General features: G+C 35.0%; 2 protein-coding genes, 2 long non-coding RNA genes and 1 pseudogene across 5 annotated transcripts; 1 reads left to right on the forward strand and 4 right to left on the reverse strand.

The window, feature by feature from the left end:
* Positions 1 to 619: 619 nt before the first annotated feature.
* LOC146916781 (uncharacterized) lies at positions 620 to 1,429 on the reverse strand. Its single transcript, XM_085721733.1, has one exon. The coding sequence runs from the start codon at positions 1,427 to 1,429 to the stop codon at positions 620 to 622; it is 810 nt and encodes a 269-aa protein (XP_085577859.1).
* A 10,690-nt stretch (positions 1,430 to 12,119) lies between these two features.
* LOC146916782 (uncharacterized) lies at positions 12,120 to 14,132 on the reverse strand. The gene is made up of 5 exons (XR_015015275.1): positions 13,548 to 14,132; positions 13,359 to 13,440; positions 13,176 to 13,265; positions 12,961 to 13,086; positions 12,120 to 12,246 (listed from the first exon to the last, which is right to left on the reverse strand). It is a non-coding gene; the product is annotated as an uncharacterized LOC146916782 (long non-coding RNA).
* A 12,381-nt stretch (positions 14,133 to 26,513) lies between these two features.
* On the reverse strand, positions 26,514 to 29,419 carry LOC146916783 (uncharacterized). 2 transcript variants are annotated; one of them, XR_015015274.1, is made up of 4 exons: positions 29,022 to 29,387; positions 26,846 to 27,565; positions 26,632 to 26,754; positions 26,514 to 26,533 (listed from the first exon to the last, which is right to left on the reverse strand). XR_015015274.1 is itself a non-coding variant. In XM_085718723.1 (3 exons), exons 1-3 carry the CDS (start codon positions 29,098 to 29,100, stop codon positions 27,075 to 27,077), a joined length of 480 nt encoding a protein of 159 aa, XP_085574849.1. In that variant the 5' UTR covers positions 29,101 to 29,419; the 3' UTR covers positions 26,988 to 27,074. The 2 variants fall into 2 exon arrangements, 1 of the variants encoding a protein (XP_085574849.1); XM_085718723.1 differs by lacking the exons at positions 26,514 to 26,533; positions 26,632 to 26,754 and having other exon boundaries at positions 26,988 to 27,422; positions 27,513 to 27,565; positions 29,022 to 29,419.
* A 17,579-nt stretch (positions 29,420 to 46,998) lies between these two features.
* Positions 46,999 to 52,236, reverse strand: LOC146916784 (uncharacterized; annotated as a pseudogene).
* A 7,478-nt stretch (positions 52,237 to 59,714) lies between these two features.
* On the forward strand, positions 59,715 to 60,632 carry LOC146916785 (uncharacterized). Its single transcript, XR_015014035.1, has 2 exons — positions 59,715 to 59,961; positions 60,247 to 60,632. It is a non-coding gene; the product is annotated as an uncharacterized LOC146916785 (long non-coding RNA).
* The last annotated feature ends 5,420 nt before the right edge of the window (positions 60,633 to 66,052 follow it).

Below are 66,052 nucleotides of genomic sequence, written 5' to 3' on the forward strand. Positions count from 1 at the left end.
CAGAACTCCTATTAGGAAGCACGACCTCCATGTTGCATATTGGGGAAGGAGGGGGGTTGCCCCGGTTGAAATGTGTACTGAAGTACGACATCTGAGCAAAGCAAATGGTACCACCTCGAGCCAGTCTTTGTCAATGAATGCCATCTTCTGGACAATCTTCTTGATATTTTGTTTGCAGCTTTGACGGCTAAGATGCCCCAGTATGTGAGAGATCTCGTCAGGAATCTCTTCATTCTTCCTTTCTTCAGCTTCGGACACAGGGAATTCAAAGTCGGAAGAGAGTACATGGTTAATGTATTCAACGGGTTTATTAATGCATGATTTGATTATTGATTTTGACAAGTAAGTATAAGTTATGATTATGCAATGAATTTGAGAATGATTATATTTTTTGGTTTTTTGTATTACCATTTTTCCAGAATAAGCACAAAAATAAAAAACAAAGTCGGGATCAAAACGACCTTTTTATTAATGACGACAATACTTAAAGCAAAAAGCCCTAAACAAATTCACTTTCGTCCCGGGCAGGACGAAAGGATATTTTTTGAAAGACAAACAACAAACATATTAAATGAGCAGATGAGTAGTAGAAAGAACATTGACAGCGACCCAATTGCGGTTACACGCTCGGATTCAAATTCTTGAAAGGCAAGACATCATCATCGATCAGCTTCTGGACTTCAATCTTCAAGGAGAAACAGTGCTCAACGTCATGACCTTGTGCCCCTCGATGGAAGGTACAAAAAAGGTCAGGCCTCCACCTAGCCGACAATTTCTTGGGTATCGGCGGAGGTGGTCTGGTCTGGACCAGGTTCCTCTCAAGCAAAGAGGGAAGCAACTCCGCATATTTCATAGGAATTGGATCATACTGCGGTGTTTTCTGAGCCTGGTGATGTGGATTGAATTGCGGATGAGCCTGTCGTCGAGGCTGACCTTTCACCATATTCACTTCCTGGTCTTTCTTTTTTGAACTGCCAGCGGGGATACTTTCGTTGACCAATCGTCCTTCTCGGACTCCTTCTTCCAACTGCACACCCATACCAACCATCTCTGCAAAGTTCTTAGGCGCACTTCCGACCATCTTTTTGTAGTAGAACTGATTGAGAGTCTTTAGGAAAAGTTTGGTCATCTCCTTCTCTTCTATACGCGGGCTGACCTGAGCAGCGGTATCTCTCCATCGCTGGGCATATTCCCTGAATGTTTCCTTGTCTCCCTGAGTCATAGCCTGAAGATCGCTTCGGTCTGGAGCCATATCCACATTGTAACTGTATTGCTCCATTAAAGCTTCACATAGATCATGGAAAGTTCGGATCCTTGTTTTGTCTAGATTCATGTACCACTTCGAGGCAGGACTAGCCAAACTCTCTTGAAAGAAATAGATAAGGACTGGATCATCCTTGGCATAGGCAGACATCTTTCTCACATACATTGTCAGATATTCCTCTGGGCAGGAGTTCCCTTTATACTTCTCAAAATCTGGGACCTTGAACTTGTGGGGTATCTGGACGTCTGGCACCAAGCAGAGATCGTAAGCAGTTTTCCAAACACTTTCTTCCCACGGAGGGCTCTCACATCTCGTTGCATCTCATCATACTTCTCTTGTAGGTCAACAACCCTGTCATAGGCCCCCACACTCCCAGAATGGAAGATGGGTTCCTCTTCTTGTGGGATAGTATGTATCACAGGTGCTGAATAGGTCATAGCGACTGAAGGAGCTCTCGTAGAAGGTGGAGGAACATGAGCTACATATTGATGGGTAGGCATCTGAGCTTTACAAGCAATGGGACAGAGTATCTCGCCAGCAGTAAGAGGCAGGAACCAGGGCACGAAACGTTGTGGAGCAGAGTACTCCGGAGTATCGGCACAAAACATCCATTCAGGGCCAGTAGAAACAGTTTCGGCTTGAGTCCTGATAGGAGGAGGAGGAGGTGGAGGTTCTTGGGCAACCGTCAGTGTCTTCATCAGTTCAGTCATTTCGTCCATTTTAGTCTGCATGGCAGCCATTTCTTCACGGAGCAATTGATTTTCTTGCTCGAGAAACTCCATCTTCTCTTTATGATTGCTCGAGTGTTGTAAATGCGAGTTGGTTTCGGACGAGGACGCCATGACACTTTTGAGGTTGGTTGACCTTTTGTGGAAAAGAAAAATTTGTGAGACTCGGAATTGAGACTATGAAATGCACGATGATGCATGATGTTATGCAAAAATAGACACACATTTTTTATTTTATCGAAGGACTCGTCAAAGTAATTGTAAACATCATAAGGAACACTGTTTCATTAGATAATTTGAGATATTACAAACAGTTCTCTTAAGAAAAAGCAAAGCCAAAGACAAAGTCCCCAACAAAGCCGAGGTCCAGTTTAACACTTTTGAAATTGTATTCCTTGGTGTCCCTCCTTATAAGGTCCACACCTCTGATGTTTACAAGAACTTATTTAGGTCCTCCGTTGTTTTGATGAGAAAAAAGTTTTTTTATGAATGAATGCATGCATGGTGAGGTTAAGTCCATAATGTTGGAGCCAAGGGTAACAACGCCATTTGGTAAGGACTATGGTTTCATATCTACCTGTATCACGGGTTCTACCAAGTTCCCAGAGTTGTCAACCACTTCCGAACATTATCGGGTTGCGAAACTACTTCCGGTCCAACAACGTTCGTAAGAAAGTCTCGTCTGAGTGTAGTATCGCGTATCAACCAACTCAAGACTACTGTTGATTAGCCACCGCACTACGTCCTAAAAGGCCAAGATGGGTTAAAGGTAACTAAAGGTCCTCAACATTAACAGTCACTTGAAAATAGCAATGCCAATCACGACTACTCATGTCGACATAAATTACTTCCAAGAGACCTCCGTTGAGTGGGGTTATCACATGTGCCATATCCCGAAACTTACTCTCGGTATGGGACTTTGATTATACCACCATCCTATCTTATGTTTCCCTCAAGTTCGGATGTTGGACTTATCTCACCACTCACGTTTAAGAAAGGAGAAAGGAGAAGGAAGAACAAATATATACACGAATTTCCATCTTTTATTTTTTTGATTTTTTTAAGCAAGTTATAGCACAAAAATTGAATAAGACTAAGTTAGGCTCAACCCTCTTAGGGGGGTCCCAGTGAAGTCGCCATTTCTGTCGCGTCATTTTTCGGAGATCAAGGCTATTTGATTAGCTTTTGACTCACTTTTGATTTCACGACTGAACATTAATTTTTTTTAAGAAAAGGGGAAAAAAGTTCAAACACCCCATATTGAAAAGATTTAGGGTTCGAGGGTTAGTTACATAAAGGGAAGGTGTTAGCACCCTTTATGTCCGTAGTACTCTACGGGAACCTCTTGGTTTTATTTAATTAGTGTGCTATAACTTGCTTGTTTTTTCAAAAAAAGGAGTTTGAAATGATATAAGAAAGGAGACCTAGTTTGTCTACATTTTATTGATTTGGAAGGACAAGTCCCTTGCCTACGTACCCGTGAGGGATCAAAATCACGTCGTTCGTGGTAAAAACTGACGTTTGATTGGTTGAGTGTTATTTAATGTTTTTGAAAAGATTTGAAAATGAAAGAAAGCCAAGTGGCAAATGAGTATTTGTTTGTGTTTTTTAATATTAAAAAAATGGACTAAAAATAAAATTAAGTTGATTGATATTTTTTTTTATAAGGCAAGAGCAAAACGACATCAAATAGAGAGGTTCCCAACTAAGTTTGTACCCTACTCTAATCTTTGTCAAATGCTCATAAATATTATTAAAAAAAAAGGAAAAAAATACATAAAAACTGGGGGGACATAAACCTAACCCAGTAAAATCACACAAGAGTGTAGATCGACCCAAACGGGTGATACAAAGATTAAAACAACACACAAGTGTATAAGTGTATCAGCCTCTAATTAATCATAAAACTAATTAAAGGTTTTCTATGCGGTGATTGAACCCTCGGTCAACACTGAGGCAGCTCATGTACCATCAACTCCCTGCAACAATGGCAGCAAGCTAAACGACCCTTTCGAGCCTCTCAGTCCAAATCAATCAAAAATGAATGGTGAATCTTCAACTGGCGTATGAATTGTCTGCCAACACAGAGGCAATTCAAGAACCATAAACTCCCTGCAAAAAATAGCAACAAGCTCTACATGTCTCTTTCGAGACCATGAGTCCAACATCAGACATATAGAATGATGAGGATTTCAAATCAGTCCGAAATCAATCACGAAAATTGATACGGATATTAAGGCGGCAGCAGTTTGGAGGCAAACCTTAACCTTGACACCTGCAGATCTCAACAAATCTGGACAATGATCAAAGAGTCAAAACATTGGAACGCCCACCACGAATCGATGACACACCTGATAAGAAAACAGTAGGACGACCGCCGCCACAGACAACACTGTAGCAAGGGTCGACCCATTACATAATGGCATACAACAAACCCACCTTTGAAGCTCAGAAACTATGAACTGAACAAGAAAGAAGGTCGCTGTCAAAACAAGCAGAACGACGGCAGCGTGGAAAACTCATTCCGACGACGACGATTTTAAATCTCCTCATCTGGACATCGCCGGACGGAGAGGGACACCGGTGGTGCGGAGGGTGAAGCTCGTCGCACCATCATACATATAGGCTACATCGGAGAAGATTGAAATTGAATTTGAAGGGATAGGAACGGCGGCAGAGGAAAAAGGTTGAGTTTGGAGAGATGACGGTATAGGAGCGGCGGCAGAGGAAAAAATCAAAATGTTTAACTTTTCAATCACATGAGAACAAATAGTATATTCAGTTTATTCTAGAAGATGGCAACGGAAATCATTAATCAAGTTGATTGATATTTGATTAAGAAAAGAAAATAAAAAAAGACGCTCCCTTGATTTAAGATCAAGGTTTATTTAAAAAAATATTTTTGTGATTTTTGACACTATTTGCATGTTTTTGTTGTTTTTGAATGATGACTAAACTAAAAAAATAAAACTAACGGAGCAAGGAAGTAAAGCGTAGGTATTTTGTGGTGACGTTGGATCACCATAAAAACCTTTTAACCTAAAACTACGAGCATAAAAATAAAGGCATACACACACGCACGCACACATGCACCTAAGCTATTACAAAAAACCTATTAATACATTCTAAGGTCTGCGGAAAGTAAATGACAGAAAAATAAATATGCACGATTTACATTAAGCCTATAATTACATTCTAGGATCCTTGCTGTAAAATAAATGAGGTAATAAATTAAAATGCAAAATGATCAAACTAACCTAGAAAATGCATGAATGAATTACATTTTAAGCCTAATTTATACAAACTAGCGATAAAAATAAAAAAAACTTAGCAATAAAAAAAAAATTTAAAAGCAAGCTAAAACAGTATGAGATGCAGTAAATAAAACGTAATCAAAATGAAAGAAAACGTGCGAAAGACCTGATGAAACAAACAGAGACAAATGAATGCAGGGGGTGCAACGAGCACGCATGTGTGTGCAGAAAGCAAACAGATGGTGAAATGGGCCAACAGAATCGAAATGGGTTGTGGGTCAAGTGATGGGTCGGTTTTGGAATGGGTCTGGGTCGTGAGTAGCATATATATAGGCTGTAGGCATAGAAATCTTTCATTTCAACAAAAATTTCTCTCTCTTCTATTCTTTCCTTCTATCGGTTCTCTCTCTACAGTCACTCAAGAACACACATGGTGTTCATCTTCTCCGATGGGAAAGACGGCGGCAGGTAAGGGGTTCCGGCGGTGGTTGGCCGGCCGGTGCGGCGGCACCACCGCGCCGGAACCCTAAATTTATATTTTCTTTTTTGCAAATTCGATTTACACTCCCTCCTTCTATTTCTTTTTTTAAATCCAAATTCACAATTTTCAAAACAAGTATATACAGACCTAAATCTACAAGAGAAGTTTTTTTGTTATACCTTTTCTTTCTCTCCACTTTATTCCAGTTCCTTTTGGGTCGATTTGTTGTCGACGGTCCTTCGTGGTTGTTCTGTTGCGACGGGTTCAGGCCACTGAGACTTGTATGTGCACCGATCTTTTCCTCTTGCTCGTCTGGCTTGAGTTTAGTTACTGGATTTATGAGTTTGTGTGCGTTTTTGGTTCGATTGGTAGTGTTGGTTGGATTGTTCTTTGATGAGATTCGGTTCTTGACTGTATGATATGTTTTGGTTGTATTTTGATGGAACGGCCGATTGCAATGGTTGCGTTGATAGGATTGAAGCTCAGTTTGTGTTATGGTGTGATAATGGTTTATGTTGGGACACTGTTGGTTTGAGTTTGAGACTCTGTTACTGTGGTACGATTTTTGCAGATTGCTTTGGTGTTGAAAATCGGCCGTGATTGTGCGTTCAAATTGGCCCCCTTTGTGTGATTCTGCAGACTCTATTTATAGTGTTAGCATTAGGGTTCCAAAAGCAACTGAATGCCTTGGCTTGGGGGAGAATGAACTGCATCTGTTCCTGAGTTTATGTTGCAGATGAGGGTGGACTGAACTGGATTGGAATGGGAAACGCGTACAGGCTGTTTTCATGGGACAGATTGGACTTTGATGATTTTTTTGGATTTTTGTGGACTTGAATAAGTAAAAAAAATAAATAATAATAAAGAAAAATGAACTTGGACGCAAAAGAAAACAAAAGGGAAGAAAGTGACTTAATAATAAAAAAAGGAATTGAATAAAATAAAAAATAGAATTATAGTTTAATTAATTAAAATAGAATTTAAATAAAAGATGGAAACAAAAATTAAATTAAATAAAAAATTGAGAGAAGAGGGCCCGACTCAGACAATATATGAGGTATTTTAAAATACCTCTCTGTCGAATTTTCCACCGAAAAGTCAAAGACTTAATCAGGGCCAAAGGGCGCGTGTCGGTGTATGAATGTACGATCCTTAGGTCAAAAATTGGGCTATGACATCCGTCTTTAGGCGTGATAAACTCGCTGATTGTAAAACAAGTTATTTATGTTTGGAAAGGCTTTTAGTGCAGTGATGAAATGAGATTATGCGTTCGACTCGCGTAAAACGATATTATTTACACGTCGGAGAGAAAAACAAGCCAAATATATAGTCTGTATAACCACAATTTTACAAATGCGTGACCATTATTTTTCATAATTTAGAACGTGTCCGTCTTTAGGCGTGATAAACTCGCTGATTGTAAAAAAAAGTTATTTATGTTTGGAAAGGATTTTAGTGCAGTGCTCAAATGAGATTATACGTTCGACTCGCCTAAAACGATATTATTTACACGTCGGAAAGAAAAACTAGCCAAATATATAGTCTGTATAACCACAATTTTACAAATGCGTTACCACTATTTTTTCATAATTTAGAACTTTTTCGTCTTTAGGCGTGATAAACTTGCTGATTGTAACACAAGTTATTTATGTTTGGATTGGCTTTTAGTGCAGTGATCAAATGAGATTACGCGTTCGATTCGCCTAAAATTCGTTATTGAATAAATTCAAATAAAAAGGTACATTGCATTACATTATATTACATTTGGGTTGCACCTTCAAATTACAACAATTATGTTACCCCTGAATGGGGTAAATTCAAACTCGCTAAGCAGCAGGACTCCAACATCCGACCGGCATTCCCATAGTTCCATTCAAAAGATTAAATTGTTGTTAGGTTTGGTTTAAATGACGGTATTGAAGTGTCAAAAGAATGAGGTCCTGTCATTGACAGTTCAATACCTTCATTTAAACCAGCCTAACAAGAATTTAATCTTTTGAAAGGAACAATAGGAATGTCGGTCGAATGTTGGAGTCCTGCCGTTTAACGAGTTTGAATTACCCCATTCAGAGGAAGACAATTGTTGTAGTTGGAATGTGCATTCCAATTACAACAATTGTCTTACCTCTGAAATGAGGTAAATTCAAACTGGCAAATCGGCAAGGACTCAAGCATTTCGCTCAGTGTTCATGCTTTCCTTTGAAAAGAATAAATTCTTGTTAGGCTTGATCTAGATGAAGGTATTCAAGTGCCACCGAAATGAGGTCCATTCCTTGACACTTAATACCTTCATATAAACCATCCTGACAAGAATTTAATCTTTTCAAACGGAAAACATGAACATCGAGCGAAATGCTTGAATCCTCGCCGTTTTGCAAGTTTTAATTACCCCATTTCAGAGTAACACAATTGTTGTAGTTGGAATACACCTTACCCTAACTAATGACAATCTTCTGGCATAATCAAGCCGTTGATGATATCTTCAGTTGATCTCAGCAACGTCACCTGCATATCAATCCACTGGAACTTGGTGTGCTCCCAAAACATGGTCGTCACGTTTTCGTCCTTCTTTAACTCCACCCAAGTAAACGTCAATCCATTCGGCCATTGTTTCAAATCTACACACATAGAAATTAAAAATAATCAATGAAATAAACCCTAAAAATCCTAAACAAACCCTAAAAAATTTATAAAATTCGAAAATAAATTATAAATTCAATCAATATAACTTCATTATAACATATATTCATAATATATGTTAATAGCCAAATATATGGTATGTATGACCTCATTTTTACACATGCGTGACCACTATTTTTTCATAATTTAGAACTTATCCGTCTTTAGGCGTGATAAACACGCTGATTGTAAAACAAGTTATTTATGTTTGGAAAGGCTTTTAGTGCAGTGATCAAATTAGATTATGCGTTCGATCCGCCTAAAACGATATTATTTACACCTGGGAAATATAAACTAGCCAAATATATGGTCTGTATGACCACATTTTTGTAAAAACATGACCACTATTGTTTTCATAAATTGATCACGAAATATAACAGAAATGTTTAGTAATATTAACGACACTTACAATGGTATAAATGGATGGTTGGGGAAATATAAAAACCAAGGTACAACAGTTATATAGATGGATAGTTGAAATGGTATTATACATATGGTTTAATGCAGATAGTCCTAACAATAGATGGAGACAGTCATAACATTGAGAAGCATAATTATAAATTATTACTCATCGGATAAATCACCATCTGTCCAGTATTGACGGAGATGCTCTATTCTACGTAATTCAACTTCCCTTGAATTTAGACATCTGTTGAGACGAATTTGCATCTGATTGTTCTCGTTGTGTATCATGTTAATGGCCAGTTCGAGCGACTCATTACTGTCTCTTGGGATTTCTGATGAACGTTGTTTTGGTCTTCTTTGGGCTTCTTGACGTAAAGATTGCCTAAGACGTGCAGACTCTTCCATGCGGTATTCCCATTCTCTACGATATTCATTCATGTTTGCGAGTGAGAATCATTCTTGTGGGCACAGACAATATCGAAACATATTTCGCTCCAATGCCAACACTCGACCCATATATTCTACCATTTCTGCTGGAGTGTACATTGTTCCTTTAATCCCAGAGAAAGCATGAAACTCCCATTCAATTCCAACCCAATCTTCCTCCATCGTATCAAAAATGAAAACTAAACTCCATTATAGCACAAGTGTATGGTACTTATAGCATGAGTCATAGGATGGATAATTTTCTTTCTTTGACTAACTTTTTCATTTAAATTAATTTCCTGTTCACTGTTTATACACATGCTATCTGTGCAATTGCTACAATTGAGGCAATCCAGGGAATCTTGGTAGATGCTAAGAGTCCAGTTGTGTAGTCTCGTATTGAATTTAGGGTTAAATATGTTTTTGGTTCCTATATATTTAGGATTTTCTAAATTTAGTCCTTACTTAATTTGTACTATATATATTTTTTTTCCTTATCATTAAACAAATGTAACAAACTAGCTGAGTGTGTTTATACCTTTAAACAACTTTTTCTATAATAAAATTGTTGTTGGTGTCATTAAAAAAAGAATTTAGATTTTTTTTTTGTTATATTGTATTATAGTCGGTGTCGTTGAAATAAATAATCATGATCAGTTTGATTTTGAAACATTTAGTTTTTTTAAGTTTTAATCAAAATCAAAATTTCATTAAAAAAATGTAAATAATTTTAGCAAATCCCTAAAATGCAATTAAAATTAAGTAAGGATTATACCTACAATATATAACCACGTGATCTCGTTGAATGGAATCATGAGAATCTTGACTCATTAGCATGAGTTTGATGTGGAATAATGTAAATCTTTGGAAGGACTCTTGGAAAATTAACAGGATAATGAGTGCACTTGACTGTATGAGATGTGAAATATGAGGAAAAAATTGGTGAAGCACTGCTATTGTATTATCAAGGGGGGCCTCTTTTAATTTGATGTATATTTTGTATTATTGCCACTATTTGTTCACATGCTATCTATCTGTAAAAGGATAGTAAGGAATATCTCACAGCACCTCTGTAAAAGGATAGTAAGGAATATATCACAGTACCTATAAACATTGAATAATGAACATGAGTGACAGTATTAATAGCCATTTTGGTCCCTGAATATGTAATAAATAGTCATAAAACTCCCTCAATGTATTAAAATAAACAGATAAAGAGTGCACTTGACTGTATGAGATGTGAAATAAGAGGAAAAAATTGGAGAAGCACTGCTATTGTATTATCAAGGGGGGCCTCTTTTACTTTGTTGTATTATTTTGCATTATTGCCACTATTTGTTCACATGCTATCTATCTGTAAAAGGATAGTAAGGAATATATCACAACACCTCTATAAAAGGATAGTAAGGAATATATCACAGTACCTATAAACATTGAATAATGAACATGAGTGACAGTATTAATAGCCATTTTGGTCCCTGAAAATGTAATAAATAGTCATAAAACTCCCTCAATGTATTAAAATACTAAAGTAGTCCCTGATTTTGTACTTTGTTAGCCATAATATTCCCTGAAGTGACAATAAGTAAATATATTGAAGGGCAAATATAACAATATTAATAAAATATTTCAATGTTAGGGACTATTTTGATTTACGAAGTATACAATCAGACACAATTTAAAATTTTGATACATTGATGGACTTTCTTGGGTCCACTTGTATCAAATGTCTAGATCCACCCCTTGCCTCAGCATGAGCATGTGTGAGTTTGCCACTATTGGTCCACATTATAATCTCATGTGATCTCATACTTCACCAATATCAGTTTAATGCTCTCTATTAGTAGTTTATTCATTTTACCACAATGAGAGACTATAGATACCTTCTTCGCGATCTAGAATGGTGCTACGAGAACCAAGATAACCGAATTTTAGCAAAGAAAGCAATTAGAAAGGAATGCAGACTTCGATCAAAAGAGTCTACTAATCTTCAGGCCGATCTTAACGAGTTAGAGGCACCAATTCCTGATTTGCTTGCAATTCAGATGTGGCAACATCACCCCCCTCAGTTCGACATTATGGAGAAAGCCTTGCTTCGCATAAGATTGGAGAACAATATTATGGCTATAAGGAGGGTACGATATGGGATGCTCGCAGTGTGCAAACGCTTTCGATATGCAAATAGAAAGTGTCTCTCCGCTGTTGAGGAAGAGGTCATCTTATCCACAGATGAGTATTTATCAAATACTGATGAGGAATAACTTTTTCAAATTTATGACTGACGTTATGTTTGTTAAAACTTTTGCACTTATATAAAATATTACTCTATGATTCCATTCTTGTTTGTGTGACCACAATGTTGGAATTATCTAAATGTGTGTATGTTGGTAACATTTTATGTTGTACTACTATTTTGGATCATTGTTGGAGTTATGTAAATGTGTGTATGTTTATTAGTTATTTTGTTTTATTAATACAAGGTATTCTATATTCCATTTGCGACATCTATACATGATGTTATAGAAAATTCAAAGGTGCAAATATATGCAGGCAACTATGTGATTACCTTACAGAGAATTTGTCAACCATACATGCATAACAAATTAACCAGAAAAATCAACAATATAACCGTAAGCTGTCAAACGTGTAACCATATTTTTTTCCTGTCTTCAAAATTGGTCCTCATCCATACATGTATAACAAATTAAGCAGGAAAATCAACAATATAACCGTAATCTGTCAAAGGTGTAACCATATTTTTTTCATGTCTTCAAAATTGGTCCAGCACAACTAAATTACACTAACAACTAACAACTAAATTACATATACCAAAACCACTAAATTAACCAAAACAATTTATTTCAGAGTTACATATACCATCGCATTATCCAAACGCTGCCTTGAGCCATTTCTTTCATTGTATAACGAGTCCAGCACATACATTGTCCACTTCCTATGGTCCAACACATAACATGTCCAGTGGTCTTCGAACTGGGTTGGTGCAAATACCTAATTTTAATGATAAAATTTACTCAACCACGTTGCATAAAACAAATTCGTCACACATAATATTTTTTTGTTTCATTGACATCTTATTTATTAGGCAGAGTTGTCGCAAGGTGAAAACAAAACTCGCAAAATTAGAAGTTACAATAGGCACCAAATATAAGCGGAAACCCCACACAAAAAACCACACAAAACCAACCCCCCCCCCCCCCCCCCCCGAACTAATACAACACAAACCCATATAGACAAAACCTCACTGCCAAATCCACTGCCTAAAGGGAATTTTAGGTAGAGTCGAGCATGATTCTCTATATTTGAATTTGAAAAAATAGCTGAAAATGCTCATGTGACCAAAATAAATAAGTAAACTCCTTGTTCTGTCAATTCAAATATGTTGCAATGCTACACAACATTGCAATACTCTAATGAAAGAAAACAGTCAGTGATGAAGCCACAATTTTTCACTAAATTAGAGCACAAATGTATTACCCACTCATCAACATTGTAGACAAAAAAAAGCAATCAGAAATCAAACACATGCTCCAGCTCAAGACCATGCACACACATGATATGTTTGTTGCTGAGGTAGAAGAACGACAACAAACAATACAATTACATGAGAGAGATGAAAAACATATACTATGAAAGACAAATTCATCACCTCTCATCTACACCTACAACAGCATAATGATGACTTAAGTTAAAAAATAAACTTACTAACTCAGATAACCACAACGCCTCAAGTGTCTTGGTCCAACGAGGCATATATGTCTTGAATTTCCGCTCAGTCCATTGGAGTTTACGTCCTTCGGGATGTGCCTTTAAATCATCAACCACCTCAAACTGCAATTATAGTTAATGTTAGGCATGGGATAATAAAGGTTGAATACACATCACGGTTGTTTGACTTTATACTTGATACAATTCCGTACCGAAAAATAATCTGACAAAATTAAGCGTTTCACACAACCATGTTTTCAAACTTCATCATGCATCATAGTCCTGGCAGCAATATTAATAACCTAAGGCATTACATAAATAAAAGTAAGTAATGGTTAACAAACAATATCGTAAAATCTAAATTAAAACAAAAAAGGTTAACAGAAAATACTAACATTTGAGTTCACCCACTTCCTCGCCTTCATGCATTGGAAAAACTCTCCGGCAACACGCAATTCATCTACCTCACATAACACACTAAAAAAAGAAAAATTAAATGTTAATCGATAATGATAAAGCTTCAATTCAAAACCCGCGACATGATAAAATGTAGTTAAAATACATTAAAAAAATTATATACGTACATATCTCTAGCCTTTTCATGTGTGCAGAACAAATACAGCCTTTTCAAATGTGACTTAATCCTTATTTGCCGTTTTTTTCCTTTTCAGCCATATCTTCATCATCCAACTTCATCCCATTATCTTTATCTTCTTCCATTTTTTTTTCTTCTTCAGCCACATCTTCATCAACCAACTTCATCCCATCATCATTTTCTTCTTCCATTTTTTCCCCTCTTCAGCCACATCTTCATCATCCAACTTCATCCCATCATTTTCTTCTGCTTTTCCTGCCTCACTTTTCAACCCATTATTATCCGCATCAATCTTACTACACTTAACTCCTACATGTTTTGACCCACTTCCTACTTCCATGCTACTTGGCATCGAAATATTTTCCTTACCGTGAACCTTATTGGCTTTTAATATCCTCATATCATCCTCAAGGATTGAAACCCGGGAAAGCAATTCTTTGTGTTCAGCTACCAACCTTTGATGTTCAGCCATATAAGCTTGCACATCAAAAAAAGGGTATGCACTATCTCCAATACCAATTTGAGAATGGTTAACGGCTTGAACAAAGACATCATTTTCCATGTCTTCTTGTGTTGGAACTGTTGGAACAAAATGTGTTTAACAATGAACCTTAAAGAGTTTTGATGATAACAACGTATTAAAAATTGTAAATTGGACTAGCTAATATTTGTTCAAGTGTACAGGACCACAGTTAAAAAGTTACATCATTAATTGGTTCTAAATGAGCAAATAAAGAGCAAAAGAAGATGAAGCTTAGACGATTCTGAAGGCAATACGCTCCTGAAAGTGCAAAGCGCTCATGAAGTCAAGCTGCTCCTGAAGATAGTAAAAGCGCTCCTGAAGAATAGTGCTCCTGAAGACAAGAGGTCCAGAAGCCACATTATCAGAAGTTGTATCATCAGAAGCTGCACCATCAGAAGCTGAAGAAGCTGCACCATCAGAAGCTGCAGAAGCTGCTTCATCAGAAGCTGCATCATCAGAAGCTGCCTCATCAGAAGTCATTTCACCAGAAGCTGAAGATCAACTGGATTTGCAGAAGATTCAAAGATTGAAGAATCTACATTGTAAAAGCTGTCTATTGGATTCGAAAACACAGCAGAAAATTAGTGGAACATTGCAACGGTCATTTCAAAGGTGTTTGAAGGCATGTGCTTGCAATTTGGACGAAAGCGTTGACATTGTACTATTGTACGAATTGTACAACCACGTTCTCCACTACTCTGTTTTGTGTCCACGCTACAAGACAAGAAAACAGCTCCAGAATACGGTTTCACCTGCATATATGTTCCTTTGGATAAGGAATGGATTTCAAATTGGTTCTTCATAGGACAACAACCGAATCAGGCAAAAGATCATTGGTGAAAGATCAAGCTTCAACAATGACTCTTTGGTGTGCTGGCAATTTCACAACGTCTCTTTCACACCTCTATATAAAGGAGTGAAGACTTAGAGTTTTGGTAATGCAAGAACGCTGAACGAAAGACTCACAACATTTTTACAAGTGCCAAACCTCTGCTGAAATTGTTCTGCATTCACTTAGAATTTCTATGTCTCAAAGTCATATCTTAGAAATTCTTAAGTCCATTGAGTCTGTATCTGATTTATATTGTGAGCACCTTTGATTGTATATCAAGTGTTCAACCTTAAACAATTTTCTGTGTAATATTGTTTATTTAGGAAGTCTCTTGCAGTTGTGCTTGAGCAGGAAGTCTCTTGATTGTGTTCTTGAGCAAAGGAAGTCTCTAGCTTGTGTGCTTGAGCAAAGGAAGTCTCTTGCTTGTGTGCTTGAGCAATTGTAATCAGATATTACTCTTAGTGAAATCTCCTTGGAAGTGCAAGGGGGACTGGACTACTTCCGGATTGTGGAAGGAACCAGTATAATTGCTTTGTGTCGTTCTTCTTCTCTCTCTCTGTTTTATTCCGCTGCATTTAGATTCTGACTATCACTTCAGAAGCTGTCTCACTTAGCTTCTGATCAGTGTGTTCAGTTTTTAGGAGAAACGAAGAATTTTCAAAACACAATTCAACCCCCCCTTCTTGTGTTTTTCTCACCTTCAATTGGTATCTAGAGCCTTGGTCTGTTGTGAAACACTTAACAGTGCAACAGTCAAAGATCTGAGAAAAACATGTCTACTCCTCCTCCTACTGGTTCTGGTGATACTAGCTATAAAAATGTCTCACATGATTATAGTGATAGTAAGAAATCCAGTGTTGGAAAGATTCCAAAATTTAATGGAGATGCTGAAGAATTCTCTTGGTGGAAGACCAACTTTTACAGTTACATCATGAGCCTAGATGAAGAATTATGGGATATTCTGGAAGATGGTGTTGGTGATTTAGTCCTTGATGAAGAAGGAGCTGCTGTGGATAGAAAGAAACATACACCAGAACTGAGGAAACTCTACAAGAAGCATCATATTATCAGAGGAGCCCTTGTCACTGCCATACCCAAAGCAGAATACATGAAGATGAGTGAAAAATCCACTGCTAAAGCTATGTTTGCTTCTCTCTGTTCAAATTATGAAGGGAGCAAGAAGGTCAAAGAAGCAAAGGCTCTCCTGCTTGTACATCAGTATGAGTTATTCAAGATGAAGGATGATGAAACTATTGAGGAAATGTACTCAAGGTTTCAAACCTTAGTTTCTGGGCTACAGATTCTAAAGAAGAGCTATGTTGCTTCTGATCATGTAAACAAGATACTCAGAAGCTTACCTGCCAGATGGAGACCAAAAGTGACGGCCATTGAGGAAGCTAAAGATTTAAACACTTTAAGTGTCGAAGATCTTGTTAGTTCTCTCAAAGTTCATGAGTTAAGTCTTAATGAACATGAGTCTACTAAGAAGAGTAAATCAATAGCTCTTCCATCCAAAGGCAAGTCATCAAAAGCTCTCAAAGTGGTTGAATCTGAAGAGGAAGAACAGTCAAGTTCAGATTCTGAACCAGATGCTGCTGAAATGGCCATGCTCTCAAACAGACTTCAATATCTGGCCAAGAAGAACAGAAAGTTTCTCGCCAAAAGGGGTAACTCCAGAAGCTCAAGGAAAGAAGATCAGAAGGGATGCTTCAACTGTAAGAAGCCGGGACACTTCATTGCTGAATGCCCTGATCTTCAAAGAGAAAAGTCAAAGGACAAGTCAAAGAGGTCTACATTCAAACCAAGCAAATTCAAGAAGCAGATTAAGCAGAGTTTAATGGCAACCTGGGATGATTTGGGTAGTGAATCTGGATCTGATAAAGAGGAAGCTGATGAAGATGCAAAGGTAGCTGTTGGGTTGGTAGCAACAGCAACTTCAGAAGCTGGATCAGATTCAGACTCAGAAGATGAAAACGAGGTATATTCCAAAATTCCCAGAGATGAACTTGTTGAGTCACTTAAAGAACTTGTTACACATTTTGAAGTAAGAACCAATGAGTTGAAGGATTTAAAAGAAAAATATGCTGATTTGGTACAACAGCAAAAATCAACTCTATTGGATCTGAAAGCTTCTGAACAAGGACTTAGGGGCTTTGACTTCATGTGTAAAACATATGAAGATCAGCTCAGGTTCTTATGTCAGAAACTACAAGAAAAGTGTAATGAAAAACCTTTAAGTAACCATGAAATTGCTCTTGAAGATGTTATTATAGCTGGCATTGACAGAAGCAGAGTAGCTTCTATGATTTATAGCATTTACAAGAACAATGGCAGAGGAATTGGTTTTCCAGAAGTGAAACTTGAGAAAACCAATCTAAAATCTTGTTGTGAATGCATCAAGGAAGGTCTGAAAACCTTCTTTGTACCAGAAGGGGCTGAGTTGGAAACTGTTGTTCAATCAGAACCTGAAGCTTCTAGTTCTAAGGCTAAGATTACTTCAAAGCCAAAGAACTCTAAGTCAAAGGCTATGATCAAATCTGATTCCAAGATTTCAAAGGTTAGGATCCTGAAAAGATCAGAACCTATTCCTCAGAGTCTGGTGAAACCAAAATCTGGGGTTCTGAAGTCTAAATTTCAGAAGAAGTCAGTTACTGCTTCTGAAGTACCAAAACCTAAGGTGATGGTTAATCAGAAGCAACCCAACTCACAGCACAAGGTACAAGAAGTGAAGAGTAAAGCCTTAAGTACTAACCTTCCAGGACCCATAGGACAATGGGTACCTAAATCAAAAAATGTCAATGATGCAGGTATGTCTAAGAGCAGTGCCAAAGCAAAGATAATGGTACCTAGACAGCGGTTGCTCAAGACACATGACAGGAGACAAGTCCATGTTCCTCAGCCTAACAATGAAAGAGGGAGGAAATGTGAAGTTTGGAGGAAACCAGAGAGGCAAGATCATAGGTACAGGAACTATTGGTAATTCCTCTACCTCAATTAATAATGTATGGTTGGTAGATGGTCTTGAACATAACCTTTTGAGCATTAGTCAATTTTGTGATAATGGTTATGATGTGCTTTTTGAAAAACCCAACTGTACAGTAATCAACAAGGAAGACAAATCCATTGTGTTCAAGGGAAAGAGAGTTGACAATGTCTATAAAATCATTTTTTCTGAACTGGCTGATCAGATGGTGATTTGCCTACTATCAGTGAATGATAAGAAATGGATGTGGCACAGAAGGTTCGGACATGCTAACTGGAGGTTAATCTCTAAGCTTAGTAAGTTACAACTTGTGAAAGGGCTACCAGACATTGACTATCATTCAGATGCACTCTGTGATGCATGTCAGAGAGGGAAAATTATGAAATCATCTTTTAAAACCAAAGACATCGTTTCAACCTCAAGACCTTTAGAATTACTCCATATCGATTTATTTGGACCAGTGAGTACTGCATCCTTATATGGAAGTAAATATGGATTAGTCATTGTTGATGATTACAGCAGATGGATTTGGGTGAAATTCCTGAAAAGTAAGGATTATGCATATGAGGTATTCAGTAACTTCTGCACACAAATTCAAACTGAAAAAGAGTCAAAAATTTTGAAAATCAGAAGTGATCATGGTGGAGAATTTGAAAATGAGCCATTTGAAGCTTTTTGTGAAAAACATGGAATCATTCATGAATTCTCTTCTCCTAGAACTCCACAACAAAATGGGGTTGTAGAGAGAAAGAATAGAACTTTACAAGAAATGGCCAGAACCATGATCCATGAAAACAATTTGGCTAAACATTTTTGGGCAGAAGCAGTGAATACAGCATGTTATGTTCAAAACAGGATTTATATTAGACCTATTTTGGAGAAAACAACATATGAACTTTTTAAAGGAAGAAAACCCAATATCTCTTACTTTCATCAATTTGGATGTACATGTTACATTCTGAACAACAAGCTCTACCTAAAGAAATTTGATGCCAAGGCCCAAAGAGGAATCTTCTTAGGTTACTCTGAAAGGTCAAAGGCGTACAGAGTGTATAATTCAGAGACACTCTGTGTTGAAGAATCTATGCACGTTAGATTTGATGACAAAGAGCTTGAAGATAAAACTTCAAAGCAAGGTGAAAGTTTTGCAGAGATACAGGTTCCTGAAGTTACTCCAGAACCTGATCAGATAGCTGAATCTGAAGATAGTCCAGAAGCTGAACCCACATCAGAAGCGCAAGATGAAGCTGCTTCTGATGAAGCACAAGATGGCTCACATCAAGCAGATCCTCCCAGAAACACATTCAAGCACAAGTCTTCACATCCTGAGGAGCTAATCATTGGAAACAAAGATAGTCCAAGAAGAACAAGATCACATTTCAGACAAGTAGAGTCAATGATTGGACTAATCTCAATGATTGAACCTACAACAGTTGATGAAGCACTTTCAGATGATGGATGGATCCTAGCTATGCAAGAAGAGTTGAATCAATTTCAAAGAAATGATGTGTGGGATCTGGTACCCAAACCTCAGCACAAGAACATTATTGGAACAAAATGGGTATTCAGAAACAAGCTGAATGAGCAAGGTGAAGTAACAAGAAACAAAGCCAGGCTTGTTGCACAAGGGTATAGTCAACAAGAAGGCATTGATTACACTGAAACGTTTGCTCCAGTTGCAAGATTGGAAGCAATCAGGTTACTTCTTTCCTATGCAGTTAATCATGGCATAATATTATATCAAATGGATGTCAAGAGTGCATTTCTAAATGGTGTCATAGAAGAAGAAGTGTATGTCAAGCAACCTCCTGGATTTGAGGATATTAAATATCCTGACCATGTTTTTAAACTGAAGAAATCACTATATGGCTTGAAACAAGCTCCCAGAGCTTGGTATGATAGACTAAGTAATTTCTTAATCAAGAATGATTTTAAAAGAGGACAGATTGATACTACACTCTTCAGAAGGACCCTTGGGAAAGATATTCTTGTTGTGCAAATATATGTTGATGATATAATATTTGGTTCTACTAATGCATCTCTTTGCAAGGAATTTTCTGAGTTAATGCAGGATGAATTTGAAATGAGCATGATGGGAGAGCTGAAGTTCTTCCTTGGCATTCAAATCAATCAATGCAAAGATGGAGTCTATGTTCATCAATCAAAGTACATAAAGGAGCTTCTGAAGAAGTTCAAACTTGAAGATTGTAAAGTGATGAACACTCCAATGCACCCTACGTGCACCTTAAGCAAAGAAGATGAAGGAGCTAAAGTAGATCATAAGCTGTATAGAGGTATGATTGGTTCTTTGTTATACCTTACTGCATCTAGGCCAGATATTTTATTCAGTGTATGCTTGTGTGCAAGATTCCAATCAGATCCTAGAGAATCTCATATGACTGCTGTCAAGAGAATCTTCAGGTATTTGAAAGGAACAACTAATCTTGGACTCCTTTATAGGAAATCCTTAGATTATAAGCTGATTGGATTCTGTGATGCTGATTATGCTGGTGATAGGATTGAAAGAAAGTCAACCAGTGGCAATTGTCAATTTCTGGGTGATAATCTTATATCCTGGGCTAGCAAAAGACAAACAACTATTGCTATGTCTACAGCAGAAGCAGAATACATTTCAGCTGCAAGTTGTTGTACACAACTACTTTGGATGAAACATCAGTTGGAAGATTATCAGATAACTGCTAACAGTATTCCCATTTATTGTGATAATACTGCTGCTATTTGTTTGTTTAAAAATCCAATTTTGCATTCAAGAGCTAAGCACATTGAGATCAAACACCATTTTATCAGAGATTATGTTCAAAAAGGAATTTTAGATATACAATTCATTGATACTGAAAATCAATGGGCTGATATATTTACTAAGCCTTTAACTGTTGAAAGATTTGATTTTATAAAGAAAAATTTGAACATGCACTACGTGTCTGATTAAAGTTTGCTTGCTCCTGAATAGGATTTTAGGTTCTGAAGTTAGTTCAGAAGCAGTAGTCCATCAGAAGCTCTTTGTTGAGGTTCTGAGGAAAACTCGCTTCTGATGATGACGTCAGCATCTGAAGTCCAGAAGCTGGATTTATTGCTTTCGAATAGTTGAATTAGTGGAAACGTTGGGAGTTACTTTTTAAAAGTAACTTCTGGCCCACTAACTTGGTAGTTACTCTGTGAACTTCTTACGTGGCCTGTATGTGTTGGTGTATAACTAAAAGGGCAATGATGATTAAATAGCTTTGAAAGTACTTTTCACGCGCCCCCAATTTTGTCATTAATGTTATGTTTGTTTGTCTTTTTTGAATTGCAATCGTTTTACTTTTAACACTTTGTCAATTCACACACTACTCACTCACAACAAACACATTTTGCTCTCAAACCTCTTGCGAAGTAAGCGCAAAAACCTTAGAACCCTAAAATTCTCTAAATCTTCTTCAATCATCATCAAATGGCATCATCAAGCTCGCAACAAGAAGTTTCAGTATCTACTTCACGGATGGTCCCTGAATATGACTACAAAGGAAGAAGCATGAAATTGGAAGAATGGGAACTACAGGTTCAAATAGAAAATCCGGTGGATTTTGAATCACTCGCCTTCCATGAGTGTTGGATCAGAAGCTACTATGAAAAGCAGAAACTTATCCATTACTTCAAGATGTTGAATGGACCAACATACGAAGCATTAGTTAGACACTTCTGGGTGAGAGCTAAGATTTATGACAAAGCTGCGTCTATAACTGAAGAAAGTCAAATGGTGTTGATTTATCCCGAACTGGAAGGGAAGACCAGAGAAGTAATGGGACTTGAGCCATTTACAGGTGTTGAAATCAATTCAAGTATTTGTGGTATTCCAGTAAGAATTGCAGAATGGCAGATAGAAGCTGTACTCCGTAGAGAGGCCTCTGGAAAATACTCTGGAATTGATCTCTCAAGTACAGCTGAAGAACGCTTCTGGAAAGAGAAAGTAAACTTGGCTCTGTATAACTCAACACAAGCAGAAAAGTATGCTGATCTGAGCATGGATAAGAAGCTGCTTCTGAAGATTCAGAATGAGGACTTACTTCCATGTGGTGGAAGTGAGAAACCCAATTTGGCACAGAAAGTCTTTCTCCAGCACTTCATTAAGAAGGAGAAAGTGAACGTGCCAAAATATATGTTCAAGTACCTGATAGAGTGTCTGAAACAGAGTCAGCTGCAGAATAGAACCTGGGTACCTTATGGAAGACTCTTGTCAGAAATATTCTATCAAGGAGGAGTCTTGGACAAGCTAAGCAGTGCTGAAGCCTTCACAGATGAGCTGCTTGATACTAAAACTGGAAAGTTCATAAATGCACAAACCCTCAAGAATATGAAGTTGATCCCTGTTGTCACCAAGCTCCAAACAGATTTGAGTGAATCACTTGTTAAGTCTGATCTTATGAAGGACTTTCCACCCATCTGCAAGAAGGATCCCCTTGAAATGCAGATGTACTATATCAAGGAACACTTTGAGGCAACTAATGAGAGAATCAGATTGGAAGATGTACCAGAGGAAATGTATGGTGGTGCAGTGCCTCTAGCAAAAGGCAGAAGGTCTAAAAGAAAAATGACTGCAGAAGATTATCTGGAGGTTGAAAAGACTGTTAAGAAGGCAAGAGTTGCTGCTGACTAGCTCAAGATTGGTGGTTCATCAGTACCTTCAATTGAAGAAGCTATTGAAGACATGGATTCTAGGTTGATCATGGATGTTGTAGTACCAAAGAAGAAGAGGAAGCCAACAGTAAGGAAGACCAAGGACTTTCCTCATGTTTCTGAGAAGGGTGAAGCTCCTACTAATGTGTCAGAAGCTATTGGAAAAGCTATGGAGATCGCTTCTGAACTTCAAGAGAGGGTAATGACAGAAGCATCACAACTTCTCAAAATTTCTGACATTGCTGATGATGATCAAATGAAGTCAGCTGATTGTTCAGAACCTTCTACAACAGGTAATATTTTCACACACTCAGAACCTGTAGTACATGAGATATCCAGTGACTCTCCTTCACCTTCTTCAAAATCCTCATCATCATCTTCAGATTCTGATGATGATATACCCATAGCTCAACTTGTTAGAAAACCAGTAAAACGCCAGTCAACATCAACCAATACCAACACAAAGCCATCTCAGTCTAACACTTATGAACCAGTTGGTCATATAATCAATGAGAAGTTGACTGAATTGGCTGTGCAGAGAGATAGAGTCATCAATAATATCTTTCGCCTTAACCCTCAACCTCTTAACATTCAACCTCTCAACATGATTGTACCATAATATGTTGACTCAACCTCAGAAAAAGCCTCTGAGACAACTCCAGAAGCAGCTGCTTCTGATAACGTTGTTTCAGAAGACCCCCCACAACAAAAACCTTCACCAGAAAAAGCCTCTTCACCCCCTACAACTTCATCACCCCCAATTGTTCCTGAACCATCTGTTCCTGAACAAGTCTCTCCTCAAAAGACCGTTCCTGAACATATTGTTCCTAAACAACCAGTTACTAAACCCACTCCTGAACCTGAACCTGAAACTGCTGCTCCTGAACACATTGTTCCTGAGCCAACCCCTGCTTCCATAACTTCTTCACCAGTACAAGTTATCAAGATCACCCATCATACTGGTGTATGTGATATGGACACAGACTCTGAGGATGATCAAAATGATCATGCCTCTGATATGGTAGTTGATCCCACTCCTGACCAACCATCAACTAGCCAATCCTTAACTACAAATGACCAATCATCATCAAACCTACCCATTATACACTTAGCCCCTCCAAAACCCTCTAAACAACCTTCACCTCCCACCATTTACCTGGATTCTCAAGTACTAAAAGATGTGTGGGAAGATATTGCTTCTGAAGTTCTCAGACTGATAGCAGGAAGAAATGACTTGGGTCATCAAGTTAGCTATCAGAAGCAATGGAGAAGGATAAAAGAAAGGGTCGTCAACCTGATTTCAGCTTTGCATGATTCCTGCATTGAGGCTCAAGAGCAAGCCAAGCAGAAGCTGGAAGATTGGTTGAATGGAATAGAAGAGAATACTGGAGATGTTGAAGTTCTTGGTACTTGGGTGAAGAATCCACTCAGTATCAGAGGTAAAGAACCTGATGAATTCCTGTCTAAGGAGCTGCATCTGATTATTCCTTCTGAGATCCTGGAGAAGATTGATGCACCTAACCTGGCTCTAGCTCAGGAGAACAAGGTGCTCAAAGAAGAAAATGAAAGGCTTGAAACAAAGCTACTAGAACAGAACCTGAAGATATCAAAATTGGAAGCTGATATGCAAGAAGCCAAGATTAGAGAAGACAACTACAAAAAAGAAATGGACAAGAAGTATGCTGATGTTCAAGAGCTTCTGAAGAAGATTTTAGAGAAATAAGCCAAACCCATAGTTGCACACTTTTAGCTTATTTTTCTGTTTTTTTAGGCTTTTGATATTCTTTGTTCATTTCTGCTTCTGACTTAGTCTTATGCTTCTGATATTAGATGCTTCTGAATTCTTCTTGCTTCTGAATATTATTAACTGTTTATACCTTGTGTGTTATTATTTGCTTTGATAATAATGCTTGCTATGACTGTTTATTTAATCTTTGAAGATGGTTAAAATGCTTTAAATTTATTTAAATTATGCTCAAAACCTTTAATCTTATGTTTTTCTCATCTCTTCTTTTTGCTTAAGTCTTTTTGCTAATGACAAAAGGGGGAGTATATGTGATAGTATTTAAAGGCTCTGAGCCCCATTAATTAATATTTGAAAATTTTGAAAATTTCTATCCTTTTTATCGGTGTATCAAAAAAGGGGGAGTATCAAATTTCAAATAAAAATTAATTGAACCATTCTTCTTATCTATAAGTCAATTCTTTCAATTTTTTTTAAGCTCTGATATTATTGTGCGAAAAATGAATTTAATTAACCTGGATAGAACATAGGGGGAGCTTACAAACCTCACCTTAAAGACTATCAGACTCAGGGGGAGTTAGAGCTTACAAACCTCAGACTCTGAGCTTACAAACCTTAGAACCCCAAGGTCAACTTGTTAATTAGATTAACAATAATTGATCAATTTTAAATACTATTGTTTGTCATCATCAAAAAGGGGGAGATTGTTGGAACAAAATGTGTTTAATAATGAACCTTAAAGAGTTTTGATGATAACAAGGTATTAAAAATTGTAAATTGGACTAGCTAATATTTGTTCAAGTGTACAGGACCACAGTTAAAAAGTTACATCATTAATTGGTTCTGAATGAGCAAATAAAGAGCAAAAGAAGATGAAGCTTAGACGATTCTGAAGGCAATACGCTCCTGAAAGTGGAAAGAGCTCCTGAAGTCAAGCTGCTCCTGAAGATAGTAAAAGCACTCCTGAAGAATAGTGCTCCTGAAGACAAGAGGTCCAGAAGCCACATTATCAGAAGATGTATCATCAAAAGCTGCACCATCAGAAGCTGAAGAAGCTGCACCATCAGAAGCTGCAGAAGCTGCTTCATCAGAAGCTGCATCATCAGAAGCTGCCTCATCAGAGGTCATTTCACCAGAAGCTGAAGATCAACTGGATTTGCAGAAGATTCAAAGATTGAAGAATCTACATTGCAAAATCTGTCTATTGGATTCGAAAACACAGCAGAAAATTAGTGGAACATTGCAACGGTCATTTCAAAGGTGTTTGAAGGCATGTGCTTGCAATTTGGACGAAAGCGTTGACATTGTACTATTGTACGAATTGTACAACCACGTTCTCCACTACTCTGTTTTGTGTCCACGCTACAAGACAAGAAAACAGCTCCAGAATACGGTTTCGCCTGCATATACGTTCCTTTGGATAAGGAATGGATTTCAAATTGGTTCTTCATAGGACAACAACCAAATCAGGCAAAAGATCATTGGTGAAAGATCAAGCTTCAACAACGACTCTTTGGTGTGCTGGCAATTTCACAACGTCTCTTTCACACCTCTATATAAAGGAGTGAAGACTTAGAGTTTTGGTAATGCAAGAACGCTGAACGAAAGACTCACAACATTTTTACAAGTGCCAAACCTCTGCTGAAATTGTTCTGCATTCACTTAGAATTTATGTGTCTCAAAGTCATATCTTAGAAATTCTTAAGTCCATTGAGTCTGTATCTGATTTATATTGTGAGCACCTCTGATTGTATATCAAGTGTTCAACCTTAAACAATTTTCTGTGTAATATTGTTTAGTTAGGAAGTCTCTTGCAGTTGTGCTTGAGCAGGAAGTCTCTTGATTGTGTTCTTGAGCAAAGGAAGTCTCTAGCTTGTGTGCTTGAGCAAAGGAAGTCTCTTGCTTGTGTGCTTGAGCAATTGTAATCAGATATTACTCTTAGTGAAATCTCCTTGGAAGTGCAAGGGGGACTGGACTACTTCCGGATTGTGGAAGGAACCAGTATAATTGCTTTCTGTCGTTCTTCTTCTCTCTCTCTGTTTTATTCCGCTGCATTTAGATTCTGACTATCACTTCAGAAGCTGTCTCACTTAGCTTCTGATCAGTGTGTTCAGTTTTTAGGAGAAACGAAGAATTTTTCAAAATACAATTCAACCCCCCCCCCCCCCCCCCCCCCTTCTTGTGTTTTTCTCACCTTCAGGAACCAGTTCCTCAACCAACTAATCACATTAAATAGGTTAAATTAACATAATTATATGGGAAAATTTAAACTATAAAACCCATTTACCGAGTTAATATACTAAAGGCAATTACTAACCTTCGCATTTGAAAAATGGTTTGCGATTACAACATGTCCTCCATCCACTTTGGTCCAATTGTTAATGCGTGGAAAACGCTTATTTGGACCACTACTTAGGGATAAATGTTCAACCGCCTATATCTAATCAAATGACAAATAAAATTAACGTAAACAACATTTGACATAACTATAGATATAATTAATAAAACAGAACCCATTCAATATTCAATACCTGCAATACGGATGAGCAACCAGAAATGTGTATAACTGTATCATTCTTTTGTTGATGGTATCTTGATGCCGCACTACTAAGATTTTACATTAAATCATCATAAACAGCAACACCCCAATTATAGGTACTAAGAGCGTCTAAATCATCAACAAGCTTAAAGAAATCTTTTTTAATATAACAGTGTGATTTCGGAAAATATAAGACACACAAGGCAAATAAGATGTAAACTCTACAAAAAATCATCTATGTTGTCCCCTTCTTGAAGGACCTTCAGCTTTGAATGTACACTATCAATATCAATAACTTCATTCACATCAAACAATGTTCTAACATGAGCCAAACAAAGGTCTAGATGTTTAAAGGCCACAGTCTTAACGCCTACTCTAAATCCTAAGCTACTTGCATCCCACCTATGCAATAATTCCTTCAATAAAGTACCATTCATTCCTATATAGGTCTTCATATCCACAAGATATCGGAACGGAGTTTTCATAATTCTACTCATTTGCGCATCAGACAATGTTCGGTTAATATCTACCAACTTATTGGTAAGGGGCATTTGAGTCTTTATCTGTGGCTGCAAATTCAACAGTATTCATTCATTAATGGCATAAAACACAAACAATTACATACACATTAAACATCTCATTAATTAAATTGTACTTACACCAACAACACAATCCCTTTTTCGTTTGTTTTCCCTCATGATGTTCACCTTATCTGTTATATACAAAAACAATTTCTATCAACATCAATTAAAACACACACAAACACCTATTCTCAACACACGTTACAAGAACGATTTGAAAAAATTCATCTTATAACTAAAATACAAACACGTTTTACAATCACACGTTTTCCACAAAAATTTAAGAACGTTATAGAAATAATACTGTGACGAGTTAATGTTTTCCTATCTTTGTTATCATAGACATACTTACAAAAATTTATATTCACTTAACCACATTTTAACATATACGTAACCACATTTTTTTTTCCTTCAAATTTCTAAAGCTTTAACCATTTTTTAACAAAAGTGCGACCACAAATCTTTGGACATATGTTGACACTAACTCTACGTGATATCATTTAGAGGAACAACCACAATCAAACTACAAAAATTGGAGAAAACTTATATCCATCAGATCATCCACTAACACTTGAACAAAATCTAACAACCTACCAAATTAATCAACATAATCCAAAATTTTATTAATAAAAATCAAAGTTAGCCTTGTTATGCAGTACTAACATATGTCCATCACTACTATTGCTTAACAACCAATAATCCTACCCAAAGTAATGCACACATCAGTTCATAAATAACTTCACCACAGTACTCTATTGCACAAAAAATAGCCTGTCAAAGCAACCCCAAAGCACCTGAATAACTTCACCACAGTACTCTATTGCACAAAAATACAAGTCCACTGCTACAGTCTGAGGTTAGTAAAATATGTTGTAGCAAATATCACACCATAATCAATGCTTCTTAAGAGTACCACATATGTAGTACTCTATAACTATTGCACCACATTGACAAAATTATATGATTGACAATTATAAAACGTATCAATCAACAATACTATACTGTCATGCAATTCCACTTAATCTCACACTTTGATTTATCCACCAACTTTTTAATTAACTTACTTAACTCCCTAAACAGGAGTTGGATTGTCTAACTGCTACATCGTCAAACAAACCAGTCTCACATTAATTCTGCCCTTTTGAGTTTTTTTTTTATCTTCCCTCTAGTGTTTAATTTCTCATCTCATGTCCGATGTCCAATTTCAGTGATATACAATGTCGAGCTACGATGCACGAAATTTTTTATCCAAATAAAACAATAGTTTACTAAAATCCATTTAAATTATAAATATTGAAACACTGTGTGTTAAAGAGTGTGGTGTCATCATTCCTCAAAAAATAATGAGTAAGTTTGGATGAAAAACAAGTAATGGAAAAAAAAAACTTATAATTCAAATTAAACTCATTTGAACAACTCATCCGACAAATCAAATGAGTGTGCCCTACATATCAACAGACTGTAACAATGTTTCAATCTATACAATGTTTTCTATTAAAATACTTCAATTTTTCACCCCCACTCGAAAGGAATGATAAAAGAATATGGCTTCAGATAACAAAATTAATTGACAAATTTCAAACTTACAGATGGGTTTGGAGCAAGAATCAATCTCCTTCGTTGTATTCGGATCGGAATTTGTTGGAACGTTTAGGGAGAGCGCCATCGCAGAGGGTTGAGGGAGAGATCCTTCGCATAAGGTTGAGTGAGAGATGGAGAAATCCGTCGCCTAAGAATGGGTAGAGAGATAGAGCCGTCGGAGAGAGGGTTGAGATGGAGCCATCGGAGATTATTGGAGAGAGACTTGGTCGCGTGGAGAGAGTCGGGTTTTCTGTTCTTCGACCGTGAATAGAGAGAGAGACAGATCTGAAATTTTTTCTTCTTTTTTTTCCTTTTCAATTAACATAATCTATTTCTTATGTTTTTTCATTTTTTTAATGCCATGTAATGCCATGTCATGGGTGTACCAAAAGGGTGTACCAAAATCATTTTCCTTTCCAAAAGGATAAGACTAGAGGTAGATATTTTCACTAGAGCCAATCTTCATTAATTTTACTATTTACACTTGGTTCTTATGAGAAAATTTTTGATGGGAAAAATATTTTTATTGCATAAATCTATCATAAATAATTTTATGAGTCTCTACAAAAAATTTCGTACAAAACGGAGTTTGTTTTAAAAATTAAGTGCGGTAAAATTTCCGTTTGTGGAAGAGATTGAAAATTAAATTCTCGAGAAATTTTCTGAAAAATTTATCATGAGTCGCTATCGCGACAAAAACTACAAAATATTCGAGTAGCGATAAAAATTCATCGTCGAAGGTATTATTTATTTTTATTTGATAATAAACTAAAATAAACGAGGTAGCATAATATTATATTATTAACATTTATTGTTTTTCAAAATTACGGGTCTTACATTACTACCCCCCTAAAAAGAGTTTCGTCCTCGAAACTTGGTGATACATACACGTTCATTAGTTGTAGACAACAACAAAATGTTTAGCACTACTAAAAAAAATCACTTGGACTTATTACTCTCACCATATCATTCTCCAAAACTCAGAGACATAACATTTAAAATTTCAATTTATGAGCTTATCTTTAACAATTTTACCCTTAACTAAATAACATTCGCTTCATTTGAAAATATGTTCACCAATTACTAGACCCCTTAGGCGCCTAGATCCAAACGCTATAGTTTTCAAATTCGTCCTTAAACTAACACGACACTATTTTCCTTTAAAACCCATAAAGTGATGATCTCATACCATTTTAACATCAGGTATTTGACATCTTTACACACTACATCGGTAGGAAAGAAAACATGTTCCGTTTAATATAGCTTAAAGAAATTATATCCAATCCACTTCGAGAATAGTCTCGATAGATTGTAGGGGTAAACAAATTATATTTAATAGAAATTCGCTTTCTGAAACAAATTAACTCAGTTGGTTGTTGGTAGGGATATTGCATAATATATGCATGGGCCGAGTTCGAACCTCATACTCCTTACTTATTCATCTTAAAATGTTAATTTCTAACCACTAAACTATTTGACAAAAAAATAATAAATTAGAAGGTTCTACATTTCACAAGCATTTCTACTGAATTTTAAAAAATTGTAACATATTAAAAAATTTCACAAGCATATTAAAAAATTTCACAAGCTTTTTTACTGAGTTTAAAATTTGTAACATATTAAAAAATTTCACAAGCATTTTTACTGAGTTTAAGTTTAAAGTTTAAGTTTAAGTTTAAAATTGTAAAGAAGAGAAGAAGAGTACAACCCAAAGAAGTGGGAAGTCAGTCAAAACACTTGATCCATCTATCACACAAGGGCACTTGAAAGTATATAAACAATGTCTATTACTTTACTCACTCGATGTGGGACTTTTTTTAGTTGTAACATATTAAAAAATTTCACAAGCGTTTCTACTTTTTTTTAGTTGTAACATATTAAAAAGTTTCACAAGTAAACAATGTCTATTACTTTACTCACTCGATGTGGGACTTTTTTTAGTTGTAACATATTAAAAAATTTCACAAGCATTTCTACTGAATTTAAAAAAATAAAATTGTAAAGAAGAGTACAACCCAAAGAAGTGGGAAGTCAATCAAAACACTTGATCTATCTATCACACAAGGGCACTTGAAAGTATATAAACAATGTCTATTACTTTACTCACTCGATGTGGGACTTTTTTTAGTTCCCCTATTATTATTTCCTTAAGATTTAGAAAAAGAAACATAAGCAAATAATTTAGGAAGAAGCTCAAAATCATATTGTAAGCAAACATGTATCCAATGACTCTTAGAAGTTGAACTCTTAGGTTTATGTCAATTTTATAGAATGTGTATCATTAATTATGTTAATTGCTTATAGTTACTCAAAATATATGAAGATAAAAGCTACAATTTTTTATGTTTTTGCAAAAGTATCTTAAACTCGAGATGATATTTAGGACAAGGTTTGAATGGTAGAATTAAAAAGATCAAATAGCAGGATCAATATGAGCATTACATTATGAACAAAAGTATTTTAGCATTCTTCCTTGATAGTTATCAAAATAATTTTTCATTAGATAACATATCCTTCTCAAACCCACCAAAAGATCGTTAACCCCGTTCGTCGTTTATGCCTAGAAACACAGCAAATATATTGATTTGGAAAATCCAACTTATTTGTTCAACCGTTAGTTGTGCCACTGTTAATGATGAATTTTGTCTTCGATTTTCTGCTTGAAAAATTGCAATTGTGTGAGCTTTTGTTTTGCAATTTTATCCTTCTAAATATTGTTTGTTTAGAGCACTGAAATAGTTTATATTGTGAACTGTCGTTTATTTCTTTTTACTTCTTGTGCGGAGATTTCAAACCAGAAGTAATCTAGCTCATCTTGGAGTCATTTTGGTATAATTAGAAGAGACTGCGTTATGTTTGTGAATCAATTGGAAACGGCCTTCCATTTATTTGTACATGTCATTTTGCAAAGGGAGTTTGGTATGATGTGTTTAGATTGTTAGGTTTCGTGTTAGTCTTGCCTTAGAAGTTTGTCACTCTATTCGAATGCATTAGTGGGACAGTCCGAGGTGAAACGTCAAGTAAATGAATTTGGTTGATTGGACACACAATATTATGGGCTATATGGAAGGCAAGAAACAATTAAATTTTCGCAAACGATGTTACGGATGTTAACGAAGTGGTGGATGATATTAAAGTTTTATGAATAGATTGAAAATTCCCCGGTGTTTATTTTATGAATGGTCAAGGGACCCGTTTAACTGTATGTGAAGGCAGTGAGACTTTCTTTTTGTAGAGCGTTGAGAAGAATCTGATGCGTTTTGTTTGTTGCAGTAGTTGCGACTATGCTATCTGTTTTTTGTTTTCGGATTCTGCTGCCATGGCTTAGTGCTTTATGGATCAATGTGGATAGGGCCTGGAAGATCGCAGGTCAATTGAGTCTATACCTGCCGTTTGCGTGTTGTGCGGTTCTGCTGCTGTGTTTCTCGGTTTGTGTGTGTTTTTTTTCTTCTTCTTGGGCGCGATTTACTTGTGTTGACTGAATTGTATTGATGAATATCTATCATGGTTCTTTGAACATATACTCAAAATATCATATTGATGTTTAATTCATATTTCACATAAGTAAATTGATCTTTTAAAATTGTGATACTACAAAAAAAAAATCCTCAACGATCGATCAGATTGTAGCATTGATAGCGGACAGATGTAATTCCTGTGACGGTGATAAAGCTTCCCCAGTTGTATATGTCTCTGGTGAAGAGGTTTGCCTTTGAATTATGCTTTCGATCAATAGTAGAGCAAAATAATTAAGTTCTTCAACTTTCGATATATATTTTATATGTTAATTACAAATTTACAGCTACTGCTTCCACAGTTTGACAGCTCTTATATTAAATATTATACTCTTCAATAATTAGCTCATCTTAGGAAAGGTATTGAATCGGAAACATGTGAATATCTATAAATAAATAAAAAATGCAACAATACATAGTTTTGTGAGGCATGACATGAAGAAGAGTTCATAAAGACCTTAAAGCACTTTCCAGGTTCAAATCCATCAATTCTTCATCTTTCTTCATCTTATTTTTCTCTCAGATTCTTCATTTGTTTAGTTCACTAGTTTATCTACGTAGTGGTTCTATCAAATTGGATTCAAAATCTGAGCTTTCCTTTGGCTACAAATATTTAGCAAAAATATAATATTTCATCTCTTAAAAAAATTGTTGTGAATTCTGACAAAAACACATCAATGAAAACAAAGATGTGTGGAGCAAAGGGAGTGGTAATCAATGAGCAAAAATAGCCTCAAGCAACAACAACAACAACAAAATAGACCTATGTCCTAGTGTAGAACAACACCACAAGCATAATAAAACCAATAAAGATAAGCAATGAAAGAAAGGACCAAACACACCAAGGATCGGTAACCCAGTTCGGTCCAATATGACCTACTATGGGGGAGAGAGCAGCTCTCAACACCCACTAAGATGGAAGCGATACAAAGGGGTTACAAGAAATTAGTTTGCAAGCTCACAAAGAACAAAACCTACTTTCTACCTATTTTTCAAGTCACTTACACTCTCAATAAATCCTAAGAGAAGACAAAAAAGGAAGCTTTTTTATCCTTCCAATGGTGAAATCTCACTACCCAAGGTGATTACAATGTTTCCCAAGCCAATAGAACCTCACTATAAAGACACTCAACCCTAAAGTTACCTCCTTTGTACTCCAAGTTTCTCTCTCTAAAAAAATTGAAGAATGAAGCCTTAAATAGTGTCCAGGAACACGCCGAATCGTGCCACGATGGAGCAGGTGATAGTACAATACTATACCTTATCCTGAATCGTGTCACGTTCATCCTGCATCGTGCCACGATTTTTCCAAGTCTTCATCTCCTTATATAGGGAAGGATACGAGAGACGTTGGAGAGAAGGCCGTGCATAATTTAGAGTCTTTGCATGAGAAGCTTGATCAGAAGACTACAATTCGGATGTGTCCTTCAGTGTCTTCATGCTTTAAGAGTATGATGTTCCAAAGTCTGATGTCTTCAGATGCTTTAGAATCTAATCTTCAACAACCTCTAACTGCAGCTAATCTTCTGATCATAAAGTTTACTTCTGGTTGACCTTTTTTAAGATCTTCTACCATGTCTTTTATTTTTATTTTTTAAATTACGAACAATTTAAAATATTTTTTTAAAATAAATTAAGTGTTTGTTGTTAATTCAATTTCTTAAAATTATTTTATAGAGTCTCTAATTTAAAAAAGAAAAGTAAGCCCTCTCCTCTCTACCCCTGGCAAACCCTCCATCCATCCATACAAAACCTAAGTAAATTATAATCTACAATCCTGCACATTGAACACGTATTAACATATCCAAGTGTTCTTCAATACTTTGTTATCATCAAAACTTTAGAGACATCGTACAAAACTCATTTGGTTTCAACACGCAAAGCTCTTTTTAGGCAATATTATGAAAACTCCAATGTTGAGTTTGTGCAGAGACAAGGAAATAAGATTGCTCATAATCTAGCAAAGTGTTGAGTTTTTGTGAAAACAATTAAATGAGGTTTCCCATAGTAAAGGCTGCCAAATATTTGTCGAAATAAACACATTTTGATTATAAAAAATAAAAATAAAAAATCAATGAAAAGATTTTCAACAACTTTTGCATATATATATATATATAAACAATTTTCATCGATAACCATTCATCAGACTATCAAATAACATTGCGATATGAAGTTTATAAACCCCATCATAACATTTGTCTTTATCGATGTGGAACATTTTTAATCTCCTTTCCGTAGGCGCTCATTTATCTTTAATGCTTGAAGATATGAAAATTAATCAGATATAGTAGCTCATTTGCTTCTTCAAGCTCTAGTTTTCTCTTCTAAGAATTAAGATTTTAGACGTTCAGCTTCTTTTCTAAGAAGTTAGGTGAGGATATTAATCTTATTACCTCCCTATCTGCTAGGATTTAACTTTGTTTTTTAAGCTCTCAAGCCCAGTACAATACCACTTTTCATTCATCAAATATATGAAATGTTACGATTGTAAATTATTATATATAAGCAAATAGTAATAGTACTCATTTAGATTAAATTCATCTCATCCATTTTGAATGCATATCACTACAATCTTCGCCTAGTTCCATCTACGCCTTTTTCGAAACTGGAATCCCTTCCCTTTGCTAAAAACATACCTTTATTTTTCAAATTTATTTTAAAATTTAATTTCAAAATGCATCAATATATATATTTAACTAGCAGCAGTTTTGAAGGGGCCAACTAATTAATTCGGATCAGAGCATGCTTTTGACACTGCAAAAAAAACATATATTAGTGACATGATGCAGAAACTAGAGAATTTATGCTTTATATTCAAAGGTGATTGGTTTTCCGTGGGAACTATTACATCAAAGGATTCCAACTAGAAGTAATCTGTTTGTGACCAATTGGAAACTGCCTTCCATTACATCGTAATTTTGAAATGCGAGTTTGTTATGATGTGTTTAGATGGTTTGGTTTCGTGTCTGTTGGTCATGCTGAGATCATTAGAGTAATTCATTTGTGTGTCTTTTTTGTACAATATACTTGTGTTGATTGAATTGGTAATCAATATCTACTATGGCTTTTTTAACATATATACAAAAATCACACTAATCCTTAACTCATGTAAACAAAGAACGCATGAAATAAAGAACAAATCTAGTTGCTTTCAATCACATCAAATAGAAGATAGCAAATTAAACCAATAATTAAGAAAACAAATAAGCTCTGTGTAATAATATCTAGAAAAACAACAACAGAATCATATATATCTTTTTTAACAAACAACAATAGAATCATTGAATCCTAGAAAATGAGCAATTCTAGCTAGTCATGCTCATTGCAACGTGTATATGAACTTGGTTTTCATTTTTCCCTCATTTTATTAGGTTTTTCAATTTGGCCTAATCGTTAATTAAAAACAGACTTGTAAGGTGATGAATGTTACTTTGTATAAACTCATTTTAAACACTTTTTGGAGGTAACCCTATATTATTATAATATAAAATTATGTTTTTCCCCAATACATATTCTATGTAAAACTTAAGTTTTTTTCCATTACATTTGCATTTCAATCTATATAGTCATACAATTAGACCTGGTTAAGATATAAACATTACTACATTTGTGTGTACATAGTGATTAATTATGCTTCTACCTTTTGAGGGTCAGCCAATTGTAGATCTGTGAGTAGTAACACATATCATTTTTCATGTTGGTTGTTTACCTTTTGGTATGTGTGCTCATGTGCCACGTACCATGTTGGTTGTTCATCTTTTGTCAGTGTTGTTCTGTGTCACGTGTAAGAATTAAATCAACATGATCGAATTATTATATGAAATTAGAACACACTTACTTGTAAACGATGATTACCAGATTCCCCGAGATTTGAGACAAAGTCTTCCTTCGCCTTTCACATGCTCCAAACTTAGGGTTTTCAATGGGGCAAACCACTAATGAGCAGAATAGTCAGAGTGATGGCAAAGGGGACCTAGCCTCTCTATTTATAACCGTGCAACCCTAGGCACCACCCATCATGGGCCTAGTGTTTGGGCCTACACTATGTTTCTACACAAATCAGATTAAGTGCCCAAAAACCCAATATTTAATGATCACTTTTATTAGGGCCTAAGCATCATCAAATGGATCACAACATCAGTCCGTTTTTATTAAAACCAAAAGCAACAATTGATTGTAGCCCACAAAATATTAGAAGAAATTCTAACATTCTCCCACTTGGGCAAAATCAATTGTGTATTTTAAAAATAAAATAAAAATAAAAATTTAAAAATAATTTTTGAAAACGACTCTCGGACTGATAACAAACTTCCTAACGTGGCCACTACATGATCCCATGATGCAACACTTAATAAAGACTCCGTCCAACTAAGAACTGAATGATATCGAATCATGGCGGTAGTTATATCCTTAATTGATACAACACCTTCCATGGTTACAAATATCACCAATTATGTCGACTAGTCATCTGTGTAGAGTGTAGCAAGAAATGATATGTCAACGTGATCATCGACCATACTATCATTTTCGTTGTCGGTCCTCAATTTCTCTCAATGCCTTAAAGCCAGAGAAATTATGTGATTTCTCTCAAATGCTTAAAGCCAAAGAAATTATGTGATTTCTCTCAAATGCCTTAAAGCCAGAGAAATTATGTGGTCCACGGAAAACCACATTGCCTCAGCTCCAAAATAGTGTCAATCACCGGCATAGTGATCCCAACGACACTGAGCTCTAATTTTCACACATAATAAATCAGCTCCAAAATAATGTTAACAGCCGGCATAAAGATCCTGTCAACATTGAGCTCAAATTTTTCACATGTAATGCCTCAGCTCCAAAATAGTGTCGATCACCGGCATAGTGATCCCTTCAACACTGAGCTATAATTTTTCACATTTGATATTTGATATATACAAGAATTCATCTCATCATCAATAATTAAATTGAATGGGAATTCACATCAATATATCAAAGAAAATAAGTGAAAAAAAAAATTCATCATCAAAAATTGATAATACAAAATTCAAACTCCCACTAACCAAATGCATCAAAAGAATTCACAGTATTCATGTTATTCAAAATGACTCTTGAAAACAATGAACCTAAGTCATTTGGTTAAAAGAACAATTAATGTCAAAGTTTAGGGAGCCAATCAATGTAATATAAATAATATAGGAGTTGGAAGCCACTAATTTCAATTTCGACAATTTCTAAGGGTTCAGAAATGCTAGTTGTAACCTTTGATTTTAGTAAATTTGCTTCTAATGCAATCTACACAAGTACCTGGATCATCAAATATTAAGAAAGGTAGAATATTTACTTTGATTAATTTCTCAGCCCTTTCCCCAATAAATATGATCCAAGTGCTTATGTCATGAAGTAAAGGATGTCTTCCTCAACATTAGACTTTATAGCAACAAAAGTTTTGACAACGAAAGACGAAGCAATGTTATGTGAAGTCAAAGAGAACTTATATAAACCATCAACAAAAGATCCAGGGAGTCATGAACTATCTACTAGAGACCGTTTATATAGATGAACAAAGGATGAAGCAAGGTTATGTGAGTTTAATCTCAAACTTTAGTTTTCTACCTCCAAGAGTAAAACTAAAACAAAGTTGCTCCAACAAAGAAAAACAAACAAGATTCATCCTAAATGAAGGTAAGGGAAAAATATTTTTCAAAACAAGTTCAAAACTAGAATGTTAAATCATGGTGACAACTCCCACTGACTTCACAATTACTCCTAGATCATATTAATCTGAAATTAAGTTGACATCTCCCATTGACTTCACATTTACTCCTAAATTACAACATTGTAATATTTTCACGTCCAATAACTTTTCATTAGACACATGGAGACCAATATGGTAAGGTGCTTTAACTTATGAGTCATCTCCCACTTACTAAAAGGTTATTTCAGTTCATGCATGATCTCCTAGAGGCAACTCCAAATCTTACTTCCATTTCTTACAGTTTGACTCGGTTAAGATCTCGATGGAAGCAAAACAACCATTCATTGATAAGGAAACAAAATGAATGAATTAAAATATGTCATAAGACAAGATATAGCTTAAAATAAACAAGCTATTATAACGAGGCCAATATAATTGTACAATCACCTTTGGGCATAATGCACAAACCAAGGTCAAAACCTTAGCCAAAACCTCAAATGAGTTAATCAATGAGGATACATTGAACTTGGGAAATTGTCACCTTTGGGCAGACAAATTCTTTGGTTCGACATATACTCCAATAACTCCATCTCGTATAAGTTAATCAATAAGCATGCATAATAAAAGCACAATAATTATTCATTGAGGAAATATATGAGACAAAACATGAATGAATTAAAATATGTCATAAGACAAGATATAGCTCAAAATAAACAAGCTATCATAATGAGGCCAATATAATTGTACAATCACCTTTGGGCAGAATGTACAAACTAAGGTTATAACCCTAGTCAAAACCTCAGGTAAGTTAATCAATGAGCATGTATTGAATTCAGAAATTCGTCACCTTTGGGCAGGCAAATTCCTTAGTTCAAAACATTCTCCAATAACTTATCCCAAATAAATTGTAATTGTAAAATGCAATAACCACCTTTGGGCAGGAAACTACATGTTACGATTAAAAACATTCCTCAAGCTACAAAAAGAAATTTCATCAATCAATCAATAAAGGCGATCCCACTTTGGTGGTAACGACCTATATCAACGCAAGAAATTCTTTTTGCATAGGAATCAACAACTCTTGTCAAAATACGAAACAGAAAAAAATATGCATTATTTAAATGCATCTAAACTGGTCAATATCGTCTCAATTTGTATTCATCATAATTTTGTTTGATACAATGCGGTAGAATAGTACGTTAAAAGCACATAAAAGAAAATCAACATGTAATCATGTGCTATCTTTTGGAAGAGTAACTATTACCGCTAAACTCATAATCTCATCAACAAGTAAATATTTAAATCAATTACCAACGCAGCGGAAATATGTGAGACTTAAATTTCACCACCATTGAGGATAAAAGACAAAATAGTCATAAAAAAAATATTTAAGAAAAAACTATAATATCCTCAATGTAAGTCTCCAAAATAAACAAAAGAGTATTCATCAACAAAGGATGTTTGTTTCTCATTTATATATAATTGACATGTAAGATTCTCCCACTTGATAGAGAATGATAGTTAGATTTTCAATCCAAGACTTTAAAATATTTAAACAAATATTCAGCTATATTCTCTATCACACAATGGTCATGTCAATTAATATTACATCAATAAGATATCCACATCCCTTATATAATAAGGGAACAAGTGTAATCAAAGTGTAATCAAATTCAATAAAAAGAATTTAAATTAACTAAACCATGACTAACCTCAAAAGGTGTAATGAATTCTCCTTGTATGTAGAGTCATTAAGCTTCGATGACTTAGAGAAAATTCCGCACAATTTGGCGTATTGTCATCTCAATTGGTTCATAATTCAACAACAAACCAATATAGCAAAAGAAAGACTCTAATAATAGATCAATACAATACAAGGATAATAGTTTTCAATTGCCTTCAGAATTGCTCAAAAATTATCTTTTATGATATTCCGCAAGTGAGCATACAAATAAGAACAAGGCAATATAGAATTTATACAATAACTATAAATTCATATACAAAAATATTTGGTGCTATGATTGACAAAATTGAGTCTAAAGTAATTTCACAATTACAACACTTTAATAGAATAATTCACTTCTATAAAAGAGATTTTCACGTATAATATTTTAGACTCACATCCTTGAAAATATATGAGTTCAAATTCTATAAGATTCTCATATTTAACTGACACCAAATATTTACACATATCACAGAATAAAATTTATTCCCATAAATAAAAAATATATGTTTGGAAATTAATTCAATCCATCAAAATCAAATCAAATCCTCTTGAATATGCAAAGTTTGATCCATCAAATATTAATCATGATGTTTCCTTCTAGATTTGAGATAAAATGAAATTATGCTTGATGGAATATTCATATAGTAATCATGTCAATGTTTATACACACTAGATGCACATACATAATGAATCACAACATGTGAAAATTGTTTCAAAAACCGCAAACCTTTTGTCAACAGAAACAAATGTAAAATCAATTTGCAGTGACAAACACAACATCAAATGGAGTAGCACAAAAATACATAGATTTTAATTTGCACATGACTACTCAAAATTATCACTGGACCCACATATGCAGTTGTAATTCAATTATGATAAACATATTCTTAAAGCAAATTCAATCTAAGAATAAACCAAATCTCAAATCCACTCAAATAAAAGAGTATAAACAATGGCCATATATAAAGAAAGTATCCATAAACATAAATGAAGGAGACACACAAAAATTGAATCAATGTACCATTTTCACACGTATTAATACATTTTTGACACATATAAAAATAATAATAATTAAGCAAACAATTATTAAACTCAAACCATCTTTCATATTGATCAAGAAAATTTTCCAAAATTCCACAAAGAAAACAATCAAAACTCTTGTTCAAGTAATTTCAATGAAAATTGTTTGCCAGATATTCAAAGACCGAGCACATACAACAATAGGAAATATTTTATTTAAGTATGAGTCACATAATTTTGAAAATTGAAACAATTTCAATAATTCATTTTGAACATGAAAAACCAAATCTTTCAATTCAAAGCTTCAAACTGAATGCTCAAAACAAGAACAAATTCTTGAAAGCAAAGTTGAACTTTTTAAACAAATATGCAAATTCATCATGAAGTACAGACCATATATAAAAATATATCAGCCCAAAAAATACCAAGGTGAAAAGAATATCAAATTCCAAGATATGGCAACGATGTTAGAGAAGAAGAAAAAAAAATGAGACAAAGTGAAAAGATTTAATTCTAAATCTTTAGAAACAAATCACTCAAAAATTAATCGATATCCATATCCACTTTAAGAACCTGAATTCAATCGCATGATGAGAAGCATATCTTTTCCGATCCATATTTATATAAAATAAATTAATATCCACAAAAAATATCACTTTTGTAATATATAGATTCAATCCAAAATATGAACATAAATTCTGTCCAAATTAAAACATAAATAATCAAAGTATGAAATTGAAAATGATTATCACTCTGTGGTTCACAAAAATTCCATAAAATTGAATTTGTGTAAAAGCATAAATGCCCCTATCAGTACATAGGCATATGTATACATAGGCATATACACATTGTTTAACTACCTTTGTGAATTAGTGCCGAAATCAAGTAGCAATATCAGGTGCCCTTAACCCTTTATAATTATTGCAACAATTGAAAATAGTTAAGGCAACGGAAACAAAATAAAAAATAAAAAAAATATTCGGAAGTCCTTAATTTTGTTGTGAAATAATTTTGCGTTCAAATTGATTCTTTGAGATATCAATTCTCATCCAATAAAATTGCAGAAATCCATGTTCAATAACAATTTTAGATCCGATTCCCACCGAAAAAGATAATAATAATATTAATAATAATAATAATTCTAGTTCACTTCACTTTGATAATAAAGTGGAACCGAAAGAAAAAATTTGATCAGGATGAATAGTGAGGGAACCCAAAGGATCAAAATTGCCAAAGGCGTAAGAAACAATTTAATTTTTGTTTTCTTTCTCAAAATTAATTGGTGAAGCAATCGACATAACTCACATGATCTCAAAATTAAACCAATTACACGTTATAATTACAGTTTGAAATTGAAACCGTGAGGAAATTTTTAGAAATTAAATGCGAGCCGAAAACATTGAATACTATCTCAATCCCAATAATATTAGGGTTCTAAATCATATAAAATTAGGCTCTGATACCACATGTAAGAATTAAATCAACATGATCGAATTATTATATGAAATTAGAACACACTTACTTGTAAACGATGATTACCAGATTCCCCGAGATTTGAGACAAAGTCTTCCTTCGCCTTTCACATGCTCCAAACTTAGGGTTTTCAATGGGGCAAACCACTAATGAGCAGAATAGTCAGAGTGATGGCAAAGGGGACCTAGCCTCTCTATTTATAACCGTGCAACCCTAGGCACCACCCATCATGGGCCCAGTGTTTGGGCCTACACTATGTTTCTACACAAATCAGATTAAGTGCCCAAAAGCCCAATATTTAATGATCACTTTTATTAGGGCCTAAGCATCATCAAATGGATCACAACATCAGTCCGTTTTTATTAAAACCAAAAGCAACAATTGATTGTAGCCCACAAAATATTAGAAGAAATTCTAACATCACGGACTGTGTTGTTTATTCACTTGTGGCCTCTGATATCTCATGTGTCACAGGCTTCTTTAGTTGTTCTTGTGCGGGTTCTTTCCCTCTCATGTCAAGGCCCTGTGGACTCTTTTTGTGACAAGTCCTTTGTAACTTAACAACCATGTGGACTCTTTTCATGACGAGCCCTTTGTAACTTATAATTGGTTCGGCGTCGGCCCATACCAGAACTGGAACAATATAGACTATGTTCATGAAGAAATGAAAATGCAAGTTGGAAATAGAAGAGAAAGACAATTTTTGAAAGTTTCACGGCTTCTAACCAGTTAAAACCCTAGTTAATGCCTTATAATTTTATTAGTCAATTGGGATTTATGAGTTGGGTCGATAACAAGTCCAATTTTTAAAACATTTTTGTTATGAATGAAATACAATGAATCTGTCAGTTGGCGAGTTTTTGGTATTTGTTGCTATATATATATTTTTTGAAACAAACCTTATAAGTTGTAAACATTTTGGTTCCCTACCATCATCATCTAATACAAAAACGTGTATATGGAAAACGGAGGATGACGTGGCATTGGATGACGTAACAAATACGACTGATTTGGCAAAGTGGATGATGAGTCACACAGTGAGGGGGACAAAAAAATCATAGAGGGAGCAAAACCAAAAGAATGTAATTAACTAGGGACAAAATGTCTAAAATTTTTCATCTTTTCTAACACTACTAAAAAATCCATTTTCTCCAATACCTTTACCCAGAAAGGTTCATATTCATATCCAACATCTCTTAATCTTCATCTTCAACTCAAAATCCATAATCCAACTACCTAAAACCATCATTAACATATAAAAACCTTTAATTTCCGTAAAATTTTATAACCAATTAGAAGAAAGATTTAGAAACAAAAAAAACTTAACAACAAAAGAAAATGATTTGTTCTCTGAACCTTAATAGCTTGTAGCACGATTTGTTCTCTGAACCTTGATAGCTTGTTGCATACTGCTTTAAGTGTAGGGTTAAATAAGTAAATAGTTCCCCTAAATATACCAACATTTGATTTTAGTCCCTCTAAAATATTTTTTAGGCTTTTGATCCCTCTAAAAATTTCCATTTATGAAATTGGTCCCTGCTCTAGTGTAATACTCAATGTAGAACAGGGATTAATTTCATAAATGAAAAATTTTAGAGGGACTAAAAGCCTAAGTAATATTTTAAGGGGACTAAAATCAAATGTTGGTATATTTAAAGGGATCATTTACTTATTTAACCCTTAAGTTTATCCATATTGTTCAAGAAAAGTGCTTCAAATGGCACATTTAAACCGCATCAAGGCACAAGAACCAACTAAATTAACAAACACGGTTCCTATAGTGTCAATCCAATTATATCCAACTGAAGCTTTCATTTATTTATTCCATAATTATTTATCTTCAAAACTTAGAAAATTAATCAACCTTTTTCAAACACTTTCACTACACTTTTTTTTTCTTTTGAAGAAGAAATAGATTTCAAGTTCATCATTTTTAATGGGTTAAATAAAAAATGTGGGAGCTACGTTTCTCAACAATCTTCCTCGCTGTAATCAATTTCGAACACGAATGGTTGTGACGTAGAGAGTTTGGAAGTTTTCTTGGTTTGAGTTTGTTAGTTTGAAGGGGAAATGTTTTATCGGTTTGTGATGATGATGGCAAATATCGTGGCATGGGTTTGAGTTGATGATGAATAAGAACTTTCAGATTTTTCGTTAGGTGGAAGGGAATGGTTTTAGGTTTTTTGTTTTCATTTGGTGATGATGGATTTAGACGTTTGACCCCCTTCATAAATTTTGATTATAAAAAATTGATGACATGGCATGGAGTAAACCGAAATTTACTCTAATTACAGGGGGCGAAAGTAACATAAATTTTGTAATTTGATGCCAAGAAAGTCCAAAACAAAGAATCTTCAAATAACAAGGATGAAATCTAGAAAAAAATGTACAGGAGGGTAAACCGAAAATGGCTTATATTAAAGGAGTAAAACAATATTAACCCGTCTAGCAGTCCTAGCTCAACTGGAAAATGCCGAAATTGCAAGGCTGGACGTCATAACCCGGGCTCGAACCCGAGACCTCACAATTGTGTGTGAGTTTATGTAACGCCCACTTTGATAGTGTCTAGAATAATCAAAAGTGCGTTAAAACTGATATTGGATACATTAATTTTTACAATACAACATTGTCATCAAGGTACAAATCAACCTCTACAACGGCCAAAGTTTTATGGTACATTGTTCCACTTAGAAGTTAGTCGTACAAGTCTATAAATATACAACCATTTTACAACAAGTGCCATAATTATACATATGCATCAACTGTTCTAACACCATGATGAAGTCCTTGCAAGCACCTCACTCCTGAAACTTTTCTTTACCTTTTCCGCGGAGAGCCTGAGAACCTGAACAAATAAGGAGAGGGATGAGACATAATGCCTCAGTGAGTTCTATCTAACCCTAGCTAGTGATAACCTCGGGGAAGGCCTATGGTTACCACGTGTCTACTTTACAACCTGACGGTTGATTATACGTGTGTGGGGATTGGTTTCCTAGACGGCAGTGCATGCTAAATCCTTCATAGGTTCAACTTACTTGTTATAGGCTCAATATCTCTAAATGTGACATCGCGGTTAAGGGGTAATACTAAGTCCGCTAATCCAAGATACTCTCTAAGCATCGAGGCCTTTACATATGCCACATTGCTAAGTCGGACGATTAGGGGAAAACCTACTATCGTCATCGACAAAACTATCTTTAACTGTTCTATTCTGAAGCTTAAACGTATCTAACGTCATATCATAGCCAACAATGATTGAATTAAGAGTTAGCGTTGAACAATAACAATATCTGAATTCATTTTATGGAAAGCCCCGGGGTGGAGTAAACCCGAGCGCAAACCCTATCTGCTCGATGGAAACCTATCTAAGGTAAACCACCGGAACTCCCTAGTGACGTGTGGGTCCCTTACGGCTATTCCCGTTTCACCTAATGGAAACCTCTTGAAACCAACCTAGTGTGATCACAAGAGACACGGCACATATATGTTGTTAAAACATTCTTAGTGAAAAGATATCTAATCGTATCACAATCTATCATTCATAGTCTAAATGATGCTAATCTATTCTCGACACATTATGCCAAGTCTCTATGTTTCTTCCCTTGATAAAATATTACTTTCCCTTTCACATTCAAGTGATTCGTTCACAAGAAATCCTTAATGATTATGTTATGATTGCCATGATTTTTAATTCGAGAATCGTTACGTGTTAGATGCATTGCCTAGATGTCGTTTTGGGGTTATAGGGTCGTAAAACGATGAAAGAAATACTTCGGAACGCACCACCGACCCGAGGGAGGGCCAAAAGGCCAAAATTAAGTTGGCCACTCCAGAAGGCTGCGCTATTAGCGCCCCTGGAGCGTGGCTTTTCTGGGGAGCTACGCTATTAGCGTAGAATTTCGCTAATAGCGTAGTTCTTCGGGCCTGTGGTACCAAAATTGCAATTTTTGACCCAAAACGCATCCTAATGCTTCCTGCAATGCACCAAAACATCCAGCAACATACTAAAGCAATAAATAACATATTTCATGGCAAACTTAACAAATATTCATCAAGAATTAGCTTTGAAGTTCATAACACATCTAGCACAAATCATAGCTTACACACCAAGAAAGCTCAAACCAAAGGAAGGTTTTTCTAACTAAGAACTCACCTTGCCCAAGAGAAATAAGATTCAAGTGTTTCTAAGCTTAAACCAAACCCTAGGTAGACAAGAATCAAAAGAGAGAGCTTGCTTCTACAATCTTTAGGTGTTTTCCATCAAGAACTTCTTATCCCTTTTCATGATGCTTGCCTCAAGGAATTATCACAAAGAGTGGGTGATTTGTGAGAATTTTGGGACCGAAATTGTAGAGAGAAGGAAGAGAGAAATATTATTGAAAACCTAGAGAGAGAAAGTTCCAATGAAAATGAATATTTTGGGACCTTTTGCCCTTAAATACCCCTAAAACTCAAATTCCAATTACGCCCCTAAACTCAGACGCGCGCACTCTCCTCGTTAACTGACGTTACTCGCAATATAAATGGACGGGGTATTACACTCTACCCCCCTTAAAAAAAATTCGTCCTCGAAATTTAGAATTTACCTGGAAACAATTGCGGATACTGCTTCAACATTTCCGATTCTAGTTCCCACGTAGCTTCACCACCCGGTGAACCTTTCCATACTACCTCCACTATAGGAATTTCTTTGTTTATGAGTGTTTTAACATCACGATCTACTATCATGTCTGGTTCCGGTTGAAATGTCAAATCTGATTTCAACTCTATAGAATCCAATTCAACTGGTTGGAAAGGATCCGGTACATACTTCTTTAGTTGGGACACGTGAAACACATCATGTATACCTGACATAGCTGGAGGTAGAGCTAGTTGATAAGCCACTGGTCCGACACGCTTGAGTATCAAGAACGGTCCTACGTACCTCGGACACAATTTCTTAATCTTGAAAGTAACCCTCAAGCCCAATTTGGGAGTAACTTTTAAGAATACATGATCACCTTCATTGGACTCTAGAGGTCTTCGTCGATTGTCCGCATAACTCTTTTGACGACTTTGAGCTATCCTCATCTTTTCCTGAATTGATTTAATCTTCAAGGTTGTCTCTTGAATGATTTCTGGTCCAAGAATACTCTTATCTCCTACCTCAGCCCAACATAGAGGAGTTCTACACTTCCTACCATACAAAGCTTCGTAAGGTGCCATCCCAATACTAGAGTGGTAGCTATTGTTGTAGGAAAACTCTATCAAAGGTAAGTGATGACTCCAACTTCCACCATCTTCCAATATGCAAGCACGTAACATATCTTCTAAAGTCTGGATAGTCCTCTCTGTTTGACCATCAGTCTACGGATGATGAGACGTACTTAGCTTCAAGCGAGCCCCTAAAGCCCTTTGGAAAGCCTTCCAGAATTGTGAGGTAAAAATGGGATCTCTATCTGACACGATACTCACTGGAACACCGTGTAACTTAACTATTTCTGAAATGAACAAGTCTGCATACAGAGATGCTTTGTAGGTAGATTTAACCGGTAAGAAATGAGCCGACTTGGTTAATCTATCCACAATTACCCAAATGGAGTCATGTCCCTTCTGAGTACGAGGTAAACCTCCCACAAAATCCATAGATATCTGCTCCCATTTCCACTGAGGAATCTCTAGCGGTTGTAGCAACCCCGTTGGCCTTTGATGTTCAATCTTAACTTGTTGGCACACCAGGCATCTAGCTACAAAGTCAGCAATATCTAATTTCATTCCAGGCCACCAATAATCTCTCTTTAAATCTCGATACATCTTGGTAGCACCAGGATGAATCGAGAAATTACTCTTGTGTGCTTCTCCTAAAATCATCCTTTTAAGGTCTGCGTCATTCGGTACACAAATTCTTCCTTCGAATAAAATTGCCCCATCCGAAGCTATAGAAAATTCTGAATGACCAATCCTCCTTCGTAAGTCACCATCTGTCTCCTGTGCTTGTACAATTCTTGACCGCAAATCACAAGTGATCTCTAATTTGTGTAACCAAATACCATCAACATCCTCTGTGGCTTCAAGGTTAAGGTCTTGGACCTCCTCGTGCAACTTGCAAACATGCATTTTTACTTCGGTTTGGATCAAGGCTTTACGACTCAATGCATCCGCTACAACATTGGCTTTTCCTGGATGATATTTCAAATCAAAATCGAAGTCCTTTAAGTATTCCATCCAACGCCTCTGCCTCATATTCAGATCCCTCTGATCAAACAAGTATTTCAAGCTCTTGTGATCGCTAAACAACTCAAATTGTGCTCCATACAAATGATGTCTCCAACTCTTCAAAACAAACACTATGGCCGCCAATTCTAGATCATGGGTGGGATAGTTTTCTTCATGAGTCTTGAGCTGCCTAGATGCATAAGCTATCACATTGTTTTCTTGCATGAGTACTCCTCCAAGTCCTTTAGACGATGCATCACAAAACACAATATATCTCTTCTCCGGGTCTGGAAGAGTCAAGACTGGTGCTTGTGTTAACTTCTTCTTCAGAGTCTTGAAACTCTTCTCACATTCTTCATTCCACTCAAAAGGTACATCTTTCCTTGTGAGTCGGGTTAAGGGTAAAGCAATCTGGGAAAACTTCATAATGAAACGGCGATAATAACCAGCTAGTCCCAAAAAGCTTCGAACTTCTGACACATTCTTTGGTCTAGTCCAATTCTGGATGGCCTCTACCTTCGACTGATCCACTGCTACACCTCCCTGAGAAATAACATGACCCAGAAATCTGACTTCCGTTAGCCAAAACTCACATTTACTGAACTTTGCATACAATTGCTTCTCCCGAAGAATGTCCAGCACTATTCTCAAATGTTGAGCATGTTCCCGCGGGTTCTTGGAATAAACCAAAATGTCATCAATGAAAATAATGACAAACTGATCTAGATATGGATGAAAAATCCGATTCATATAATCCATGAAAACTGCTGGGGCATTAGTTACACCGAATGGCATGACCAAAAATTCATAGTGCTCGTATCGTGTTCTGAAAGCCGTCTTGGACACATCTGAAGACTTGATACGAATCTGATGATATCCCGATCTAAGATCAATCTTCGAGAATACCGACGCCCCTTGAGTTGATCTAACAAGTCATCAATCCTTGGCAAAGGATATTTGTTCTTGATAGTCACCTTATTCAGCTGGCGATAATCAATACACAACCTCATGCTACCATCCTTCTTCTTGACTAACAATACAGGTGCACCCCAAGGCGACACACTAGGCCTGATGAAATGCTTCTGAATGAGCTCTTCTAACTGGGTTTTCAATTCCTTGAGCTCTAGGGGAGACATTCTATAAGGTGCTACTGATACTGGCTCTGCTCCTGGAATCAAATCAATTGAAAACTCAACTTCTCTTTCAGGAGGTAAACTTGTGATATCTTTCGGAAAAACATCGAAATATTCACTGACAATTGGAATGTCGCTAGGGCTTAAATCTGTTTCTGGAGTCACAGTGAGCATAACATAAAATCTCTTGTCTTGAGCACAGATAAACTGAGCCATCTGGTATGTGTGCTTAATCAATTCTGACAAGGCTACTCCTTCCACCGTATCACTAGTTGGCATATAGATACTCTTTTCTGCGCACCCTATATACACATGATTTGCTGACAACCAATCCATCCCCAAAATCACATCAAGTTGTTTCATCGGAAGACATACTAAATCTATATAATACGTCTTGCTAGACACAGTGATAGGACAATTCTCACAAACATAATTAGCTACAACTCCTCCATCGGTGGCCGTAGTCACCAACATAGGGGGATTTAGTAATGAAACAGACAATTGAAGAGTTTCCACACATTGAAAAGAAATAAAGGAACGTGAGGCACGACAATCAAACAAAACTCTAATGGGATTCTGACCAAGAAAACACATACCGCCAATCAAGTCTTCATTTTCTCGAGCCTTCTTCCTATCCAATGAGTACACCCTGCCTCTAGTCATTGTAGTGCTTGCTCCTTTGCCTTTGTCTCCTCTATTTGGACAATTTGCCATGTAATGTCCCGTCTGGCCACAAGCATAACAAGAGTTATCACCCAGCTTACATTCCCCCGTATGAGCTTTTCCACATTTCTTACAAGTTGGATAGGATCTGAAAGAACCCGACTGTTTACCCCTCTGAGGAGACCCCTTTGGCTTCAACTTCTCATGATGTCTATCAACAAAGCTACCTCTTCTTCTATCGAAGGCTGTGGTACCTTCTTTAACAGCTTTGTCAAAACCTCTTTCAGCTTCCAAGCTGTTATGCACCATCTCATCAAAGTTTGTCAATCTCTGTTGACTGACCACCGCATACAGCTCGCCCCTCAAAGCATGCTTATAATGATTAACCTTCCACATTTCATTATCCGCATACTCATTGTGAGTTGAGTAATGGGACAACTCCTCGAACTTCTTGGTAAAATCAGTCACGGACATGTTACCCTGTTTCAAGTGAAGAAATTCTTGTTCTTTTCTGACCTTGAATGTCAAAGGAAGGTACTTCTCTTTCATCACTTGCTTAAAATTCTCCCAAGTCAACTCTACCCCACTAGCCTCCATCCTACGCCGAGCAGTTTCCCACCAATCCTGGGCTGCACCTCGGAATTGATTAGTTGCAAAGATCACCTTTTCCTCCTCGGTACAGTTGGCCATAAGGAAAATCTTTTCCATGTGCTTAATCCACCTCTTAGCCTCTGGTGGTTCACCGCTACCATCGAACTCTGGAGGATGGTTCCGATTGTACTCTCGGAATGCCGGGTTTCCCACAACTGGAGGTGGAGGATGCTGTTGATGCACTCCCGGACCTTGTTGCATAGCTGCAACCCACTGCTGATGGGATTGAGCATTCTGCTGGATCTGCTGTTGCATCATTTGCATCATCTGCTGATTCTGCTGCATCAACTGTGCCCACGTTTGAGCACTAGGATTCTCATTCCCCTCATCATTCTGATTATTCCTTGGCCGGCCTCGTCCTCTTCTCGCTTCGGACATCTTCGCTCTAACTGTCATATTTAAGTCAAAGTGATCAATTTCAACCAAATATAACAATGAGGACAATATCCTAAACTCAAAAGAACGGCTATTTGAATTGTAATTTTAATGACCCAAGGCACGATCTGAAACGACCTGCTCTGATACCAAATTGTAACGCCCACTTTGATAGTGTCTAGAATAATCAAAAGTGCGTTAAAACTGATATTGGATACATTAATTTTTACAATACAACATTGTCATCAAGGTACAAATCAACCTCTACAACGACCAAAGTTTTATGATACATTGTTCCACTTAGAAGTTAGTCGTACAAGTCTATAAATATACAACCATTTTACAACAAGTGTCATAATTATACATATGCATCAACTATTCTAACACCATGATGAAGTCTTTGCAAGCACCTCACTCCTGAAACTTTTCTTTACCTTTTCCGTGGAGAGCCTGAGAACCTGAACAAATAAGGAGAGGGATGAGACATAATGCCTCAGTGAGTTCTATCTAACCCTAGCTAGTGATAACCTCGGGGAAGGCCTATGGTTACCACGTGTCTACTTTACAACCTGACGGTTGATTATACGTGTGTGGGGATTGGTTTCCTAGACGGCAGTGCATGCTAAATCCGTCATAGGTTCAACTTACTTGTTATAGGCTCAATATCTCTAAATGTGACATCGCGGTTAAGGGGTAATACTAAGTCCGCTAATCCAAGATACTCTCTAAGCATCGAGGCCTTTACATATGCCACATTGCTAAGTCGGACGATTAGGGGAAAACCTACGATCGTCATCGACAAAACTATCTTTAACTGTTCTATTCTGAAGCTTAAACGTATCTAACGTCATATCATAGCCAACAATGATTGAATTAAGAGTTAGCGTTGAACAATAACAATATCTGAATTCATTTTATGGAAAGCCCCGGGGTGGAGTAAACCCGAGCGCAAACCCTATCTGCTCGATGGAAACCTATCTAAGGTAAACCACCGGAACTCCCTAGTGACGTGTGGGTCCCTTACGGCTATTCCCGTTTCACCTAATGGAAACCTCTTGAAACCAACCTAGTGTGATCACAAGAGACACGGCACATATATGTTGTTAAAACATTCTTAGTGAAAAGATATCTAATCGTATCACAATCTATCATTCATAGTCTAAATGATGCTAATCTATTCTCGACACACTATGCCAAGTCTCTATGTTTCTTCCCTTGATAAACTATTACTTTCCCTTTCACATTCAAGTGATTCGTTCACAAGAAATCCTTAATGATTATGTTATGATTGCCATGATTTTTAATTCGAGAATCGTTACGTGTTAGATGCATTGCCTAGATGTCGTTTTGGGGTTATAGGGTCGTAAAACGATGAAAGAAATACTTCGGAACGCACCACCGACCCGAGGGAGGGCCAAAAGGCCAAAATTAAGTTGGCCACTCCAGAAGGCTGCGCTATTAGCGCCCCTGGAGCGTGGCTTTTCTGGGGAGCTACGCTATTAGCGTAGAATTTCGCTAATAGCGTAGTTCTTCGGGCCTGTGGTACCAAAATTGCAATTTTTGACCCAAAACGCATCCTAATGCTTCCTGCAATGCACCAAAACATCCAGCAACATACTAAAGCAATAAATAACATATTTCATGGCAAACTTAACAAATATTCATCAAGAATTAGCTTTGAAGTTCATAACACATCTAGCACAAATCATAGCTTACACACCAAGAAAGCTCAAACCAAAGGAAGGTTTTTCTAACTAAGAACTCACCTTGCCCAAGAGAAATAAGATTCAAGTGTTTCTAAGCTTAAACCAAACCCTAGGTAGACAAGAATCAAAAGAGAGAGCTTGCTTCTACAATCTTTAGGTGTTTTCCATCAAGAACTTCTTATCCCTTTTCATGATGCTTGCCTCAAGGAATTATCACAAAGAGTGGGTGATTTGTGAGAATTTTGGGACCGAAATTGTAGAGAGAAGGAAGAGAGAAATATTATTGAAAACCTAGAGAGAGAAAGTTCCAATGAAAATGAATATTTTGGGACCTTTTGCCCTTAAATACCCCTAAAACTCAAATTCCAATTACGCCCCTAAACTCAGACGCGCGCACTCTTCTCGTTAACTGACGTTACTCGCAATATAAATGGACGGGGTATTACAGTTTAATTTCAATGGATTACCACTTTATCTAAGACAAAAAAAAAAAAAAAAACTATTAACCCAAAAATATAAATATACCAAAAACAAAAAATTTGTTATAAAAACAAACATTGAGAATATGGAAAATATGGAAAATAATATGGAAAATTGGAAAATAGAAGAAAGAATGGAAAATAATATGGAAAATTGGAAAATAGAAGAAAGAAAATTTCAATGGATTACCACTTCATCTAAGACAAAAAAAAAAAAAAACTATTAACCCAAAAATATAAATATACCAAAAACAAAAAATTTGTTATAAAAACAAACATTGAGAATATGGAAAATATGGAAAATAATATGGAAAATTGGAAAATAGAAAATAGAAGAAAGAATGGAAAATAATATGGAAAATTGGAAGGAAAATAGAAGAAAGAATATGGAAAATAAATCATAATTAGTATCCCAAGAGATAACTCATTTATGCAATCTCATTACTCACACATACTGGGAAGGCACCTAGATGATTATAAACACTCTCATATACTAGTACATCCTATCAATGTGGGACTATTCGTATGGCTCCATTATGTTCTTTATATGGCGCCTCTTAGAAGTTGAACTCTTCAGTTTATGCCAATTTTAAAGAACATGTATCATTAATTGCTTATAGTTACAAAAAAGATATTTAGGTTTCCACTATCTTAAACTAAACGATCATATAAGACATGGTTTGAATGGTAGAATTCAATTGGTCATCCTTGAAAGTTTTTCTCTTAACTCCTTATAATAGTTTATTTTTCGCATTTTCAAATACCATATATACCGGGATCAAAATCAAACACTTCTGAAGGTTTAGAGAGCGTTTGAAGAGGTACTGACAGATTGTTCACTAGTGAGGTTCTAACAGTGACATATAATCCAGTTTGAACCACATATAATGGGAACAAATACAGTCACTAGACTATGAATTAAACAATGCTTGAAAAGTGGAAAAAACAAACAAGTAACAACATAATATAGTCAACACATATTGTGACATAGCAATTAATTTAAGACTATATTTACGAAACCAATCAATTAACAATAAACATTAGTTTTGTCAACAAAAAAAAAACATTAAATATTACTGAAGAAAAGTGATAATGCAAAGAAATTGCTTTGTGCATAAAATCGCATTGTAGAAATTTCCGTTTAGCTTGACCAAAATAAAAGAAATTTCTGTTTAGGAATTAAAAATTAAATTTCTAGGTCTAAATTTTCGTTTCTTATTTTATTTTTGGTACAAATTTTATTTATACTTATATCTTGACTTTTGATGTTTAAAAAATATATATTTAGTCCTTCAAAAAAATCATATTTAATTTATCCTATTTTAAACAAATCTAAATTTATTTTTGGAGGATAATGTTTTAAATATGACCGTAAATTTATTAAAAAATTGGAGAATATTTTATTTCTTAAATAATGTATAAATTAATTAAAATAATTAATTAAAATAATTAATAAAATAATAAAAGGCCAAATATTATAAATTAATTAAAATAAATTAATAAAATAATTAATTAAAATTAATTAATTAAAATTAAAATAATTAATTAAAATATTTAATAATTAATTAAAATTAAAATAATTAATAATAAAAGGCCATTAAAATAATTAATTAAAATATTTATTAAATATTTATTAATTAATTAAAATTAAAATAATTAATAATAAAAGGCCAAATATCAAACCAAGTTAACATGGTCAAAGATAATATTCTCATGGTTCAATTTTAACTTCAAATGTGTAAGACATTTTCACATTTATAAATAACACCCTATTGCACCTTTCGGTCGATGTGGGACTATTTTAAGTCTTCTATTGCTCTTCGGGATTTACAAGAAGAAACGAAAAAGAATAATTCATCGGCAGATCATAATGTTTTCTTAAGTTTGATTTGATGAAAATTGTTTTGCTTTCACTTTCTTCCCTCTCTGCATTTTTTAACTTGGTGAATTTTGTATTGATTAAGATATTTTTTGGTAAATAATCTATCTTTTTTCTATTATTCAAATAGTTTTAGTGCATACTAATATGTGTTTATTGATGTATAAACCTTCTTGCCAAATGTAACCTATAGCTACTACATACCGTACAACAACAACAACAACAGAGTCTTATCCCACTAATTTGGGTTGCCTACACTGATCAAATTATGTCATTATGTTCTATCATAAATGATATTTGGATCTAACTCATTAACCTCTAAATCTTTCCCAATAGTTTCTATAGTTTTTCTAGGTCTTCCTCTAAACTAATTCAAATATTTGTAGCAATGGAGACAAGTCCAAATGTCTGCTAAAAAAATGTTGGTTTCTCGTTCAAATATGTAGTTAGATTCATTTATTTTGTTGTTATATAATTTGATGCCTTGATTCTTTTTTCTTCTGGTATTCCTAGATTAAATTAAACTAATTTGAGAATTATATGTTATAGATAATTCCAATGTTTAAGGTCTGATAGCTGAGTCAATATGAATCAAAATAAACATTGATTTGAAGGACATTGATGTTCAAACCTATCTATTATATCCAACTGGTCGTGCTCCAATATCTTCCCTCTATTATGAACACAATCGCAACTCGATATGTGTTGAAGTTGGGCTGCCAACACTTTTCTTATTTTCTAAAGCATATTGGATTTCATCTTGAGTACGACATATACTACTACTGTAAGTGTGTAATATTGTTTTCTAATTGAGGCAGAATTGGTGAGAGGAACTCGTGCATGGTTTTTCTTTGGTCATGCTGTGTTCCATAATTGACAACATAAACATTAAAATGAGAAAGAAGAAGCCAATGAACATAGTATAAAGACTTGTAAATTAAGCGAAAAGAATGAATGATACTGGCAATAGTAACCTTGTCGTTATTTTGCCAATATTCCCCAGACTTGTAATTTACTAGTTTATCACCTTCGCAAAATGCTAATTTTTTTGTAGTGAATGTGAATTTTTACTCAAATTTAGTTACACACAAAATAACTATTATTAACAGAATTAAAGTCGTCGAGGTGCATATGTAACAAAAATTATTATTAATAAATCAATTCAAATAGTTCTCTCTAAACGACCAACAGAAACAAATTATTCAACTATTTGATAGACAAAAAAATTAGATTATAGACAAAGAAAGTCAGGTCATAAATTGATAGTTTTGTCTTATAATAATTGTTTGTTACTACCTATATCAATAAGATGCATCTTCTTTTCGGTAGTTCATTCCATAAGAACTCCACAGTTAAGCGTGCTTGACTTGAAGCAATTTTTGGATGGTTGACCTATTTGGATGGGTGACCTACCGGGAACTTTCCCAGTAAGCGTGCGAGTGAGGACAAAACACGCTGAAAAGACTCGTGTTGGTTTGTAGGGTCAGTCGGCAATGCTTAAAGCAGTCTAGATGTTACATTTCTATTTTTTAAAACCAATATTTAATTTGGCATAAATATCTCAACATACTTTTGATCTTATCTATTAAATATTTTACTTAACTCTTTTATTGAATTCCTAGTATTTTATGTAACAGAAATATCTCAACAAATTACATACGATATTGTTCATTCATATCCATTAAATATTTCATTTTTTTTCAGGAAACGAAGCTTCAATTAGTTACCATGTAATCTTTCAACACCATATTATTCAATTAGTTTTTCTTTAACGAAAAAAATGCTTCGGTTAGTTATTATATTATCGTTTAACAACATATTCTAAAAAAAAAGTTAACTATAAATAAATGAGTTTTTAAATTAAAAAAAAAATAACAATAAAGGAATTTTTGCTATTCACATATTTTGAGCATAATCCGAAACAAAAACCTTTTCATCTAACCTTTTTTCTTCTTCACGTTTGGCAAACACCTATTCTTTTGTTATTGCTTCTACTTATATTTTGATTTTTAAATTATATATATCAGCCACCTTCTAATGCTACTTTTTAATATAATATGTTTTTGCCTTTTTGTTATTTTTATTTTTGAAGAGAACTTTTCAAACAACATCTTATGTTTTTGTCTTTTTGTTATTTTTATTTTTGAAGAGAACTTTTCAAACAACATCTTAAAAATTTCTAATGATGTTTACACACATAGTTACAATACCTTCATTCAATTTTGATTCCTAACCAACCAATAAATTTCATCACTCTGATTTTTATTTTTATTTTCTAAAAATTATGACTACAAAATTTGACCTCATTGATATCATAACCATCAATAATAAATACAAAGTATTGAGATTCAAGATTCGGATCGTTTGATTCAAAGATCGAGATCAGATTGATTTATTCGATATTGTAACATCCCAGACTGCTTTTAGGATTGCCGACTGACCCCACAAACCAACACGAGACTTTTCAGCGTGTTTTGTCCTCACTCGCACGCTTACCGGAAAACTTCCCGGTAAGTCACCCATCCCAAAATTGCTCCAAGTCAAGCACGCTTAACTGTGAAGTTCTTATGGAATGAGCTACCGAAAAGAAGATGCATCTTGTTGATATAGGTAGTACCTAACAATTCTTATAAGCTTTCCTTGAACCATATAGTCCCATACCTACACGGCCTCAGGATCCCTCTCATTCTGATGTGATTCGGTTCCTCTAGAAACTGTCGGGAGCCGCTCATTGTCGTGCCTTGTGCGCCGGCGATCACTCCCCTGCTCTCGTCAGCCGTGGGTGTTACAGATATGGTTTTCATGGATAAAAAAGTATGTATTAGTTCTTTTTCTTTGTTAACTTTTACAAACTAACATGACTTTACATTATTTAAAATTATTTTATATGATCATTAATTCAAAACTAATAAGTAAGGATGTTGTTCCTGAAGTTCAATAACTCCAAACCAGGTATTCACAAATTACTAATCAAACAAAAATCTTTAATTAGGAGATCCAGTTATATATTATTTCATGTAACACAACGATTGTATAATTTTATTAATTTAATAACGAATATGGATTTATGTGAGTCCGAAAACTTAAAAAAAGTTAATTTTATTCTATATGTGTTAATATTTTTACTAAATCCCGTTAATTTTATCTGTACGTAGATCTATAAATTTACGAGTATTTATAATATGGTTTATTTTATTATATTCGTGTGTATTTATTAAGATATTTGTCACATACCAGTCCGTGATAAATTTTATTTGCGGATATCATACATAGAATTTTTTTATCTTCTTGAATAGGTCTAACCCGGGCAACGCCGGGTAAATACAATAGTCTTATTTGGTAAAACATCAAAGAAACATTTTCAACTAAAAAATTTCAAAAACTAATTCAAATCCCTTTTTCCTGAAATAAAATTATTTAGGTATATTTGAAAGACACTTCAAATCCCTATTTCTTGTGTTTTTACTACTTTTAATATTGTGTGGAAATCCAAATAAACACAACATATAAAATGCTTAAATTAACACAAATATAAAACGTGTATGTCTTTCCACTAAAACTTGGTCAATCTGTCAAACTTTAATTATTATTGAAATAATTTAGTATTTATATAAGTTATTTTTGAATTAAAAAAAAATTAAATGTTATAATTTTTTTATATGATTAGAAATAGGCAAAATTACACAATTCGTATCTTAACTTAATTTCTGGTAACACTTTTGTCCTTTATTTTTTTTTTCTTTCCCAATTTAGTCTTTTTTGTTCTAAAATGACAATTTTTTTTATCAGTTTTTATGAGATTTTTTTCAAAGATATATGACTTTATTGGTTTGTATGATAAAAATTTGGGTTTGTTTATAAGTTTGATGAATTTTTTATGAATGTCTTTAGAGTTTTTGATTATTTTTTGATAAAAAGGATAAATATGTTGACATTTTATAACATAAAAATCAAATGAGATAAAAAAAGATAAAAGGGTTATAAGGTTAACAGCACTAAATAATAATCACAAGTATCAATGTTGCAATCTCATCACCTATGCCATTGACATTTTTTTTTTTTTTTAAGGATCCCATGCCATGAACATGTTTTGTAGTTTTTAAACACTAGCATATTATTTAGATTTAACGACGTGGGTCTTTCTTCAATGCAACTCTTTTTTAAGACGCTCCCTTTCTCGCGTAAAAAACAGTTTTGGAGGGCCTGGCAATGTAATTTGAAAATTGCTCTTCTTCCATTACGTTTTTTTCACTCTCAACCGTAGATTCGAAAATGTCCCCATCATAAGTTAAGTCACGTATGTGTTAAACATAGCGTGAGTTAACTCACGCTGCATGTCCTTTTAAAGGTCAGACAACAACTCATTTTTTCATTTCTCATCTCAAATCTCGAAAAACTCTCTCAAATCAACCGAATTCATTCCTTCAACTTCAAATCCAACAACACTACAATAACATGTAAGTTTTCATAATCAAACATCATTAACCTTTTATGTCTATATGTTAGATTTTTCTCTTAAATTATAATTTTTTTTAGTTTTAGGGTTTGTTGAAATTTTTTTTTTTTTGGCAAGAAATGATACAATGTTCACATGTAAATGACTTATATTGCTTAATTGTTTAGATGTTTGCATGTTTATGTTGTAGTTATGTGTTTTAGGTTTTATGTATAATTTGCACTCCAAGTGTTTGATTAAATGTTTAAATGAGTTTTCATTGATTGTTTAATTTTTTATGGTGTAGATATGAAACAATTGCAGATTCAGTCAATGTTTGCATACGCTTCAACGGTGGAAATCCTTAGTTGTTGTTGGGTACATTAATGTCACGTTAAAAGGTTTGAAGAATCAACTGAATGGTATCAACCAATGACTCAATCCCGAAGACAGAAGGAGGGTGGAAAACATTTGGTATGAACGTCCAACGTTGGACGAGGGGGAGAGCATATGGTAGATATGATGCTTTGTAATACATATTATAGTTGTTAAGTATGAAAGAATGGTTGTTGGTACATTATAAGGAATGGGGCAAAACAATCAATTGACAAATTGTGTTGGGATTAAGCTTCATTAATTAGTCCTCCAATATTTTTCCTTGATCGATTATATAATTTCCTCCTATTTCAACTATACCTTCACTTATTGCACTCTGTATGTACATCTCAATATCTCGTAGAGTATGGATGATTCACTCTATTCTCTAACCTCAAATGTCTAATGTTTAAAACAAAATCTAATCTCAAAGAGAAAACCTTAGTGGGAGCAAGTTTTGAGAGAAAACCTATTAGTAGTTTAATTTTTAAAGACAAAAATAAAATCTAGAGTATTTTATGATGTTTCTAAGAGAAGGAAAATGGTGAACAAGGAAACTCAGGAGAAAGAACTATATAAGAAAGTTGATCCCAAACCTAGAAAGGAGTGTGTTCCTTTGAAAACCAAAGAAGCAGAGGTGGTGATTTTTTAGGGATCAACCTCCAAAATTTACCAGAGTTGCGCGTGCTTCCTCTTTGGCAGATTTGTGCCCCAAACCATGTTGGTTGTTCACCTTCAGTTTGTGTTCCTGCGCTAAGGACCATGTTGGTCGTTCACCTTTGGTGAGTGTTCTTCCATGTCATGGACTGTGCTGGTTATTCACCCATGGTCTGTGATCTTCCCATGTCACTTTTTGTTGGACAATTGTTCAAAATATTAATTGTAGTAGCAACTGCTTTTGCCAAAAATTCCTTTGGCATTTGTTTGGCTTTCAAAATGCATCTCACCATATTCATGATTGTTCTGTTCTTTCTTTCAACTACTCCATTCTATTTAGGCGTGTATTTGGTTGTTAACTGATGTTGGATTGGATGTTGCTCAAATAAATTTGTGTTGACCGTGTATTCTTTGCCTCTGTTTGTTCTAGGGAATTTGCATGTTGTAAACTTTCTTTGACAATTGTGTGCAACATTCTTTGACAATTGTCGCATACTCAAGAGACTTTGATGAAGACCATGAGCTTAGTAAACATCACCGATAAAATTTATGCATCTCTCAATCTGATAGCAAGCAATTTGGCCTTTACCGTTTTGTTCAGGGAAAAAGGTCAAAAGAGTCTAGAAGTTCAGGGAAAAAGGTCAAAAGAGTCTAGAATAGTGCTAAATAAATTGGATACCAACTCATTCATTCAGCAGCATCATTCTCCAATTCAAATTGAGTTCAAACATTGAAGTATATAAATACTATCATATCATTTATTTCACTCGAGGTGGGACTGTTTTTAGTGCCCCATTTTTTGCTTCCCTAAGTTTCAGTTGAGACGAAAATTAAAAGAAGAATTCAGCAACATCTCATAATCTTAGTGGTAGATAGTTTTTGAACTCTTAGTTTATGCCACTTTTATAGAGCGCGTGTATCATTAATCATTAATTATGTTTTTTAATCATTAGTTATGCTAATTGCTGCCTATGGGCTCAACCCTTGTATCTTAAGCAATGATCACTCTTATGCTGAATACAGTAGGTGGGCTAGAACTGGTAGTTGGATGGCCACTCCATGAGCAGCAAGCCTGATCTGTTCCGAGCTCGATTCAATTCAAAGTGTTCGTATCCATCCCTACAATGTTTGACTTTCAATATTCTCATAATTGTTATCACTTCAGTACATTCATGTAATGTGTATTATTTGTCATTGTAATATACTTCTTAAAATATATTAATGATTCTTAAAATTATTATTTTCACACAATTTTTTTTATTATCATCCACATATTATAAGTGCAACCGGTACTAATTTCCCTCGTCTTAATTGATAAAATCTTACTACTTTTTTGAATGCTACTTAAAGTTTATAAACACTATCTTACTACTTCATTGGGGTTAACGAGTTTCACATAAAACAAATCGTTTAGGAGAACCAAAATTCGATTTATGAATGGAACAATTTTTTATCAGACTCTACTTACCTCTAATCGAAATATGAATTACCAAGGTCAATTTTCCTAAAAACCAAAGGCTAACTGTAACAAAAATGAAAAATCTGAGATGCATGGAATAGAGAACAAATCTAGTTTCCCTCAATTACATCAAATAGAAGATAACTAACATATTATAAGTAAAAGAAGTTAAGCTCTTTGTAATGAGATCTAGAAAAACAACAACATAATCATTGAATCCTACAAAATGAGCAATTCTAGCTAGTCATGCTCATTGCAACGTGTGGAGTCACTTGGGTGGTTTTCATTTTAATCTCTTTTGGCTTCCATTCAATTCATATATCCACACAACTATACTTTATTAATATAAACATGTCTAAATTGAGAGACGTTGATTTCAATTTTGTATACACTATCAATCTTCTGTTTATTTTGTTGATGAAGGACTTTTGTAAGGGATCCTTTTCTTGGTTCCGTAGAAGAATAAACATAAAAAACAGAAGTGTTAAGAACACTCTTTTTTAAACAGGTCCTCTAACACTCACTTTCTTAACATCCATCAGATTTTCTACATGATAGCTTTAAATTGTGATTGTGATTTTTCTATTAACTTGTTTTACGCATACATGCATGCAAAAATCACTCATGTTGTCACATTCATATTATTGAATTGTACGTAATTGGAATATAATATAACGTCTACTCGGGTTCTTTGAACATATACATAACACTACATTGATGTTTAATTCATATGATTGTCAAAGCAGACAAAGGACCTATCATAATATACATTGATCCTAAAATTACAACAACTTTGTAAAAGTGATCATTTCTGTATAGACTTAAAGTGTATATCAGTTCCTATTGGTACCAAAGAAACACCGTTCTTTCTTTACTGAGTTGACACATACAAGGATTTTTAGAATTGATGATATAAACAATATGAGCATTAAACAAGTAAGTGTTCAGTTCTCCAAGTGAAATCATCAACAATAATATTTCTACCTCAGCATCAAGGGATGACCCAGACATGGTGGTTTAGGCAGGTCTGTCTCACCTTAACCTTAGTGACTCAGGTTCTATGGGTTGAACCCGCGACCCACCTTTCATTAAAGGACTATCTACCGCTAGACCAAGCATAGAATTGTGAAGCAATAGTAGCAACATATATCATAAATAATTAGTTTTTTGGGTCTAGTATATTTATAAAAAAAAATTGGATAATATTCTTATGTGGCTATAACCACACTTAACCATACGGTGGATCCGCCCCTGCTGAACATGTTTCAACTTGAGAAAATACTCACTACCAAGTTATTTAAAGCAGTTGAAACATCTGCCCCTGTCTTTTGCACACCAACACCCCCAAAAAACAGCCTTGCGCCAAGGTTTGGCTCTCTAAATTTCTATTGTAATTTTTCATGAGTCATTGCTCAGCAAACTACTAGCACTGATCAATACCGCGACAACTAAAGTGATATTGGAAGTGGATATATCCCTTCGCACGCAACCCTTCAAGAGATAGAAAACTTCATCCACCATAGAACTGGTGAGGATATTAGTTAAGGTCATGTTCATCGATCCATATAGTCGTCCTAACCAAGGTTGTTAAAATCGGGACTTTACTTCAGTTCAAAAGGGAATAGCAAAATCAGGACTCATAAAATCGCAATCAAAATCGAAGGATTTTACTCAAGGATTTTAGTAGAATCGATATAGGAAATTGTAAAATCGCAATCAAAATCGATGGATTTTACCAAAAAATAATAATATTAAATATATGTTATAAATGGTTTTTAGTCATAAATGACGTAGTTTATAAGAAATCGTAAAATCGCAATCAAAATCGATGGATTTTGCCTATTTTAGGATTCTAGGATTTAAGTCGCAATCAAAATCGTTGAAGGTGAAGAAAGTCGCAAAATTTTAGATTTTAGGATTTAAGTCGGAATTTTGACGACAATAGTCCTAACATTCGCAGACAAAAAAAAAATCCCTCAAGAATGACATAAAACCAAGTCAAATCCTGTGGAACTTTGCTGAAGCTACAACTCCTAAAAGCCTTGCTAGCATAAGGGAGCAATTTAAGGTCAACAAAAGTGAGGGCTTTGATCTTTGAAATCATGATTTCAGTATAATTCTCAAGTGCAAATCAACCTCTCTTGGATCAGATCCCTTAAATCCTCCGCCAACTGCAAGAAAATTATTGTTGCGTCCAATAATTTCAGATTATAACTGAGCCAACTTTATGTACTACATGTACTTGTTCAATACAAGAACTCCTTAAATCAAATTTCTCGTGAACGTCGCAGATTGCATATACAATACCATCCTTACCACATAAGCAAATTAAAATCTCGGCGTTCTCTTCAATATCCGACACAATGTTATTAAACAAAGAAGTTAAACAGGCAAAAAAATTCACATAATTCCTTTGCTTATTTTCTTCCATAATTCCATCCTGAACATCTTCACAACTGTAGTACGCAAAGAAGAAGAGATATTAAGCAAAAATTAAATTATCACCAGTGCAGAAAACAGTTGTTAAGTCAGGTAAAAAATACTTCTTAAGTCGGTTCTATGTTCAATTTATGAATTATATAAACTTTTAATAAGCAAATATTAACCAACTAGTTTATCATAAAAACCACAGTGATGAACAATGAAGACATAAGTTCATATAACCTCTTTGATCATATTCACCAAAAATATCCCAGACTAAAGGGCATTTCAGTATGCAAATGTCAACTATTCATGTCATTCATCATTGTCAATATAATAACGGGCATAATGATACAACAGATTTGCTGGTTACACTTAATATAATTCTTAAAATTCACATTTTTTGATTGGAAAATAAAAGTTTAGGTTAGTTGGGTCTTAGGAGCTCGCCCCATAGTCAGGACAAGCCTCAAGCCTAAGAGAGCACTTACATATATACTTAAAGATTGTCCATCAACGAGGTCCTAAAGCTGACATATAATCCAATTTGAATCAAATATAATGAGAGCAAATACAATCACTAAGTTATGAATTAAAAAATGCTTTAAAAGAGGAAAAAACGAAGAGAATAACACCAACATATAGTTAACACATAATGTCACATAGCAATTAAGACCAAGATTATAATCATTCATGTCAGGTTTTATATTAACGAAACCAGTAATTAAGAGTAGCCATCACTACAAAAGAAAAATGATAAAATGCAAAGAAAATCTTTTTTTTTTCCTTTCAAAAGCGTAGTTCCAGTAAAATCCGATAAGCGTCAAAATCAAGTTATTTTCATGATTACTAATTAACTTGTTTCGCAAGTAATCTATATGAAAACCCCTAATTTATTTTAAATATACAAATAATTATAGTTATATGCCAAAATGCTAATACTGTCTAGTTTCCATTCATATTTTGTAGGTTTGAGACATGATTGAAGTGGAACAAAGACTCTTGACACAAGTACGTTTGCTAGGCGAGCTCAAGCGAGCCAAGTCAAAGAGCTTTAATAATATCTAGGAAAGAACCTTTGCTAGGCAAAGTGAAGGCAAGCATTTCCAAAGATTTTCAGGGAGAAAATTATGCTCGTTGGGTTGGCTACATTTCGCCCAACGAAGTAAAGCGATTTAGTGACTATTTGAACACCAACGTA

The sequence above is a fragment of the Medicago sativa genome, chromosome 6 (genome assembly GCF_051527215.1).
Source record: "Medicago sativa cultivar Bolivia chromosome 6, Bolivia_mono, whole genome shotgun sequence".
NCBI lineage: Eukaryota > Viridiplantae > Streptophyta > Magnoliopsida > Fabales > Fabaceae > Medicago > Medicago sativa.

Bases quoted from the DNA above. Each gene is read 5' to 3' on its own strand.
- LOC146916781 (XM_085721733.1), bottom strand. From the start codon at position 1,429: ATGTATGTGAGAAAGATGTCTGCCTATGCCAAGGATGATCCAGTCCTT.
- LOC146916783 (XM_085718723.1), bottom strand. From the start codon at position 29,100: ATGGCGCTCTCCCTAAACGTTCCAACAAATTCCGATCCGAATACAACG. The intron at 27,566-29,021 runs GTAAGTTTGAAA...TGTATATAACAG, and splicing joins TTCTTGCTCCAAACCCATCT to ATAAGGTGAACATCATGAGG. The intron at 27,423-27,512 runs GTAAGTACAATT...TTGAATTTGCAG, and splicing joins AAAGGGATTGTGTTGTTGGT to CCACAGATAAAGACTCAAAT.